The following is a 72,089-nucleotide window of genomic DNA, read 5'->3' as shown; positions in this document are numbered from 1 at the left end:
TGAGTCAATACTTTGTAGAAGCACCTTTGATTACAGCGATTACAGTTGTGAGTCTTTCTGGGTAAATCTCTAAAGAGCTTTCCACACCTGGATTATGCTAAATTTGTCCATTATACTTTTCAAAATTCTTCAAGCTCTGTCAAATTGGTTGTTGACCATTGCTAAATATCCATTTTCAGGTCTTGCCATAGATTTTTTTAAAGAAGATTTAATTCAAAACTGTAACTTGGCCACTCGGGAACATTCACTTTCTTCTTGGTAAGCAACTCCAGTGTAGATTTGGCCTTGTGTTCTAGGTTATTGTCCTGCTGAAAGGTGAATTCATCTCACGATGTCTGGTGGAAAGCAGCCTGAACCAGGTTTCCCTTTGGGATTTTACCTGGGCTTAGCTCCATTCCGTTTATTTTTTATCCTGAAAAACTCCTCAGTCCTTAACAATTACAAGCATACCAATAACATGATGCAGTGACCACTATGCTTGAAAATAAAGAGAGTGGTACACAGTAATGTGTTGTATTGGATTTTCCCCAAACATGACACTTTCTATTCAGGACAAAAAGTGAATTGCTCTGCCAATCTTTTTGTAGTATTACTTTAGTGCCTTGTTGCAAACAGGATGCATGTTTTGGAATATTTTTCTTACGTAGAGGCTTCCTTCATTTCCTTCAATTAGGTTAGTATTGTGGAGCAAGTACAATGTGGTTGATCCATCCTCAGTTTTCTCTTATCACAGCCATACAACTCTGTAACTGTTTTAAAGTCACCATTGACCTCATGGTGAAATCCCAGAGCGGTTTCCTTCCTCTCTGGCAACTGAGTTAGGAAGGATTCCTGTATCTTTGTAGTGACTGTGTGTATTCATAAACCATCCAAAATGTAATTAATAACTTCACCATGCTCAAAGGGGTATTCAATGTTTGTTTTTTTTACCCATCTACCAATTGGTGCCCTTCTTTGTGAGGCATTGGAAAACCTCCCTGGTCGTTGTGTTTGAAATTCTCTGCTCGACTGATGATTGTGTGGGGGTACAGAGATGAGGTAGTCATTCAAAAATCAAAAGTGTTGAATACTTATTGACTCAAGACATTTTCAGCATTTCAGGTTTAATGTATTTGTAAATATTTTGAAAAACATAATTCCACTTTGACATTATGGGGTATCGTGTTTAGGCCAGTGACAAAAAAAATAATCTCAATTTAATCCATTTTAAATTCAGGCTGTAACACAACAAAATGTGGAAAAAGTAAAGTGGTGTGAATACTTTCGGGAGGCCCTGTAAACGTTGTACTATACACTTTTCATCTTCTGTCTTAGTTGAATTAAAACACTGTTGTTTTGTCTGTGCTTACCAGTATTACAACTAGCCTAAATGCAGCCTTGGAATTGAACTATAGGCCTATATACAAAGTACAACTAATTATGACTAGTTCATTTATGGTACAGGGAAACTAGTTTCCACAACAGGGTCTTGAGATCAGGGTGTCAGGTGCATACCGTTGTGGGTGAAGCTTATTGCTTGTCAAAAGAAATTTAACAAAAGCTAAATGGGGAACCTTGTTCTGTAGCCGTGAACTGTTGTTTGTGATGGACGTAATTGATGATAATGAGGCTTATGCAGGAATCAATCAATGATGAATAGTTAGGCTAACATTGATTAACCATTATTATCTATATTGTGAGATCTGAAATATAGGGTAAGCAACCTGATGATTGGCTAAGGTTTTATAATCTGACCAGAGGTTACATAAAATGTATTTGATTTGTCTCCCCTCTCCTCTCTCTTATTTTAAACTGCAGGATTGTAATGAGGAAATCTATTTTTCTTTCCTAAGTGGTGCTGAATGGCATAGGGAACCACACTGAACAACAGAACACACGAGCCGACACTGATATGAGGAGTCCAATTCACACCAACACATCTGCAATTATTTAAAAAACACATAGGCACACACTAAAGAGCCATTGAGCAGGGGATGAAGGAGGACGGCATTTGTCACTCACTACCATTGCGTGTCAATGATGTTATGATGAAGATATTTTCAAATTGACAGTCTCCTCAACACTCTACAGCTCTCTTCCCCCACAAGATGATAGGGGGCCCCATATCTTCAAGGCCTTTTAAAAGCCCAAAGACAATATCAACTGAGGCCCTCAAGTCATACAAGTGACAGGCACACAGTTGAGGCACAGCTACTGAGGAAAAGAGAGGTGAAATGGAGGGAAGAGAGGGAGGAAGGGTTTTTAAAGGAGGAAAGGGGATTAATAAAGAGAAGGGTCAGAGGGAGGGTGGAGATTTAATGGCCAGAGTAGCAAGGGTAAGTGGAGGGCTCAGAATGGAGGGGGGAGGGGGAGACGGAGAGAGAGAATGAGACTGAGTGAATGGGGCCTTTGTGATCAAAAGGCTTGTTTATTTTCTTGGTGCTTGAACTCTTCAGGAAACACATTTGGTCTGTCTCTGCTGTCTAGCGTCCTCACCTTACAAACCCTCCCCGAGCTAACCTCTAATGTGCCTGCCTGTGCCCTTTCGCCTCTCACCAGCACTGAGATACTTCCAACATTAGATTACATACTTTAGACTGAGGAAAGTGGAGACGTATACTATATAGACACACACGCACACACTGTTCATTTTCTCCTCTCTCCCCACTCCTTCCCTCTCCCAGCTGGTATTCACACGTGTGTAATGGGATTACTACGCTCTTGCACTGGGGAAAGTGGGCCGAAATGGAGGGAAGAAGAGGGGATGATGAGGCCATGGAAGATAAGAGCCGGGGGAGGAAGAAGGTGGGGAGGTTATAAAGGGGATGGTAGAGGAAAAGACGAAGGTACAGGGGGCGGAGATCTGAGTGCCTTGTGAGGATTCATCGGGGAGTGGGTAATCGACCTCTGCCATCAGTCCTATTGCAAACGTGCAAGCATTGGATGAAAAAATGGATGATCTCCGATCAAGACTAACCTACCACGGGACATTAAAAACTGTCATGTTATGTTTCACCAAATTGTGGTTGAACGAAGACATGGATAACATACAGCTGGCTGGGTTTTCTATGCATCTGCAAGATAGAACAGCTGCCTCTGGTAAGACAAGGGGTGGCGGTCTGTGTCTATTTGTAAATAACAGCTGGTGCACAAAATCTAATATTAAGGACGTCTCAAGGTTTTGCTCACCTGAAGTAGAGTATCTCATGATAAGCTGTAGACCACACTATTTACCAAGACAGTTTGCATTAAAAAAATGTCGTACCTGTCTATTTACCACCACAAACCGATGCTGGCACTAAGACCGCACTCATTGAGCTATTTAAGGCCATAAGCAAACAAGAAAATGCTCATCCAGAGGTGGCACTCCTAGTGGCCGGGCAATTTAATGCAGGGAAATGTAAATGTTTTACCTAATTTCTACCAGCATGTTACATGTGCAACCAGAGGAAAAAAAACTCTAGACCACCTTTACCCCACACACAGAGACACGAACAAAGCTCTCCCTCTCCCTCCATTTGGCAAATCTGACCATAACTCTATCCTCCTGATTTCTGCTTACAAGCAAAACCTAAAGCAGGAAGTACCAGTGACTCACTCAATACGGAAGTGGTCAGATGACGCAGATGCTATGCTACAGGACTGTTTTGCTGGCACAGACTGGAATATGTTCCGGGATTCTTCCGATAGCATTGAGGAGTACACCACATCAGTCACTGGCTTCATCAATAAGTGCATCAATGACGTCGTCCCCATAGTGACCGTACGTACATCAACACCATTTTCCCAGAAATCCTAGATCCACTCCAATTTGCATACCTCCACAACAGATCCACAGATGACGCTCTCTCTATTGCACTCCACACTGCCCTTTCCCACCTGGACAAAAGGAACACCTACATGAGAATGCTATTCATTGATTACAGCTCAGCATTCAACACCATAGTGCCTTGAAAGCTCATCACTAAGCTAAGTACACTGGGACTAAACATCTCCCTCTGCAACTAGATCCTGGACTTCCTGATGGGCCACCCCCAGGTGGTAAGGGTAGGTAATAAAACATATGCCACGCTGGTCCTTAACACGGAGGCCCCACAGGGGTGCGTGCTCAGTCCCTTCCTGTTCACCCATGACTGCATGGCCAAGCATGACTCCAACACCATTAAGTTTGCCGACAACACGACAGTGGTAGGCCTGATCACCGATGATGCAGCCTACAGGGAGGAGGTCAGAGATCTTGCAGTGTGTTGCCAGGATAACAACCTCTCCTGCAACGTGATCAAGACAGATGATTGTGGACTACAGGAAAAGGAGGGCCGAGCATGCCCCCATTCTCATCGACGGGGCTGTAGCAGAGCAGGTTGAGAGCTTCAAGTTCCTTGGTGTCCACATCACCAACGAAATACCGTCGAGGGCATCCTGACAGGTTGCATCACTGCCTGGTACGGCAATTGCTCGGCCTCCGACCGCAAGGCACTTCAGAGGGTAGTGCGTTCAGAGGGTAGTGCGCCCAGTACATCACAGGGGCAAAGCTGCCTGCCATCCAGGACCTCTACACCAGGCGGTGTCAGAGGAAGGCCTTAAAAATTGTCAAAGACCCCAGCCACCCCAGTCATAGACTGTTCTCTCTACTACCGCATGGCAAGCGGTACCGGAGTGCCAAGTCTCGGACAAAAAGGCTTCTCAACAGTTTTTACCCCCAAGCCATAAGACTCCCCCCCCCAACGCCTCTTTTAACGCTGCTGCTACTGCCTAAATGGCCCGACCAACCAGTGTTCCCACACATTGCCTAACCGGGCTAATTGCATTGTGTCCCACCACCCGCCAACCCCACTTTTTACGCTTCTGCTACTCTCTGTTCATCATATACAGTACATGCTACCTCAATAAGCCTGACTAACAGGTGTCTATATTTAGCCTTGCTACTCTTTTTTTCAAATGTATTTTTACTGTTGTTTTATTTCTTTACTTACCTACACACATACCTTTTTTCTCTCGCACCATTGGTTAGAGCCTGTAAGTAAGCATTCTACTCTAAGGTTGTTGTACCTGTTGTATTCGGCGCACGTGACACTTAAACTTTGATTTGATTTTATATTTTTTAATTATGAAACAAACAAGAAATAAGACAAAATGGAAAACTTGAGCGTGCATAACTATTCACCCCCCCCCCCCAAAGTCAATACTTTGTAGAGCCATCTTTTGTAGCAATTACAGCTGAAAGTATCTTGGGGTATGTCTCTATCAGCTTGGCACATCTAGCCATTGGGATTACTGTCCATTCGTCAAGGCAAAACTGCTCCACCTCCTTCAAATTGGATGGGTTCTGCTGGTGTACAGCAATCTTTAAGTCATACCACAGATTCTCAATTGGATTGAGGTCTGGGCTTTGACTAGACCATTCCAAGACATTTAAATGTTTCCGCCTAATCCACTCAAGTGATTCTTTAGCAGTATGCTCAGGGTCATTGTCCTGCTGGAAGGTGAAACTCCGTCCCAGTCTCAAATCTCTGAAAGACTGAAACAGGTTTCCCTCAAGAATTTCCCTGTATTTAGCGCCATTCATCATTCCTTCAATTCTGACCAGTTTCCCAGTCCCTGCCAAAGAAAAACATACCCACAGCATGATGCTGCCACCACCACCATGCTTCACTGTGGGGATGATGTTCTCGGGGTGATGAGAGGTGTTGGGTTTGCGCCAGACATAACGTTTTCCTTGATGGTCAAAAAGCTACATTTTAGTGTCATCTAACCAGAGTACCTTCTTCCATATGTTGGGGGAGTCTCCCACATGCATTGTGGCGAACACCAAACGTGTTTGCTTATTTTTTTCTTTAATTTATGGCTTTTTTCTGGCCACTCTTCCATAAAGCCCAGCTCTGTGGAGTGTATGGTTTAAAGTGGTCCTATGGACAGATACTCCAATCTCCGGTGTGGAGCTTTGCAGCTCCTTCAGGGTTATCTCTGGTCTCTTTGTTGCCTCTCTGATTAATGCCCTCCTTGCCTGGTCTGTGAGTTTTGGTGTGTGGCCCTCTCTTGGCAGCTTTGTTGTGGTGCCATATTCTTTCTATTTTTTAATAATGGACTCAATGGTGCTCTGTGGGATGTTCAAAGTTTAGAATATTTTCTTATAACACAACCCTGATCTGTACTTCTCCACAACTTTGTCCCTGACCTGTTTGGAGCGCTCTTTGGTCTTCATGGTGCCACTTGGTTGGTGGTGCCCCTTGCTTAGAGGTGTTGCAGACTTTTGGGGCCTTTCAGAACAGAGGTGTGTGTGTGTGTGTGTGTGTATGTATATATATATATTTTTTTTATTTATTTATTTATTTATTGAGATCGGGGCGGCAGGGTAGCCTAGTGGTTAGAGCGTTGGACTAGTAGCCGGGAGGTTGCAAGTTCAAACTCCTGAGCTGACAAGGTACAAATCTGTCGTTCTGCCCCTGAACAGGCAGTTAACCCACTGTTCCTAGGCTGTCATTGAAAATAAGAATTTGTTCTTAACTGACTTGCCTGGTTAAATAAAGGTAAAAAAAATGATTGCACACAGGTGGACTTTATTTAGCTAATTATGTGACTTTAGCAGGTAATTGGTTGCACCAGGTCTTATTTAGGGGCTTCATAGCAAAGGGAATACATATGCACGCACCACTTTTCCGCTTTATTTTGTTGTTGTTGTTGAAACAAGTGATTTTATTTTTTTATTTTCATTTCACTTCACCAATTTGGACTATTTTGTGTATGTCCATTACATGAAATAAAAATCCATTTAAATTACAGGTTGTAATGCAACAAGATAGGAAAAATGGGGTGAATACTTTTGCAAGGCACTGTAAATAAGGTATTTCTGTTTATTTTGATAAATTAGCAAAAAAATAATAAATGTTTTGCTTTGTCATTATTGGGTATTGTGTGTAGATTGATGATGAAAACAATTTGTTTAATCCCCTTTAGAATAAGGCTGTAACATAACAAAATGCGGAAAAGATCAAGGGGTCTGAACATTTACGAATGCACAGTAAACCTTATTAAAGTAACCAGTGTTCCATGTCTATGTACAAAGGGCAGATTCTCTAAGTTGACGGGTTGAGTAACTGGGTAGTGGCCGGCTACTGACAGTGACTAAGTTCAGGGCAGGGTACTTGGTGAAGGCCAGCTAGTGATGGCTATTTAACAGTCTGATTGCCTTGATATAGAAGCTGTTTTTCAGTCTCTGTCCTGCTTTGATGCACCTGTACTGTCCTCGCCTTCTGGATGATAGCGGGGAGAAAAGGCTGTGGCTTGGTAGCTGAGGTTCTTGATAATCTTCTTGGCCTTCCTGTGACACCGGGTGCTGTAGATGTCCTGGAGGGTATGCAGTATGCCCTCGGTGATACATTGGGCAAACCGCAACACCCCCTAGAGAGCCCCGCGGTTGCGAACGGTGCAGTTGCCATACCAGCCGGTGATACAGCCCAACAGGATGTTCTCAATGGTGCATCTGTAAACGTTTTTGAGGGTCTTAGGGGCCAAGCGGAATTTCTTCAGCCTCTTGAGGTTGAAAAGGTGCTGTTGCAATTTCAGATTGTCAGTGATGTGTACACCAAGGAACTTGAAGCTTTTCACCTTCTCCACTGCGGCCTCAGTTGATATGGATGTGGTGTACTTCCTCTACTGTCTCCTGAAGTCCACAATCAGCTCCTTAGTGTTGTTGACATTGAGGGAGGGGTTATTCTCCTGGCAGCACTCCCCCAGGGGCCTCACCTCCTCCCTGTAGGTAAGGTAAGTTGGCAAAACATTTTACAAACTGATGGCAAAGATAACTGAATTTACAGTCAGCATGAATTCGGTATGGTTTGTTATGGGGTTGCGGGTGGTTAGACGTAGCCTGAGGACCACAAAGTACCTTCCAGACCATGTAATCAATTTAGTCACCCTTTTTCTTTTTGTAAATCTCATGTTATCGAGAGTCATTCCACAGTGCCCTGCTGAAAAATATCCCAAAGTGGGGGCATTTTGGGTACACATGCATGTGGGAGCAGACACACCTTGGAGCACAACACGATTGTGGGACAGAAACCAGCAATGGACACTGAAAAGTGTCAAATCAAGACTACAGCATTAATTACACAACCACCTCATTCCTCTCTCTGCAGATTCTCCAAACACAATACAAAGACATGTCTGCAAAGCGCTACGATTGACAAGAATGATCTGTCAACGTTAATGGGCTGGGTGAGGTTTACTGACAGTACCTTGAGGTAAGGAAGGGGTTTTTGGTTGTGCTTAGGCAGTAAATGTATTGTTGTGTATGAGCGATTGAGGTGCCATTTCTCTTCAATCACCCATACACAACAATTCATACTGTGTAAGAACTGTCCTCCTAAGACTTTTCACATCTTTAGCCCCCCCCCCAGCCAATTCACGTTGTTGACTGATCTTTCCTCTCAAACGCAGCTCCCAATGTCCCCTCATTGTCCCTAAACAATACGTTAGCCGGTCCCATTCGGTTGATACCTTCACCAACAAAGGCGTGTTGCCCTATGTCCCTTCCACAAAAAGTGTAAAATGCTAAGAACACAACCATGTCTTTCCAGGAGAAGTGCAGTACCAGCAAATCTTCTGCAAAATAACCCTAAACAGTTGGTGGTTAAAGAATCCCTACGCCACTTTTGGCAGAGCCTTATCCAGCTGGCTGTTCACCGCAGACAGGACAAGCCCATTGCCATAAGCACAAAGAGTCTCCGCTTCCCCAGCCCACCATGCTGAACACAATTGCCAGTGTACCGAAGCCGGATAAAGGATTATGGCTGCGTTTACACAGGCGGCCAAATTCTGATCTTTTTTTCACTAATTGATCTTTTAGTTCTGAAAAAAATCTGATGTGATTAAGACCAGTGGAATTAGTGGAAATAAATATCAGAATTGGGCTGCCTGTGTAAATACAGCCAGTGTGGCTCAACATAAAACCATGTCGAACAAGGGTCTCCAACCCTGTTCCCTTCTGTAGGTTTTAGCTCCAACCACAGTTGTAACTAACCTGTTTCAGGTTATCAACCAGCTAATTATTAGAATCGGATGTGCTAGATTAGGGTTGGAGCGAAAACCTACAGGACTGTAGCTCTCCAGGAACAGTTTGCCACACTCAGGAGACAAACGCACACAATTCAAGCTTGAGCGAAGGACAATAGAAAACACTCCTCTTTTAACAGGGAAATCATAGCGAGTAAAAGGGACACACCTGAGTGTCGTTAACGTCTCCAGGAGAGTCTCTGCCGCCCCCTTTAGACAGGTGGAACCATGACACAAGGGCAGAGAACTGTAGCTACAGATATACCAGGTGAGGTGATTTTTGCAGACATCTTTTCTATTTCAAGTCTTCTCTCATTGATTGAGGCAGGTGGATGTCCACCCCAACGTGCTGCATGTCACGACGACCGATACCGGTCTCGATCAATGAGTGAGAAGACTTGAAATAGGCACGATAGCGGCACACATGTTGGATTATTTTATGGAGCAAAATAAGTATTTATTTTAATAACAGAGCATTTTCTCAATTCAAACGGACCCGCTGCAACTGGGCACAGACTCCCGTTTCCCCGAAACAAGGGCGAAGAATGCATCGCTAAGGTTCGTGGAAAATTCTCTGTGCTACACCAAACTGTACATATCGTGAAACTCCCAGTAATGGATGCCAAAAATATTTTGTTAAATCACATTATCTGGTGTAACAATCTGTAGCTAAGCGAACTGGTGATCAGCAGATGATGGGAGAGGTGGTTATGATGAAATTGCCATTCCAAAGAAACATACAGTAAGTTCAGGGAATACTTGTAAAGATGTGGGAGGAGTTTTGTCCATACCTTTTTTTTAAGGTATCTGTGACCAACGGATGCATATCTCTATTCCCAGTCAAGGGAAATCCATAGATTATATAATTTATTTATTTAAATTAACAGATTTCCTAATGAACTGTAACTCAGCAAAATCTTTGAAATTGTTGCACGTTGCGTTTATTTTTTTGTTCAGTATAAATGGAGTATTTTGGATTTACGTACAGAATAATAAGAAATGCTCTGAGACCAGGTTGGAGAGGGAAAGTTTACAGGAGTAATGAGGGGAAAGAAGTGATGGGAAAGTGTGTGTGTGTGTGTGTGACAGTGTGAGAGGGTTGGAGAAAGGGGGAGGGAGAGGGGCAGCGGTCTGAGGTATGTGTGGAACGATGTCAGTCTATATTGAGCAAAGTATGTATGCGAGGACAGGGTCTCCTGTGTCTCAGCAAGGAACTATCCCTTCCTATTCCTATTGGCACTATGCACTCCACTTCCCAGTTCTCTCTCTCTCTCTCTCTCTCTCTCTCTCTCTCTCTCTCTCTCTCTCTATGCCCTTCCTTTCTGTCAGAAATCAACACACCCACTACTTAAAAACTTGGACTGGGTAACAGAAACTCCTGCCTCAACATTAAATTACAACTCTGGGAATTTTGTCACTCTTTGGCTAGGCTCCCTTTGGGCACATAAGGAAAAGGATCATGGCGGTGGGCACAGGTTGCCAGCGGTCCAGAGGCGAGCGCCAACTTCAACCATGTGAGGCCGAACACTGAGCAGACAGGCATTTGCGTCACCAGGACTACGCGTCTGCAAGAGCTGACACATTGAGAGGGTGCCTGTTGTCAAAAGCAACGTGGTCTCAGAACATTTAGTATTATTCTGTACGTAAATCTGAGACACTCAATTTAGTTTAAGCTACAAATTTCAATTCGTACGATATGTTACGAATTGCAATTCGTATATTATATTTTGAATTTGCAAAACGTACAATATATTCCAAATTTGCTAAACACATTATATTATAAAAGTAGAGAGAATGATTTATTCAGCTTTTATTTCTTTCATCACATTCCCAGTGGGTCAGAAGTTTACATACACTCAAATAGTATTTGGTAGCATTGCCTTTAAATTGTTTAAATTGGGTCAAACATTTTGGGTAGCCTTCCACAAGCTTCCCACATTAAGTTGGGTTCATTTTTGCCCATTCCCCCTGACAGAGCTGGTGTAACTGAGTCAGGTTTGTAGGCCTCTAGCTTTCAGAGGCATTTTCAGTTCTGCCCACACATTTTCTATAGGATTGAGGTCAGGGCTTTGTGAGGTCAGGGCTTTGTGAGGGCCACTCCAATACCTTGACTTTGTTGTACTTAGGCCATTGTGCCACAACTTTGGAAGTATGCTTGGGGTCATTGTCCATTTGGAAGACCCATTTGCAACCAAGCTTTAACTTCCTGACTGATGTCTTGAGATGTTGCTTCAATATATCCACATAATTTTCCTACCTCATGATGCCATCTATTTTGTGAAATGCACCAGTCCCTCCTGCAGGAAAGCTCCCCCACAACATGATGCTGCCACCCCCATGCTTCACGGTTGGGATGGTGTTCTTCGGCTTGCAAGCCCCCCCTTTTTCCTCCAAACATAACGATGGACATTCTGGCCAAACACTTCTATTTTTGTTTTATCAGAGCAGAGGACATTTCTCCAAAAAGTATGATCTTTGACCCCATGTACAGCAAATCGTAGTCTGTCTTTTTTTTATGACGGTTTTGGAGCAGTGGTTTCTTCCTTGCCGAGCGGCCTTTCAGGTTATTGCGATTTAGGACTCGTTTTTACTGTAGGTATAGATACTTTTGTACCTGTTTTCTCCAGAATCTTTACAAGGTCCTTTGCTGTTGTTCTTGGATTGAGTTGCACTTTTCGCACCAAAGTACGTTCATCTCTAGGAGACAGAATGCGTCTCCTTCTCGAGTGGTATGACGGCTGCGTGGTCCCATGGTGTTTATACTTGCGTACTATTGTTTGTACAGATGAACGTGATACCTTCATACGTTTTAGAAATTGCTCCCAAGGATGAACCAGTCTTGTGGAGGTCTACAATTGTTTTCTGAGGTCTTGGCTGATTTCTTTTAATTTTCCCATGATGTCAAGCAAAGAGGCACTGAGTTTGAAATGCATCCACAGGTACACCTCCAATTGACTCAAATTATGTCAATTGGCCTATCAGAAGCTTCTAAAGCCATGACATAATTTTCTGTAATTTTCAAACTGTTTAAAGGCACAGTCAACTTAGTGAATTTAAACTTTTGACCCACTGGAACTGTGATACAGTGAATTATCACTGAAATAATCTGTCACGTTCTGAACTCAGTTCCTTTGTTTTGTCTTTGTTTTAGTATGGTCAGGGCGTGAGTTGGGGTGGGCAGTCGGTTTGTTTTTCTATGTTGGTTTTTGAGTTTTGCCTGGTATGGTTCTCAATCAGAGGCAGGTGTCGTTAGTTGTCTCTGATTGAGAATCATACTTAGGTAGCCTTTTTCCACCTGTGTTTCGTGGGTGTTTATTTCCTGTTTAGTGTTTTTTCATTCACCTTACGGGACTGTTCGTTTGTCGTTAGTTGTTTTGTTCACTGTTCAATTATTTCATGAAAAAATATGAACACTTACCACGCTGCGCTTTGGTCCTCACCTTCTTCCACCAACAACGATGGCCGTTACAGAACCACACACCACCAAAGGACCAAGCAGCGATCGCAGGACTCCTGGACATGGAAGGAGATTCTGGACGGCAAGGGACCCTGGGCACAGGCTGGAGAATATCGCCGCCCCAAGGCTGAGCTGGATGCAGTGAAAGCGGAGAGGCAGCGGTATCAGGAGGCAGCATGGCAACGCGGCTGGAAGCCCGAGAGGCAGCCCCAGATGCTCGAGACCTCCAGTGCGCCTTCACGGTCGGGTCTATCCGGTGCCACATCCACGCACCAGAGTCTCCCTCCTGTCCGGCGCTGCCAGCGCCGTCAGTCAGCCAGGAGCTGCCGGAATCGCCCTTCACTCCTGTGCTGCCGGAAGCTCCCGTCCATCTGGTGCTGCCGAAATCTCCCGTCCATTCGGGACCCGTGGCTTGGGTCTCCAGTCCAAGGCCTGTGTGTAGTTGCTATTTAGCTAAGATTCTTAAATTGTCTGTGATGAGATTCGAACACGCAACGTTTTTGCCTTAAGTAACCTTCTACATGCCTAACATAACATACTAATTTGAGTGTCTTGAGTTATACATTTCCTATGTTACGTCTAGTCTAAGGAAGATAGTTATAACCATATTTTATACTCTGGTCCTGGCCAGGTCATGTTAGTTACAGAGAGACTCACTCCCTAACTGACTCAACTGTGTAAATAAGTACAGTGCATTTTCTGTGATAGTTAATGTGACAGGTGGAAATGAAGTGGGCTACAGGTTAATACATGTCCACGCCTGCATGTGATTCATTCATTTTCACAATGACACTTCCTACACATAAACTTGTGATTCATTCATTAGCACAATGGAAAATCATCTGTTCGTTCACATCGGAATACACTTACCCAGATACGGCATTTATCAGTGAAAAATAAAGGGTTCCTTTCTTATTCTGGTCAGAATCAAAATCAATCCGTACAAATTTGCACGTTTCGGGCATAACATCAAAAATAAATAAAAACTGAAAACCACTAGAATTGTTTCTCCTCAGTACACGGTGTTACCTGCACAACTACTTGTGTTTACCTGAAATTCAAATATGTATTCAAAATAACTTAAACCGGGATGACGCGTCTGTACGGGTTATGACACTGCCAGGACAGTTTAACAGTGATTTTGGGGAATAGCGTAGCATCCTGCCTGTCATTCTCAAGTCAGGAATGCAAGGTACTCAACTTCCAGTACATTTGTGTTCTTTGTCATTCTCATGGATTCTTTTTTTTGTACTCAGTTCTATATTTGTCTGAATAAAATACTCAGTAAGGTTGTCTTTGAATTAGGTCCCCTTCCAAAATTATACATGAAAAACACTTCCACGTTCAAACGGCAACATGGGAGACATGATTGGCTGTCTGACAATTCTAAAATGTAGCCTACACACAGGCCAGCCAGGCGTTTCTCAAATTATGCTTTCGCATTCTAGTGTATGTGTCCATCTAGTGGTGGCTGTGGTTAGCAGCACCAATGTATCAGATGCCAAGGCATTGGCCAATGACAACAGAATGTGTTGGGCCATGCCACACTCTATTATAAATAGGCCAGTGTGGGCATGGATGTGGCCTTTCGCTAAGCCCACACCAGTCTGTGTGGTGTCTGGTTGGGAATTTTATACATACCGGCAATAAACATTAGAAGAAAATTGCCAATAGCCTCAGCACGGTAATAAAAATGAGTATGAGCCAGTCAAATATGCCACAAAATTAGTTGATTTTGTAATATCAAAATGTTGTTTCCATTATATTTCGTCCCTCCTTGTATTCAGCTCTGTGTGTCAGAATATGTTAAAGCATGAACAGGGAGTGTTATTCATGGTCACTGAACATGAGGATGAAGTTAGTGTGTGGGGGAGGGAGGGAGGGAGGGAGGGGCGTGTGGGTATTTTTCTCACCACACCAGGCAGTGGAACGTGTGTTAATGGCCGACACACAGACACTCTGTGAAACAGCCCAGCAGGCTCTCCAATCATTACTAGGCCTTGATGGATTCCTCGGTTAACACATGTAGGATAAACAAGAGTTCCCAGAAGAGAGGAGGAAGGACTGGGCTGGGACTGACTGGAAAGATCCCTCGTCGCCCCCCTCCTCCTGCTAGGCCACCCAGATCTACCACACCAGACCAAAAGCATCAGCAGTGTGTTACCCGCGGTAACGCTCAGACAGACACTACGCAGTCTTGTGAAAGGATGATTTAAGACGAGCATTGTCACTCGATTAAGATGACGCAAGTGTCCGTTTGGTTTTGGGTACTTGGTATCCAAGTAACCAAAACACACACACACACTCTCCCAGAGTGGGCTCTAGTCCTATTATTTGAATGTACCGAAGAGGATGATATTTTCTCATTCACGTCATGAGGGAGGCTACATCTCTTTACAAGTTTCTCATATGAACTGTTTGCTTATCAGAGACACTGAACATGGACGTCTTTGACACTGACCCCGTTTCCTTTTGTGATGACGTTTCCATTGGTTGAATGTGTGGCTGACGTACTAAATACTTTTTGACAGTAGATGTTTTACCGTGAGGCTTCTTCCAAGCAGCAAGTCGAATCTCAATGAATGAATGCAGCAATCATGTAGGATGAGTATTGTAAATCACTTCAAGAGAAGGATCCGTGGAATATCCTTGCTTTAAATCTTAACACTGTGTGGCCCACATTTGCCACCAAGTCATTTACTAGAAAGTCTGCACAAATTCTGACAACTCCAAACCACAGTGTGGTTATAGCATACTATAGCTGAGTTTGGGTTCATCATGACGATATTATAAAATGATACTATAATATCTTACACCCATTAAAGTAACAGTGGCGTTTATGAGTGAACAGTGGAAAGCAGTTGAAAGTGTCACAATGGACATCTAACTTACTTTTCTTTGTGTACCTACTGTGCTGATCCCTCTTATCAAGGTCTCTATTTTGCATATAGACACATAGTCTTGAGTTTACCAACGTAGGACTCTCTTGATCAAAACTGGTAATAGGGTTTCAGGGATAAGACATTCATGCATTGATAAGACAAAATACAATGCATTCAGAAATTCTTCAGACTTCTTTTACTTTTTCCACATTTTATGTTACATCCTTATTCGTAAATGGATTCAGTTGTTTTTTTCTCATTAATCTACACACAATCCCCCATAATGACAAAGCAAAAACATTTTTTTTTTAGAAATGTATAAAAAAACTAAACAGAAATACCTTATTTACATGATTTGGAAAGGCACACACCTGTCTATATAAGGTCCCACTGTTGACAGTGCATGTCAGAACTAAAACCAAGCCATGAGGTTGAAGGAATTGTCCGTAGAGCTCCGAGACAAGATTGTATCAAGGCACAGATCTGGGGAAGGGTACCAAAAAATGTCTGCAGCATTGAAGGTCCACAAGAACACATTGGCCTCCATCATTCTTAAATGCAAGAAGTTTGGAACCACCAAGACTGTTCCTAGAGCTGCCTGGCCAAACTGAGCAATCGGGGGAGAAAGGCCTTGGTCAGGTAGGTGAACCAGAACCCGATGGTGACTCTGACAGAGCTCCAAAGTTCCTCTGTGGAGATGGGAGAACCTTCCAGAAGGACAACCATCTCTGCAGCACTCCACTAATCAGGCCTTTATGGTAGAGTGGCCAGATGTAAGCCACTCCTCAGTAAAAGGCACATGGCAGCGACTTGGAGTTTGTCAAAAGGAACCTAAAGGACTCTCAGACCATGAGAAACTAGATTCTCTGGACTGATGAAACCACGATTGATCTATTTTGCCTGAATGCCAAGCTTCACGTCTGGAGGAAACCTGGCACCATCCCTACGGTGAAGCATGGTGGCAAAGTACACCGAGATCCTTGATGAAAACCTGCTCCAGAGTGCTCAGGCCCTCAGACTGGGGCGAAGGTTCAACTTCCAACAGGACAACGACCCTAAGCACACAGCCAAGACAATTCCAAGGGGCTTCGGGACAGGACACTGAATGTCCTTGAGTGGCCCAGCCAGAGCCCAGACTTGAACCCGATTGTACATCTCTGGAGAGACGTGAAAATAGCTGTGCAGCAATGCTCCCCATTAAATCCTGACACCGCTTGAGAGGATCTGCAGAGAAGAATGGGAGAAACTTCCCAAATACAGGTGTGCCAAGCTTGTAGCGTCATACTCAAAACGACACAAGGCTGTAATCGCTGCCAAAGTTTCATCAACTAAGTACTGAGTAAAGGGTCTGAATACTTATGTAAATGTGTATTTTTCAGTTTTCAATTTTTTATAAATTAGCTAAAATGTCTAAACCTGTTTTTGCTTTGTCATTATCGTATATTGTGTGTAAATTGATGAGGAAAAAAACAATTGAATCCATTTTAGAACAAGGCTGTAACGTAACAAAATGTGGAAAAAAAGCCAAGGAGTCTGAATACTTTCCGAAGGCACTGTACTATATTCTTCTCTTGATGCAGAAATACCCATTTTGTATCCTTTCTGGTCAATAAAACAATGTTAACTGTGAATTATGATCAAACTCCGCTTAAAATGGAGTTAAAATACGGCTTTAAATCTACATACTGGCACTTTAAATGTATCTCTTTAGTCAAATGCTGGATATTCAATAATTGGTTTTGATAGAATGAATACCTATTTTGAAAACACAAAGAGGCCGAATAAATAGAAGACATAGAGAGATTGGTCTAAATTTGCACTTTATTCCTAACATTTACTGTTTCATTTGTCCCCCTCCCCCCAAACAACAGGCACACCGATAGCGATGAGTAAGGGGCAGTTTAACAGTTGGGAACAAAATCAAAAAACGGGTTACTAACTCAGAGAGAGCCTTGAGGTAAAAGCAGGTTACTCACAAACAGAAAGGAAATGGGTCGTAACAGATACAAAGTTACAGAGCAGTGTTTTAGTTATCATCAGCATCATAGTTATCATCATCATCATCAAACATCGTTGTATTAAAGAGAACTTTTGCCATTTTTATCGTCAAAAAGAAAAATGCAAAGTTTTTACTTGTAAAAGAAAGAATGTGTGGTGGAGCTCTTTGGTTTTCACTATTGAGGTTTTCATTAGTAAAATCTTTCTTTGCCATCCTCCATTAAATGACCTTTGGATTTAAGCTGTATTGTAGAAAAACATTTTTTTTTTAAATAAACAAAGCATATGGGGAAAATTTGACTTTGTTCTCTCTTTTACTATATCCACTTGATTTGGGCAAATTGAGTATGTTTGTTCTCTCTTTTACTATATCCTCTCTGATTTGATGTGACGTTCAGACATATTTGTGTTCTCAAGGCCAAAGAAATATCTTAGTTGATGGAGACCTATAAGTTGAGGACATTCTTAATAAGCACATAAAACAAACATTCATAGCCACTTATAACTACTGTATAAAATGGTCACAATTCAAGGCGCATAGCTTCATAGCATTAAGTGCTCTTGAAGACAGTAGTATGTCTTTTGATATCAATGAAGGGTAAATAAATACCATTATGTAGCATTTAGTCTTCATGAAGACTCCTGAATGTTTATATACACATGGATTAACTGTGTGTGTGTGTGTGTGTGTGTGTGTGTTCTCCGTGTGTGTGTTGTGTGTGTAGGGTCTCACTGTGGGGGTTTAACTTTGGTATCATTCTCGGTCCACCACAGGAGAGCCCTTCACAGGCACACATACTGTACAGCATCATCATCACGCTAATACCCCACACACACCTTCTCAGAAGAGACATTGCCATAAACACCTCCAGTACCCTCACAGCATTGTCAACAGAAATCAAAGACCCACTGAAGGAGAGACGAGTGGTGCATCTATTTCTGAGGAGTGAGGTCATAGCACGTGTTACCTATAAAACCAGAGGAAACTGCTTACAAACTGTTCTTTTAAAAAGTTTTGGAAAGTCTTCATCAAACTCAATAGCCAGGCCAGTTATTGTATCCCTCTGCTGAGCCAAGACGACCATGGTCACATTTAAAGCTTCTGTCTATTTGGTTTTTCATCAAAGTACATGAGGTATATATGACGTCGCTCTCTTGAAATAAAAGACGGGATCAGAGAGCAAGAGAGAGAGCTGGAGATCGTATGAACATATAGAGGCATCTCGACGTGTTTGAACTCCGATTGGCACACACAGGTGTAAGTAGAAAAGTGAAAGGAGAAATTTCAGGGGCCACTGTTACTCTAAAATGGACCCATTTCATGGATCAGTTTAAATCTCTCTCTCTCTCTCTCTCTCTCTCTCTCTGTCAGGTTAGGGCTTTTATCAGTTGAGACGGGCTCTGAGATGACACCCATTACAAGAACAGTCTTTACATTTGGTTTCAGTTTTTGTTTTAAAGCTTGGCCTTTTGTCTTTGTGTTTTAAAGCATTTTGTCTTCTTGTCTTAATCCCAAGAATGCCTCTCTTCAAAATACAACCTCACAATCCCCAACTATTACAAAGGTCTGAATCCAGAAATAGAAAAAAAGAATCACATCATTTGAATAAATCAATAAACAAACAAGTGAGAGTTCGCAACATACAAATCTTTTGCAAAGAAACTCATCTTCCACCTCACATGAATAGATATACACCTTCAAAACAAAGATCCCAAGAGAGATAGTTTAAAGCTTTTGGTCTAAAATCAAGTCATCATTATCATCAACATTTTTATCAAGGATCATTTCACAGCCTTTTATACATTAGCAGTAGAAGATATAGCTTTTTTCCTACAAAATCTATTGAAGCACTAACAGATACATTCCCTATAAAGGGTAGGTCAACTGGTTTTCAGTTGATTTCTGCCCGCCCCTCCCCACAATATTATCATTGGTTGCCTTTAATATCTGCCTATATGTGCCCAAGTATGCCTCACTTCACGTGTGAAGTTTCATGTGTTTATCGAACAGTATTCTGTGGCACACTGGACAGAAGAGTGTGTACTGAATCTTTATGGTTTGGTTCATATATGCGAGAGAATAGCTCTTTCTACACACTCATTCGGTCTCTCTTTTGCTCTCCTGTCACATACACACCATCCATATCTCACACACAGGTATGTGCGCAATCATGTATGGTAGCATGCCTGAATGCACACACACACACAGACACACACACACACACACACACACACACACACACACACACACACACACACACACACACACACACACACACACACACACACCTTTCTCTCTTAACCAGTCTCTCTACATATCTGTCCAGAAACCCCTAGCACAAACACAGTTATCCAACTGTTCCTCTCCGACAATTGTGCATTGATTTGGTTGTTATTTGGTATGTCTGTGTCAAACAGTTTTGCTTTTGGTATTCAGTTTTGGCTTTTTCACAACATTCTTGCTCAAAGAAAAAAATTTGGAAGCTACATTTTCACAGTATTATTTCCAACCACCGAATGGAAAAAAAAAGCCAGAGCACGCCAATAATAGCCCAGACCAGATATGAAAATAGGCAATAAATCACCCCATCATCTCCATTACAAGTAGAAAGCAATGAGACAAAGTCATACAGCAATCGACAGACCGACCATAAAAAGCAAAAAACGAAAAATATATATTCTTAAATTCAGTTCCGTGAGGTCATTAGCTGTTCCTCCATCCAGGAAAAGGGTGAACAAAGTGAGGTCACAAATGGAGGAGGGAGGAGAGAGTGAGAGAGGGAGCCTCTCAGGCTGTGACCGACTCTAAAGCCTCCTCCTCCTCTTCCTTATCTTCCTCCTCCACTTCTTTGTCCACAACGTGTTGTATTTGGTTTTTGGTTTCTCATCTGTTCAGTTAAGTCGCTCATACGTAGGTTTTGGTAAGGTTATTTTTTGGTTTTGGTCCTTCGTTCCAGCTTTCTCCTCCGTTTTCCCCTGCAGTTTCCAACAGATCCTCTTTTTGCCTTTGACTCCTCTGGGCAGTCTTTTTGTTTTCTTCTCATCTTCTTTTTTTGGCTCTTTGACCCCATCTTTCGAGGCTAAGGAGAGGGGCAGAAGGGGTGGAGGGCAGGGGGTTGGGGGCTCGGAGGGATGCTGTCCGTTTTTTTGTTGGTGTGGAGTCGTCCTCTGTTAAGGGGTGTTTGGTTTTTGACACGGCTGAGGTCTCTGTCTGAACACTTGTTTTCCCAGCTCTTCCGGCCGGGCAAAACAATGCTTTGGTATCCAAGAGTGACTGACTAGAAGTGACTGATATGATGTCAGTGGAATGATATGAAAATGAATTATATTGAGAGAAAAAAAACAGGCAAACAAATATAATGAAAGGCATTAAAGATTATTTAGCTTCAACATCTCGATACATTCTAGTGTAGTGTGTGTGTGTGTGTGTGTGTGTATGCATGTGTGCTTGAAGCAACAGCCATTTGAGTACATGTTGGTGTTCATATATACATTGATAAAGATTAGCAAAAAATACAGTATCAAATAAATTATACAAATACTTTTTGTTTGCAAAAAAAGTGGGGAAATTATATTATTTTATACTAATAAAATTTCTCAGAGAGAAAAAAAAAACAAAGATAAGGATCAGTGATTCACACCCTGGGTTTTTAATACTCTAGCACCCTCCACTTGCTAAGGATAGCTACACTGAGCCTTCAAACAACAGGTAGCCATTGCACAATTGAGATTTTGTGGTCAATTACCCATTTCTTTGTGGATTTTGATTTGTGTTTGGTGTTATTGTCTTGCTGGGAGATCCACTTGTGTCCAACTGTCAGCCTCCTGGCAGAAGCAACCAGGTTTTTAGTTCAAATGCCCGGTTGGCACTTGGTAACGTTAATGACGCAGCTGACCTTAAGAAGGGCCCCGGGATCAGTGGAAGCAAAATAGCCCCATAATATCAAAGGTCCACCACCATATTTTAACATTGGCATGAGGTACTTTTATACATATTCTTCTGTTTTTCAAAACCAAACCCACCACTGGGGTGAGTGGCCAAAGAGCTCTATTTCCATGTCATTTGACCATAGCACCCGCTTCCAATCCAAGTGCCAATGCTGTTTATAAAACTCCAGACAGTGCTATGATCAGATGACATGAAAAAAGATCTCTTTGGCCATGCAGACGAGTGGTGGGTTTGGCATTGAAATACAGAAGAATATGCAGAAATGTACCTCATTGCGGTAAAATATGGTGGTGGATCTTTGACATTATGGGGCTATTTTGCCACAAGTGGATCTTCCAGCAAGACAATAACTCCCAAGCACTAATCCAAATCCACAAAGAAAAGTTTCATTGGCCACAAAAAAATCAACATTTTGCAGTCTCCGGACTTGAACCCCATTGTCGTTTGAATTGAAGAGGGAAGTCCATAAGGGCAGATAAAGGATCTGGACATATTCTGCGTGGAGGTACGGTCTAACATCTCTCCCAGTGGGTTCTCCAATCTCATCGAACCTTTGAGAAAAAGGCCCAGTGCCCTTATCTTCGCAAGGGGAGAATTGTACATAAGAAGTTTATTAAGAAACAAAGGAGGCAGCCATATCTCATCATATTAAACAAATGTTGAAGTTAATAGCCCGAATGACGAGGGTGATTATTATGATGATCATGACAATGAGGATTCAATCAGCAAAAATGTGAAATTAACAAAGGAAATTGAATAGGAAAAAATACCACAAAATAAGTTGTAGAGTTACTAATTCGAGGTGACTGCTAAATCCACAACACGGCTTTGTACTGTAGATAAGTTGAAACTGTACAGCCACTAGAGGTAGGCAAAGATATGTGGGAGGACTGACACTACTAAGATATCTATATCAAATCATGCTCATTTGGTATGACATAACCCAATGCTCAAATCATATAAAATACAAAAATAAGTGTGAACTTAAAAAATAAAAAATAATAATAATAATATTACGATGAAATCCTACATGCCTTTGAGTGTGGGTGATGTGCTGATCCTGAACAGATCAGAATCATAAGTCTTTTAAGTAAAGCTTTTCTCTCCGTTTTTTTTTTTTTGGTTTCAGTTTTTGGTATTTCGGTTTTGGAGATTTTGGCATATTTGTCATTGTTTATCTTTGTGTGTTTTTCCCTTCTAGGTTTTTTAAAATGTGGTTTTCTTTCCATCCTTCCACTGAAGCTTGTTGAAAGTCTTTCCTTCCTTTCCTGTCCTTGCCACCCATCTCTCACACAAAGTCTTAGTTCTGTTGTCATCCCTGCCCTCTTTTCAGCTGTTTGTTTTTAGCTCATTTGTTATTTTCCATAGAAAGGAGTAAATGTACATTAGCATTCACTGCCGACAAAACGTTCCACAATGCCACCTCTCCAACTGTATAGATAGATAGATCATTTTTTTTGGTTTAAATCTCCACCGTTCTCCTGTTCTCTCCTCCTCTCCATTCTTCCTCGCTCTTGTCTTCCTCTTTCAATCTGTGTATTTTTTGGCTTTGAAAGACTCCGGGAGAGAGAGCGAAGGCGACAAATGGAGGGAGAGAGAGATGGCTTTGGTTGAAAGGCGAGGTGTTTCTGTAAAGCTCCACTAAAACTCCTCCTCCTCCTCCTCCACCTTCCGACAGGAACCTTTGGGTTGTGTCGTCGTCACTCGGCCATGGCCCCGCCAAGCGGCGGCGGTGAGGCTTCGCTGAACGAGCAGAAGGAGGCAGGGCTGGAGCAGGGAGAGGCGGAGCAGGAGTCGACGTCCATGCCGCTGGCGCGGGGGGGCGGAGAGTCGCCCCTGGGACCGCCGACCAATCCCACACAGGCTTGGTGGGACGCCATTGGCAGGAGGGTGTGGCGGTTGAGGAATAGGGAGGGGCGAACCCCAGCCCCGCCCAGGATCATCTGACCTCCGGCCTCAAGACTGGAAATGGGCAGCTGCCCACCACTGGCAGCCAGAGCTGAACCATGATAGAGTTACAGGGGACGGGGTGAGAGAGGCAGGTGAAAGAGAAGGGGTGAGAGAGGCAGGTGGAGGGGAAGGGGTGAGAGAGGCATGTGGAAGGGAAGGGGTGAGAGAGGCAGGTGGAAGGGAAGGGGTGAGAGAGGCAGGTGGAAGGGACGGGGTGAGAGAGGCAGGTGGAAGGGACGGGGTGAGAGAGGCAGGTGGAAGGGAAGGGGTGAGAGAGGCAGGTGGAAGGGAAGGGGTGAGAGAGGCAGGTGGAAGGGACGGGGTGAGAGAGGCAGGTGGAAGGGAAGGGGTGAGAGAGGCAGGTGGAAGGGACGGGGTGGAGGGGTGGAAGGGACGGGGTGAGAGAGGCAGGTGGAAGGGAAGGGGTGAGAGAGGCAGGTGGAAGGGAAGGGGTGAGAGAGGCAGGTGGAAGGGACGGGTGAGAGAGGCAGGTGGAAGGGAAGGGGTGAGAGAGGCAGGTGGAAGGGAAGGGGTGAGAGAGGCAGGTGGAAGGGAAGGGGTGAGAGAGGCAGGTGGAAGGGAAGGGGTGAGAGAGGCAGGTGGAAGGGAAGGGGTGAGAGAGGCAGGTGGAAGGGACGGGTGAGAGAGGCAGGTGGAAGGATTGGAAGGGGAAAAGAAAGGTAGAGGAGAAAGAATATACGTTAATACACCTACCAGAGATACGTGGGCATCGATTTGGGTGACACTGTAACTGATTACATGGTGAGATGAAGGATGGCGATGACGAAGGTGAGATGACGGATGGCGATGACGATGGTGAGATATTGCAACAGATGAGAGAAAGTAGTGTGACTAAAGCAGGGAGAGCTTAGTCAGCCAGAGCTTGCAGGAAAGCTAACTCGTACTTGGCACATACGCACAGACACACACGACACTCACATTATCTACTTGGCGGCAATACGGATGGGATGGTGTGAAGACATGCAATTTCAATTGATTTGAAATCCCATGTTGAAATGATAGCAAACTGAGACACATATTCCTTTCTGCCTTGAGATCTGCACTGTTAACTCAACATTTGCTCCTCTTGGCATCAGAGCTTGATGTAGGGGAGAGGCAGAGTTGCGCGCGCTTATTACAAATCAGAATACTCAACCATCATCTGGATAGACACTGATTTTGTCAGACTAACACACCTTGCATTGTGGCCAGGGGATTGCTGCTGATGAGAGCCTGGTTCATCCCTGTGCTTACTCCCATCATTGTGTTCCTGGAATATGTATGGGTCCATATTCATCCATGTGCACATACACACACATTCAAACAGACACACACATGCAGAGATGGAGAAAGGACCAAGAGGGTTAATCGAGAAAGGACCAAGAGGGTTAATCGAGAAAGCGCCAAGAAGGTTAAGTGAAAGCTCATTAATCAAACGCCCTCATTTATGTCTGATATGGAAGCACAACATGAGTTGATCGTATGCATTGGCCTGTTTCTGAGTCTGGGTTGACTTGCACGTCTATGCCTGCAGACAAACACTGCCGTTCAAAATTTTGGGGTCACTTAGAAATGTTCTTGTTTTTGAAAGAAATGCAAATTTTTTGTCCATTAAAATAACATCAAATTGATCAAAAATACAGTGTAGACATTGTTAATGCTGTAAATGAATATTATAGCTGGAAACGGCAGATTTGTTTATGGAATATCTACATAGGCGTACAGAGGCCCATTATCAGCAACCATCACGCCTGTGTTCCAATGGAACATTGTGTTAGCTAATCCAAGTTTATAATTTTAAAAGGCTAATTGATCATTAGAAAACCCTTTTGCAATTAAGTTAGCACAGCTGAAAAACTGTTGTTCTGATTAAAGAAGCAATAAAACTGTCCTTCTTTAGACTAGTTGAGTATCTGTGGCATCAGCATTGTTACCGGCTCAAAATGGCCAGAAACTTTCTTCTAAAACTCATCAGTCTATTATTGTTCTGAGAAATGAAGGCTATTCCATGTGAGAAATTGCCAAGAAACTGAAGATCTCGTACAACACTGTGTACTACTCCCTTCACAGGACAGCGCAAACTGTCTCTAACCAGAATAGAAAGAGGAGTGGGAGGCCCCAGGGCACAACTGAGCAAGAGGACAAGTACATTACAGTGTCTAGTTTGAGAAACAGACGCCTCACAACTTCTCAACTGACAGCTTCATTAAATAGTACCTGCAAAACACCAGTCTCAACGTCAACAGTGAAGAGGCGACTCCGGGATGCTGACCTTCTAGGCAGAGTTGCAAAGAAAAAGCCATATCTCAGACTGGCCAACAAAAAGACAAGATGATGGCCAAAAGAACACAGACACTGGACAGAGGAACTCAGACAGTTTGCGCTGTTCTGTGAAGGGAGTAGTACACAGCGTTGTACGAGATCTTCAGTTTCTTGGCAATTTCTCACATGGAATAGCCTTCATTTCTCAGGACAAGAATAGACTGACAAGTTTCAGAAGAAAAGTCTTTGTTTCTAGCCATTTTGAGTCGGAAATCAAACCCACAAATGCAGACGCTCCAGGTACTCAACTAGTCTAAAGAAGGCCAGTTTTATTGCTTCTTTAATCAGAACAACAGCTTTCAGCTGTGCTAAGATAATTGCAAAAGGGTTTTCTAATGATCAATTAGCCTTTTAAAATTATAAACTTGGATTAGCTAACACAACGTGCCATTGGAACACAGAAGTGATGGATGCTGAAAATGAGCCTCTGTACGCCTATGTAGATATTCCATAACAAATCTGCCGTTCCCAGCTACAATAGTCATTTACAACAACAACAATGTCTACACTGTATTTCTGATCCATTTGAATGTTATTTTAATGGACAAAAAAAGTGGTTTTCTTTGGAAAAAAAGGACATTTCTAAGTGACCCCAAACTTGTGAACAGTCTTGTATGTGCATGTTTCTTCATATGTGTGAGAACTTGCAGATTTGCTGCAAAACAGGTGGGGTAGCTTGACATACCACATGTTGTCACATACCATGAATTCCCCACAAAGTCAGTAAATACCACCAATTCCAGTTTATTGTTTGCGTTCACAGTTTAGCAGATGTTATAGCAGATGTTATAGCAGATGCAGCGAAATGCTTGTAAGTCTCAGAATGTCAGTTCCGCTAGGTACTGTAGCTTGTCACTGCGTGCATTCTGCTGTTTATTTAATCAATCTATTCAACCTGAATCTAACTAGGTAGGTCCATTGGGAAATGACTCTCATTTGAAATGACAACCTGGCAAAGTGGTGAAACACAGAAAAGTGTGTTGAGGAGTCAGTGTTGAGGAGTCAGTGTTGAGGAGTCAGTGTTGAGGAGTCAGTGTTGAGGAGTCAGTGTTGAGGAGTCAGTGTTGAGGAGTCAGTGTTGGGGAGTCAGTGTTGGGGAGTCAGTGTTGGGAGTCAGTGTTGGGAGTCAGTGTTGGGAGTCAGTGTTAGATTGAGCACATGTGCAGTAGCCGTTGACTGTGCAAAGGGTAGAGAGAGGATTGAGGAGATCACAGATTTTTGAGTTATATAATCAGGGGACACTAACCCAGCATCTACTATCAAAGTGTATTTGTTTGCGCGATTGTTCAGTGTTAGATTGAGTACGTGTAGAGTAGTAGGAGAGAGAGAGACTCACCCAGCATTCAGGCTGTGGGCACTGAGGGTGGGAGGGGCGTTGCTGGCTGTGCTGTGTGGAGGCGGAGTCACAGAGGAGGGGGCGGAGCTCATAGTTGCAGAGCCACTGGGAGTCAGAGGGCAGGTTGCCGAGGGCGATGGGCTGGTCACTGAGAAAGAGAGAGAAAGAACCATCAGTAATATGAATGGTATACAGTACATTTGGTTACATTGATTACAGGAGGTTGGTGGTACCATTATTGGGGAGGACGGGCTTGTGTTAATGACTAGAGCGGAATCAGTGGAACGGTCTCAAATACAATCAAACACATGGTCTCCATTATTATGAGCTGTTCTTCCCTCAGCAGCCTACTGTGACATCGGTACGTTGTCCCAATGCCCATTGGTCCTGGGTTTGAGAACCATCTGAAGTCGCCTCTATCTTAGTCCACTAAAGGGAATTTAGACCTCTGGCACTTGTGGCCTAGCTTCACAAAAACACAAATGTATCCAAAAATCCATTTCCTCACCGGTTGTGCTGAGGCTGGTGGCAGCCTGGTGCAGCCCCTGACTAGACATCTGGAGAGAGAGAGAAAGAAAGAAAGCAAGATAGAGAGAGAGAGAGAGAAAGAAAGAGAAAAAAAGGCAAAAAGAGAGAGAAAGAGAAAGTGAGAGAGAGAGAGGTGGATAGGTTGTGAGCAGGAGAGAGACAGAAGAAACACGCTCTCGTGGTGTAACTGTGATGACGTATGGGTTGGGTGTGTAACGTATCACATCTCATACAACACTGTGTTTGCACGGCGCTGAGCGTGGAGCAGTGCTGGATGGGTTAGGCCACAGGGTCATACATGGGGTCATGCAGAGGGAGGGGGCATGTCCATAGATACAGAGAGTCAAAGATCTATTCCTCTCACGATGACAGGCTTGTATTTAGACAGAGTTTGTTTCCAAACTAAGGAACAGGGAGGCAAAGGACCAAAGGCCTGCCAATGACAGGCATGGTGAGGGTTGGTGGGGATGAGGGGGTGAGGTGAGTGCGGGGTCATACCATGTGTGGGTTGTAGCAGGGGGGTTTGTGCGTCACAAGGGAGGACTGGCTGGGCAGGGGAGGGGTGGCACTGCAGGGGTTGATGCGTTTCTCTTTCTGGCGCCGGTTGCAGAACCAGACCCGAATCACCTCCTTCTCCATGTTGAGCTGCTTTCCCATCAGGAGGATCTCCTCTGAGTTAGGCTTCTGGTTCTGAAGGGAACACGGTCAGAAATCATGATCAGACATGTTGTCATATTCCACAAACATTATATATCGCATAAATCCGACATGTTGTCATAGGCCACAAACATTATATATCGCATAAATCAGACATGTTGTCAATGTTACTTTCAATAGTGGTATTTAGATAATGAAATGTTAATAAAAAAAGGGAAATAAACTTCATTAAACTGTTGTGGACAGAATCGTTGGTTTATGCACTCTACTGCGAGTGCAGTGTAGAGAGCACTATGTGATTTGAGTTAGTTCCCCAGGGGTCTGGTGTGGGACCTCTCTCTTTCTCACCGAGATGAAGTTGCGCTCTAAGGCCACACGGACGTTGGTCTCAATGCTGGTGCGTTTCTTCCTGCGGCGCCCCGTCATGCCCTCAAACCCCATCATGGGGGAGGAGAGAGAGCTGGGGCTGGGAAGCATGTTGTCTATCGCCATGGTCTCTGCATCGTTTAGCCACTTCTCAAGCAGAGGCTTGAGCTTGCACATGTTCTTAAAGCTCAGGTTGAGGGCCTCGAAGCGGGAGATGGTGGTCTGGCTGAAGTCATTTCCATACAGTTTCCCCATCGCCATGCCAACGTCACCCTGGGGGGGGGGGGGAGATAATTTGTGTTAAACATTCATCTTCATTTAGGCGTCCAGCGCCTCCTGACCCCCGTCACACTCCGACACCATGTGAAGCCTAGCTTGATCAAATTGCTCACGCTCCTCTTGACCTCTATCACATTTCACATTTCATTGCACACACACACACACACACACACACACACACACACACACACACACACACACACACACACACACACACACACACACACACACACACACACACACACACACACACACACACACACGTACCTGTGTGAAGCCCAGTTTGATGCGTCTCTGTTTGAAGGTGCGGGCGAACTGCTCCAGCTCCTCCAGGTCACTTGGCTCCTCGCCGTGTGGGCCAGAGGTCACCGAGGTCATGGGGGCGGCCGAGGCCCCGGAGGTCACGCCGCCGTCCCCGCTCTTGTCCCTCTGTAACGACGTGAGGCCGTCACCGTGACGACGCTACAGTGCGTGAGACATAAACCAATATAATTTCTGTCGAATGGCAAAGGGTGGCTGGCACACCGACATTCGCTATTGACGGCTGATGAAAGATCTATGGCGAGGTTGTGAAGATTCATTTTCTTGACTTCATTTATTTACTTACAAGTATGTAGTACAAGTATGTTATAAAGTGTAGTCTCAACACACACACACACACACATTCGAGGTGGTTTTCAATAATACTATACCTGTGCTTGCAGTCCCAGCCTGGGTGGAGTAGTTAGAAGACTCCCCTGGCTTTGCTGATGCTGAGGTAGCGAAATTAAATTTGGTGTCGAGAGCAAACCTGAGGAACACAACGGACAAGGAGTTAACTCTATTGGTATTGTAATTATATGAACACTATTGTATTTTAACTCTATTCTAACACTTTATTCTAACTCGTTTTAGAACTAAGCAGTTAGATCATAATGCCAAGCTATACATTGTTTTGTGCGAAGAGCAAGTCACAGTGTTGATGATGGTGGTTCCCACTTACTTAGTAGGTCCCACTTACCCTGCTGCCCCTGTTGTCCCTGGGCCTGAGGCAGGAGGAACTGAGGAGACTGCAGGTGATGGCCGGGCATCAGGACTAACTGCTGCAGCTGCAACAGTTGCTGGATATCCTAAGGGAGGGAGGGAGAGGGAGAGGGAGAGAAGGGGAGGGAGGGAGGGTCAACAAGTCTTGTATGATTTCTGAAAAGAGCAACACACACACACACCGTTGGAGGAAATATAATGCACAAAAATGAGCAAAGACCCAGCCTTTAAAGTAACATCACCCAAGAGTATATGGAGAAACACTTCTGACATAGACAAGTGTTGGTTAGTGAGTTAAATTGGCTTAAAGCTGGTCATATTTGATCCGTGACTGGCCGCTCCTACCTGGGCGGTGAGCTGGATTGGCTGAGAGAGCGTGAGCTGAGGCTGGGCATGCTCTTGTTTGGTCAGCTGCTGCTGCTGCTGCTGCTGTTGTTGCTGCTGCTGCTGATTGGCTTGGGCTGCTGCGTGGGCGGCATGAGCAGCGTGAGCCGCGTTGGACTGCTGCACGGCAGCGGCCAGGAGTTGAGCCTGGGCCTGCTGAAGCAACAGCTGCTGCTGCGCAGGCAAGAGGGCAGCCAGCTGAGGATCAGGAGGAAGAGGAGGAGGGGGAGGAAAGGGTAGGGTTTGCCCAAAGAGAGGAGGGGGAAAAAGCAAAAGAGGTAGAGAATAGTGTCACTCAGCGTTTGCGCAGGCAGGAAGAGGCAGAGGTGGGATCAATGCCATTTTAATTCAGTCAATTCAGGAATGAGGAAAATCTGAAACGACAGAATTGAGTTGAAATGGAATTTGCCCCAACCTTGGTAAGATGCAAGCAAGAGCGAAGCAGAAGAAGCCTAACCTAACCGCCTACACACTACACTCTTAGAAAAAAAGGTGCTATCTAGAACCTTAAATGGTTCTTTGCCTGTCCCCATAGAAGAACCCTTTGAAGAACCCTTTTGGGTTCCATGTAAAAGCCTTTCTACTAGAGGTCGACCGATTTAATCGGAATGGCCGATTAATTAGGGCCGATTTTCAAGTTTTCATAACAATCGGAAATCGGTAATTTTGGACACCGATTTGGCAGATTTCAAAAAGATAAATGTACACCTTTATTTAACTAGGCAAGTCAGTTAAGAACACATTCTTATTTTCAATGACGGCCTAGGAACGGTGGGTTAACTGCCTTGTTCAGGGGCAGAACGACAGATTTTTAGCTTGTCAGCTCGGGGATTTAATCTTGCAACCTTACAGTTAACTAGTCCAACGCTCTAACCACCTGCCTCTCAGTCCACTCCACGAGGAGCCTGCCTGTTACGCGAATGCATTAAGAAGCCAAGGTAAGTTGCTAGCTAGAATTAAACTTATCTTAGAAAAAACAATCAATCAATCATAATCACTAGTTAACTTCACATGGTTGATGATATTACTAGTTTATCTAGCGTGTCCTGCGTTGCATATAATCGATGTGGTGCGCATTTGCGAAAAAGGACTGCCGTTGCTCCAACGTGTACCTAACCATAAACATCAATGCCTTTCTTAAAATCAATACACAGTCCTGCATATTTAGTTAATATTGCCTGCTAACATGAATTTCTTTTAACTAGGGAAAATGTGTCACTTCTCTTGCAACAGAGTCAGGGTATATGCAGCAGTTTGGGCCGCCTGGCTCGTTGCGAACTGTGTGAAGACTATTTCTTCCTCACAAAGACAGCCAACTTCGCCAAACGGGGGAGGATTTAACAAAAGCGCATTTGCGAAAAAGCACAATCGTTGCACGACTGTCCCTAACCATAAACATCAATGCCTTTCTTGAAATCAATACACAGAAGTATATATTTTTAAACCTGCATACTTAGCTAAAATAAATCCAGGTTAGTAAGTAATATTAACCAGGTGAAATTGTGTCACTTCTCTTGCGTTCATTGCACGCAGTCAGGGTATTTGCAACAGTTTGGGCCACCTGGCTCGTTGCGAACTAATTTGCCAGAATTGTACGTAATTATGACATAACATTGAAGGTTGTGCAATGTAACAGGAATATTTAGACTTATGGATGCAACCCGTTAGGTAAAATAAGGAACGTTTTCGTATTTCACTGAAAGAATAAATATTTTGTTTTCGAGATGATAGTTTCCGGATTCGACCATATTAATGACCTAAGGCTCGTATTTCTGTGTGTTATTATGTTATAATTAAGTCTATGATTTGATAGAGCAGACTGACTGAGCGATGGTAGGCACCAGCAGGCTCGTAAGCATTCATTCAAACAGCACTTCAGTGCGTTTTGCCAGCAGCTTTTTGCTGTGCTTCAAGCACAGCACTGTTTATGACTTCAGCTACCGAGATTAGGCTGGTGTAACCGATGTGAAATGGCTAGCTAGTTAGCGGGGTGCGCGCTAATAGCGTTTCAAACATCACTCGCTCTGAGACTTGAAGTAGTTGTTCCCCTTGCTCTGCAAGGACCACGGCTTTGTGGAGTGATGGGTAACACTGCTTCGAGGGTGACTGTTGTCGATGTGTTCCTGGTTCGAGTCCAGGTCGGAGCAAGGAGAGGTACAGAAGCTATACTGTTACACTGGCAATACTAAAGTGCCTATAATGACATCCAATAATCAAAGGTATATGAAATACAAATTGTATTGAGATAAATAGTCCTATAATTCCTATAATAACTACAACCTAAAACTTCTTACCTGGGAATATTGAAGACTCATGTTAAAAGGAACCACCTGCTTTCATATGTTCTCATGTTCTGAGCAAGAAACTGAAACGTTAGCTTTCTTACATGGCACATATTGCACTTTTACTTTCTTCTCCAACACTTTGTTTTTGCATTATTTAAACCAAATTGAACATGTTTCATTATTTATATGAGGCTAAATTGATTTTATTGATGTATTATATTAAGTTAAAATAAGTGTTCATTCAGTATTGTTGTTATTGTCACTATTACAAATCGGTATCGGCTTTTTTTTGGTCCTCCAATAATCGGTATCGGCGTTGAAAAATCAAAATTGGTCGACCTCTACTTTCTACTGTGGGTTCTACATGGAACCCAAAAGTATTCTGCCTGGAACCAAAAAGGCTTCTCCTCTGGGGATAGCCGAAAATCCCTTTTGGAAAAAAATGTCTAAGTGTGTACATTCAGGTAGTGTGTCTGTGCCAGTGCTTACCCCTGCCAGCTGACTCCCTGCCAACATGAGTTGTGTGTGAGGGTGAGGTGTCTGCTGCTGGGAGGGAGGCGGCACATGGGTGGAGGTCATCTCAGGGCCAGCCTCACTTTTACTCTGCAGGGGGAATTATATCAAAACATTGAATAGGGTGAAATCTCTAAAGGTAAATACATACAAAAATAATAATCGTGAAGATATATGTTTTTTGGCATCTGGTACACAGGCCTTTGTCGAGTTGCCAAAATGGGTCCCTTAAATGAACAGAAATATGGTACAAATGACCTGAGTAGAGCAATATTATATTTTTTTGCCTAAAACTATGGATTTGGGTGGATTCATGAGATAAAACATGGATTAATATCAGAGGATCATCTATATACTGTATGAACCATACAACCAACATTCAAGAATTTTTTTTGACAAAGACAATTAGCAACTTCCACAATTGTTTACTGATTTACATACAGTTGAAGTCGGAAGTTTACATACACTTAGGTTGGAGTCATTAAAACTTGTTTTTCAACCACTCCAAAAAATGTCTTGTTAACAAGACAAAACTATAGTTTTGGCAAGTCGGTTAGGCATCTACTTTGTGCATGACACAATTTTTCCAACAATTGTTTACAGACAGATTATTTTCCTTATAATTCACTGTTTCACAATTCGAGTGGGTCAGAAGTTTACATACACTAAGTTGACTGTGCCTTTAAACAGCTCGGAAAATTCCAGAACATTATGTCATGGCTTTAGAAGCTTCTGATAGGCTAATTGACATCATTTGAGTCAATTGGAGGTGTACCTGTGGATGTATTTCCAGGCCTACCTTCAATCTCAGTGCCTCTTTGCTTGACATCATGGGAAAATCAAAAGAAATCAGCCAAGTCCTCAGAAAAAAATTGTAGACCTACACAAGTCTGGTTCATCATTGGGAGCAATTTCCAAACGCCTGAAGGTACCATGTTCATCTGTACAAACAATAGTATGCAAGTATAAACACCATGGGACCACGCAGACGTCATACCACTCAGGAAGGATACGCATTCTGTCTCCCAGAGATGACCGTGCTTTGGTGCGAAAAGTGCAAATCAATCCCAGAACAACAGCAAAGGACCTTATGAAGATGCTGGAGGAAACAGGTACAAAAGTATCTATATCAACAGTAAAACCAGTCCTAAATCGCCATAACCTGAAAGGCCGCTCAGCAAGGAAGAAGCCACTGCTCTAAAACCGCCATAAAAAAAGCCAGACTACGGTTTGGAACTGCACATAGGACAAAGATCATGCTTTTTGGAGAAATGTTCTCTGGTCTGATGAAACAAAAATAGAACTGTTTGGCAAAATGTCCATCGTTATGTGTGGAGGAAAAAGGGGGAGGCTTGCAAGCCGAAGAACACCATCCCAACCGTGAAGCACGGGGGTAGCAGCAACATGATGTGGGGGTGCTTTGCTGCAGGAGGGACTGGTGCACTTCACAAAATAGAGGGCATCATGGGGAAGGAAAATTATGTGGATATATTGAAGCAACATCTCAAGACATCAGTCAGGAAGTTAAAGCTTGGTCGCAAATGGGTCCTCCAAATGGACAATGACCCAAAGCATACTTCCAAAGTTGTGGCACAATGGCCTAAGGACAACAAAGTCAAGGTATTGGAGTGGCCATCACAAAGCCCTGACCTCGATCCTATAGAAAATATGTGCGCGAGCAAGGAGGCCTACAAACCTGACTCAGTTACACCAGCTCTGTTATGAGGAATGGGACAAAATTCACCAAACATGTTGTGGGAAGCTTATGGAAGGCTACCTGAAACGTTTACCCAAGTTAAACAATTTAAAGGCAATGCTACCAAATACTAATTGAGTGTATGTAAACTTCTGACCCGCTGGGAATGTGACAAAGTAAATAAAAGCTGAAATAAATCATTCTCTCTACCATTATTCTCACATTTCACATTCTTAAAATAAAGTGGTGATCCTAACTGACCTAAGACAGTGATTTTTTACTACGATTAAATGTCAGGAATTGTGAAAAACTGAGTTTAAATGTATTTGGCTGAGGTGTATGTAAACTTCCAACTTCAACTGTACATAACTGATTTTCTATGCATACTGTATCACCAGTCACGCAATACTCTACAACTAAATCAAGAGTAACTTTTGAATAAAGAAGTTAAAGTAAAAAATGTAACCTGCAATAAATAAAATTAGTCAACCAATTTTTTTCAAGTCTCCTGCTCTTGTCAGTAAACGAGTCTTAACCCGTTTAACTCTAGATATATGAATTGGATCTCCATTTTAGGCCCTAATGGGGTCCCACAACATATAGTAAGAAACATATTACCATGCATAACATGTTGATCTCTGCTGTGTAAATAATATTAAAGTATTCCAAGTTGTTTGATGATTCCTGATCTGAAGAAGCTCCTATCCATCCATCTGCCCATAACTCTCTTTTTCCTCCATCTCCCTTCATTTCGATATATATTCATGTCTATCGTCTCTCTTCTGCAGCATGTCTTTATAAAGTGAATTGTGCTCGTTCTTACGCTCTAGTTCTCAGGGTGTTGATGGGCGTGTCAGCATTCGTAATGGCCCAAACATCCTCATTTGCATATTGGCCAACGTCTATGCAACACCTGAGGTATGTCTGTGGGGTCTAAACAGATAAGCCACTCACACACACAAGCACACACTGTCTCTCGCTCTGTCTCTCGCTCTCTCTCTCTCTCTCTCGCATGTGAGTGCACTAATTCACTCACCTTGGTGTTGCTCAAGGAAGGAGAAAGACTGAAGGGACTCGTTTTCATTGGCTGAACCTGCGAGGAGACGAACGGCAACAAACTCTTTAAACAGACAACGGACACAGACCTTTAAATCTACTCATGTGCAAAGCCATTAACACAGTTGCCATTCCAGGTTGATAGAACTCATCAATTTAATCCACGTGTCTCCTAATCATTTTCATTTTTCAAACCTATCCAAAAAAAAGTACCATTCTAGGACCTTAGAGATAGGACAACTTGGGGAATTGAGGTGGTCCTCAACACTAAAATATCAGTAACACTTTCAAATTCACAAACCTTTTATAGAAAATCATTTTGTCAGATGCTGTAAATATCGGATATGTTTTTAGCAAATCTAACCAGCATTTATGTTTCTCTGTAGACTACAGAAGTTTTTTTTGCATGTAATAGGCCTACATGTCACAGGTTTAATATTGCCCTTTTGATGACCGGTTGCCCGGAATCTGACCTTCGTGTCTTTTCGGTTCTACCGGGGCAGCAGGGTAGCCTAGTGGTTAGAGCATTGGACTAGTAACCGGAAGGTTGCAAGTTCAAACCCCTGAGCTGACAAGGTACAAATCTGTAGTTCTGCCCCTGAACAGGCAGTTAACCCACTGTTCCTAGGCCATCATTGAAAATAAGAATTTGTTCTTAACTGACTTAGTTAAACAAATAAAATACACTTATTCAAATATTCATATTACAACCTTAGAGCAAACAACAAGAATATATCAAATAAACAACAACATTCATTATTTATATTCAATGAAATTAAATTGAGATGACAAACCTGATCATTTGCATCGGGACTGTTCCTCTCTGAGTCTGGTGAGATAAAAAGAGAAAGACAGAGAGACATGGGGTGAGAAAAGAGAGAGAAGAGAAAATGAAAAGTGCAAGATTGAATTCTAATAACCCCGCAATGATCTACTGCAAATGCCTCAGGCTGTAGTTTGAAATAGGTTACTTCAAATGTCAATTACTAGCATTCCACATCCTAGCTGTCAGCTAAATCTACTTAGAAACATAGGTGTGCCACGATATGACTCTGAGCAGTGACCTATAAGGAGCTATAGTGTCATGTGCATAAGTCATACAAACAGGCTGACTAAAACATTCTCATTTTCTGTTTGGAAAATGTGAGAAACGTGATCAAAGTAGAAGATTTGCGGTCTGTTATTGTGGGTGTTTTCTGTCATAGGGCGGCAGGTACCCTATAGCGGTTAAGAGCATTAGGCCAGTAACCGAAAGGTTGCTGGTTCGAATCCCCAAGCTGACTAGGTGAAAAATCTGTTGAGGTGCCATTGAGCAAGGCACTTAACCTTTATTGCTGCTCTAAGTCGCTCTGGATAAGAGCATCCTCTAAATGACTTAAATATGAACACATCCAAAAACAATACATCAGAATTAGCCCACTCTTACCAATCAATACGAGAACACAGACAGATGTAGGTACAACCAACATACTTTGATTCAAACATTCATATAAAATGATGATAAATAATATTAAAGCAACACATAATGCAGTCTCAAAATGGTTACCTGTGCTCTCCCCTGGAAAGTCTGTCCCAGGCGTCTCATCCTCTGCTGGTTTTGACATCCTGATATCTGCAGGGGAGAGAGGGAGGAGAGAGGGAGGAGAGAGGGAGGAGAGAGGGAGGAGAGAGGGAGGAGAGAGGGAGGAGAGAGGGAGGAGAGAGGGAGGAGAGAGGGGAGGAGGGAGGGCGGAGAGAGGGAGGAGAGAGGGAGGAGAGAGGGAGGAGAGAGGGAGGAGAGAGGGAGGAGAGAGGGCGGAGAGAGGGAGGAGAGAGGGAGGAGAGAGGGAGGAGAGAGGGAGGAGAGAGGGAGGAGAGAGGGAGGAGAGAGGGAGGAGAGAGGGAGGAGAGAGGGAGGAGAGAGGGAGGAGAGAGGGATGCAGGTCAAATATAACATGTTTCCAACAGAAGAACATCCCCAGCCCAGCGTATATGGAGGAATGAAGATGAGAGAGTCACTGGGAGAAAATCTCCCTCGTCCTTTTTTTCCCCCCTTCCCTCCCTCCATCCATCTCCTCTTCTCCTTGGCTCACACAGTGGCTTCCCGAGTCAAGAGTGTCACAGGGCCATGTTCAGTCTTACGCAGTAACGCATGCTATGCACCCAAGACGAGAGAGAGAAAGGCCAAAAACAACATTTCCATCCGACTGGATTAATGAACACAAATGAAATGGTTAGGAGACCTGGCACGAGGCTAGGTGGCACAGACAAGTCTATTCAAATCTCCCCACCATAAATCTAACTAATCTGTTTGTAATAAATCAGCGTTGGTAACGGAATGTGATTTTCTGGAAGGTAAATTGCAGCATGAATAACAGTCATATGTTTTTACAGAATCGGACAAATAAACGATTTCATGTCAAACATAAATGTGAAAGTGGTGTTCAAGATTTCCAAATACATTACACATAATAAAGGCACAATACAAATGATAATAATACTTGTTTCACATAATTGGAAATAGGAAAACTTGAACTCATTTCATATAGAATAGGTCTACATATGTGGGAATGTCTGTCAAAAACCTCGATCATTTAATTGTATGTCCAGGCAAATGATTACAACAAGTATTTTTTTTTTGTAGAACATACATACACGCTTTTAACAGAAATGTAGTATGCTCCAAAATTAGCCTTATACCTTTGAAATACATTTTAATTTGTTTTAATCAAAACTATACTTCAACATTTGTCTTGAATAGATGAAAAAACAAAGGTTTAGTTTGACCTACAATGAATGACACAACACGTTTTCATGAATATTTGAATAATTATGTATGATGGAACGTATGCCATTTAACAAGCTAATAGGCTATGCTTTTTGCATGCATGTCTTCTAAGATTTAGTAATAGTCTATCTACACTTGTTTTAATTGCAGAATAGGCCTACCTATGTTATAACAACTGCAGCAATTGTGTTTCAAATAATCATTTATTTTAGACCTTATGAACCTAAAATGAACCTAGTTAGTGTCATGGAAAACAACTCCGAGATTTTCCATTCGATGTTTTTACCTCTAATCTAAATATCTACATTTGAGTAGACAAACGTTTAACCTAGCTGTTACGAAAGCATAAAAACTTGAACAACAATGATACAATTTAAGAGTTACCTGGGTTATCGACATTCATGAGAAAATACAAATATTTATCGGAAGCTTTGGTATGGTAATGTCCTTCCTAACATCAAGTCATAGTTGTATATTTGCGCGACTCATTTTGCATACCTGCAGATATCCTCAAGCCCGTTGATTAATTTCTTGCCATTTATTGGGCCAAACAAGGAGCCTAAATAGTTTTCACAAGGCTAAAGTGAACGCACTGTTTCATTACATTTTCGGGATCCAAAAAAAAAAGCCTACTTAAAGAGGAGGTCAAATAGATTGTCTACAGTAATATAAGCTTCTATGCATATAAGCGAAACTTTGAGTATCATCCACCCACCCTTTCATTCTCTGTAGGCCTACCACTTCTAGGATCTTTTTCTGGATGTCTACATTCTTCCACTCTCAACACGAACACCATGGTGAGTCACAGGTTTAGCCTTGTTACAATTCCAATGGCTCTAATTACAATTATAATAGACTTATAATTATATGAAACAAAAGTTGAGCGTGCTGCTCTAAGTAAACACAATCAAACTGCAAAAGAATTCCAGTAGCCTAGCCTGAAATCAATCTCGCTGATTCATCCCCATGTTTAAGCGGAAACAATTTATGGCAGTTGGGCAAATTAAGCCTACTCTGAAATTTTTATTTTACTGATAACAACGAAAAATAAAATAAAAATCAGTAGGTCTACTTTCTGATTCCTCCCCTATCTGTGGGTGAAAGGCATGCAATAGGCATACTACTGTATATGGCTGCCTGTTCATAGCTCATTTATTTTTTTGAGAATGTGACCAAAGCATAGTTCTGATTTGTGCTTTTACCATAATGTCAAGCCCTGCCTCTGACCTGCTGTGATTCATTGTTATGGCTCATCCTACTACTTGACATACTTGACTTTCCATCACTTGTCTTCATATTGTATTGCCCCGATCCCCAGAAAGAGAGTGGGTGTTACAGAATATCACAAAGACATGCTAATACACACTGCCAAATACACAACGCCTAACAATGGTTATACACATCTAGAAGTAGCTGTGAAATGTTACCCTGGTAGCCTGTACATACATGAGTCTATGCTTTACGTGCGTATACACACACACACACACACACACACACACACACACACACACACACACACACACACACACACACACACACACACACACACACACACACACACACTTTGGTCTTCCTCAACACACACACACACACACACACACACACACACACACACACACACACACACACACACACACACACACACTTTGGTCTTCCTCAGGAGAGACAAACTGACATTTCACTGCAACTATGAGCGGCAGAGCTCGTTTTGATGTTCACTAATTAGCTGTGCTTGTTACTGACGGCAACGCTAATTAACTCCCAAAGCCTCCACCCCAGGAGAGACCATTAACCAGTAATTGGTACAAGATGAAGAGCGTAGTACTTACCTGGGAATCAGACATTATTGTTCACCATAGCCACCATCTTACAGCACATAAAGGATTCTTCTGTGCTGACCTCCCTGCTTTTTGGGGTCTTTTTTCCACATTCACGCGAGGCCTAAGATGTAGCTCACACAAATCATGCAAATTGAGCATTTAAATCTATGGATATGAATATAGCTATAGCTGAGCTTGAATATTCAAATGGGAAAACAAATCAATCCTACATGTGAATATTAGGTCTCTTGGGGGGGTCAGGTTTGAGCTCTATTCTACATGCTAATATGTGAGTTTAAAAAGATGGTGATCATGAGCAGTACCTTATCACCTCACTCTTAATTCACCCTCCTCCCACTAGGACTGCCTTCACCCTTTCACCCTCCCCCTCTTACACCTACCTTCCTCCTCCCCCCACATCCTTTAACATAGGTAGTGCATGAGCGAAGGAAAGAACACTAGAAAGAGAGGGGGATATTGGAAGAAATATGACAATGCAGGTTGTGTTTTGAGGGGAGAGCGGAAGGGGAGGAGGAGGGCACATTGTTCGGATGTAAGTGGTATATTGCCAGAACTCTAATGACAAAACTCTAAACTGATAGCACTTGTAATGCCTCCTATCTTATGTCCAGAACCTTTGATTGTGCATTCATGGAGGTTTTCACACATCTTTCACCCGTGAGTCATTCATGGAGGGTTTCACACATCTTTCACCCGTGAGTCTTTCATGGAGGGTTTCACACATCGTTCACCCTTGAGTCATTCATGGAGGGTTTCACACATCTTTCACCCGTGAGTCTTTCATGGAGGGTTTCACACATCTTTCACCCTTGAGTCATTCATGCAAAATCAGTTTTCTGTAAAATAGCATGAGCACACAGGCTCACCATTTAGTCATTTTAACTACCGTTTAAATGAGAAAAAACCCGCACACCGTTCTTGCTAGTTTCACTGCTCTTTATTAAGCTCTGAGAAAGTCTTTGAGGCCGATACGTAAAGCTTATTAAAGAGCAGTGATACTATCAAGAGCAGTGTAGGGGTTTCTTCTTTTTCTCATCTTATTCAACTGTTACCATGCACCTGCAACAAAGATAGCTCAGATGTGCAAGTGCCTTTTGAATTGACCATTTAATCCAATAGCAAAAAACACAAGATACACATTTCAAAATTGTTCTTTTTGAATTGCAATAGAAAGAGTAGTAGATGGTAAATATAATTTTCCATACAGTTCTTGACTATAACTTGACATTAAAAAAATAAAAAAATCTATCCAAGGGCAGGTTGTAAACATGTTGAGAAATCTGTCAGTCTAGCAGTTTCATTATCCTTATACGGTACATTACATAGGGTAAATAATCAGAAATAGGGGTATTGTAAAAGCTACTGTAAAAATGTATCGCGGTGTTGTATGCCATTTCTGCCCCGTGCAACATTTTACAAGATCAGCTTTTCTACGTGATTTTCTGATACAGTATCGCCTGTCTCTCTGCTTGAAATTCATCAGCTTACAATATATCAATGAAATTCAGGTAATGAAAATATTGTTATATACAAACCAGGTATTTCTGCAGTGCATTTTACATTACACTATAATTCCAAATTGTAGCATCATAGAGAGTGACTCTTTCCACTTTGTACTATTGAAGCACACTGGCTGACGGAGAATGAGGATGTCGTATTTACTGCCACATCCATACATGATTTGGTTGTACCTTCCAACATAAATTGATGTCAAATTGATACAGTGTTCAGCAGCTATCAAACTACACACTTTAATGAGGCACTACATCATTTGTGTTCAGCAGTAATCTGTTTCGAGCAGTTTAATTAAGGGATAGTTCATTCCATAGTAAAGAAATGTCAAAAATTCTATAACAAATTTAAAGCAGGCGCCACAAAAAAAGATTCCCATTTTGAAACTGTAACTGTGGTATCGACTGTGGTATTTTCCGACGCAGTGATTGCAGAATAACTGCAGTGTACAGAATAACTGCACTTTAACTGCATTTATACTGCAATATTACTGCAGGGAAGAAGTGTGTTATTTTGGACACAGTATTTGCAGCCTACTGCAGTTATACTGTATTCTAACTACAGTTAGACTATAGTGTACTGAAGTTATACTGTATTCTAACTACAGTTACACTATAGTGTACTGCAGTTATACTGTATTCTAACTACAGTTAGACTATAGTGTACTGCAGTTATACTCTATTCTAACTACAGTTAAACTATAGTGTACTGCAGTTATACTGTATTCTAACTACAGTTAGACTATAGTGTACTGCAGTTATACTGTATTCTAACTACAGTTAGACTATAGTGTACTGCAGTTATACCCTATTCTAACTACAGTTAGACTGTAGTGTACTGCAGTTATACTGTATTCTAACTACAGTTAGACTATAGTGTACTGCAGTTATACCCTATTCTAACTACAGTTAGACTATAGTGTACTGCAGTTATACTGTATTCTAACTACAGTTAGACTATAGTGTACTGCAGTTATACCCTATTCTAACTACAGTTAGACTATAGTGTACTGCAGTTATACTGTATTCTAACTACAGTTAGACTATAGTGTACTGCAGTTATACTGTATTCTAACTACAGTTAGACTATAGTGTACTGCAGCTATAGTGTATTCTAACTACAGTTAGACTATAGTGTACTGCAGTTATACTCTACTCTAACTACAGTTAGACTATAGTGTACTGCAGTTATATCCTATTCTAACTACAGTTAGACTAGTGTACTGCAGTTATACCCTATTCTAACTACAGTTAGACTATAGTGTACTGCAGTTATACCCTATTCTAACTACAGTTAGACTATAGTGTACTGCAGTTATACTGTATTCTAACTACAGTTAGACTATAGTGTACTGCAGTTATACTGTATTCTAACTACAGTTAGACTGTAGTGTACTGCAGTTATACTGTATTCTAACGACAGTTAGACTATAGTGTACTGCAGTTATACTGTATTCTAACTACAGTTAGACTATAGTGTACTGCAGTTATACTGTATTCTAACTACAGTTAGACTGTAGTGTACTGCAGTTATACTGTATTCTAACTACAGTTAGACTATAGTGTACTGCAGTTATACTGTATTCTAACTACAGTTAGACTATAGTGTACTGCAGTTATACCCTATTCTAACTACAGTTAGACTGTAGTGTACTGCAGTTATACTGTATTCTAACGACAGTTAGACTATAGTGTACTGCAGTTATACTGAACTCTGACTGCTATCTTTTTCCGTATGAGGTTACTTACAGAGCATTAACAGAGCAATAAAGGTAAAAAAATTCGGAAAGTATTCAGACCCCTTCCCTTTTTCCACATTTTGTTACATTACAGCCTTGTTCTAAAATGGATTCAATATTTGTTTGCGTCATCACTCTACACACAATACCTAATACTGACAAAGCAAAAACAGGCACCCCAGCAAGCACAGTGGATCAGGACCAATTCTGGCTGGGAGTCGGGGCGCTCGGCTGAGAGTCAGACTCGGCCGACATCATGTGGCTCGGGCCGATTCCGGTGGGAGTTATCTGGCCCAAATGTTTTACTTGGGGCTCGGCCGATTCCGGTGGGAGTTATCTGGCCCAAATGTATTACTTGGGGCTCGGCCGATTCCGGTGGGAGTTATCTGGCCCAAATGTATTACTCGGCCGATGGGGCTCTGGCCCAAATGTATTATTCTCGGTGGGGAGTTATCTGGCCCAAATGTTTTACTTGGGGCTCGGCCGATTCCGGTGGGAGTTATCTGGCCCAAATGTATTACTTGGGGCTCGGCCGATTCCGGTGGGAGTTATCTGGCCCAAATGTATTACTTGGGGCTCGGCCGATTCCGGTGGGAGTTATCTGGCCCAAATGTATTACTTGGGGCTCGGCCGATTCCGGTGGGAGTTATCTGGCCCAAATGTATTACTTGGGGCTCGGCTGATTGGGGCTCCTCTCTGCCAGATGATTTCATGGGCTGCTTTATATAATTAACATTTCATTTTTTTTAAATCTCCAGATTTCTCATTGTTTCTGTGATTAAAAAAAGTGCAATTGACATTTAAATGAAATTCTTTAAGAGTCCTGTGTAGTATTTTAGTATTTTGTTACCTTGTGCAATGCAATTGATAAGCATTAAAAACTTTGTGGATGGAGCCTCCCGAGTGGCGCAGTGGTCTAAGATATTGCATCGCAGTGCAAACTGCCTTGCTACAGATGCTGGTTCGAGACACGTGCCGGCCGCGACCGGGAGACTCATGAGGCGACGGAGAATTGGCCCAGCGTCGTCCGAATTAAGGGAGGGTTTGGCAGACGGGATGTACTTGTCCCATCGCGCCGTAACGACTCCTGTGGCGGGCCAGGCGCATGCACACTGACATGGTCACCAGGTGTATGGTGTTTCTTACAACACAAAATGTTTTTTTGTGAATGTGTATAATTTGTATGTATAAAATGTATAATCGTAATATTTAAAATGACTAAATCGGGTAATTTTGTATACATTTATTTAAATTTGCATCGGGCCGCTTCTGGGGGATTCTGGTAAGATGCTGGCAAAGTTGGCTGAATTCCAGTAGACGATTCAATCAGTTCCGCTCCCTTGGAAGAGGGCCGCTTCTGCGCCAAATTCTCATTACTAGCTGGGACAGATTTGGTGAAGGATGCAAAAAAAATCTGCAGCATTGAAGGTCCCCAAGAACACAGTGGCCTCCATCATTCTTAAATGGTGCAGCACTCCACCAATCAGGCCTTTATGGTAGAGTGGCCAGAGGGAAGACACTCCTCAGTAAAAGGCACATGACAGCCCGCTTGGAGTTTGCCAAAAGGTACCTAAAGGACTCTCAGACTATGAGAAACAAAATTCTCTGGTCTGATGAAACCAAGATTGAACTCTTTGGCCTGAATGCCAAGCATCACGTCTGTAGGAAACCTCGCACCATCCCTATGATGAAGCATGGTGGGGGCAGCATCATGCTGTGGGGGTGTTTTTTAACAGAAGGGACTGGGAGACTAGTCAGGATCGAGGGAAAGATGAACGGAGCAAAGTACAGAGAGATCCTTGATGAAAACCTGCTCCAGAACACTCAGGACCTCAGACTGGGGATGAAGGTTCACCTTCCAACAGGACAACGACTCTAAGCACACAGCCAAGACAATGCAGGAATGACTTCGGGACAAGTCTCTGAATGTCCTTGAGTGACCCAGCCAGAGCCCAGACTTGATCCTGATCGAAGATCTCTTGAGAGACCTGAAAATAGCGACGCTCTCCATCCAACCCGACAGAGCTTGAGAGGATCTGCAGTGAAGAATGGGAGAAACCCCCAAATACAGGTGTGCCAAGCTTGTTCGTCATATCCAAGAAGACTCAAGGCTGTAATCGCTGCCAAAGGTGCTTCAACAAAGTACTAAGTAAAGGGTCTGAATACTTATGTAAATGTGATATTTCAGTTGTTTTATAATTTATTAGTTTTTTATTGAACCTTTATTTAACTAGGCAAGTCTATGTTTATTTTTAATACATTTGCAAAAAAAAATCTTAAAACCTGTTTTTGCTTTGTCATTATGGGGTATTGTGTGTAGATTGATGAGGGGGGAAACAATTGAATCCATTTTAGAATAAGGCTGTAATTGTAAGAAAATGTGGAAAAGGTCAACAGGTCTAAATACTTTATGAAGGCACTGTTGATTAAATATGTATACAAATTAAAGGAGTGATTTGGTGCAGTGAACAATTGCCTTTGTGAATTAGTTTGTTGTACTCAGTCAATTGAAACTGCTTAGTTTTGAAACATGAGCCATTTTGATGATCTGTGTAGATTTTTGTGCTTAGAGTTGTGAAAATGTACCACAAACTGTATTAGGGCCAGTATCAAGTTCAAGGTCTCAGAAGGAGGAAGGAAGGAGGGAGAGGTGGTTTCAGAACGTACAGAGTGGGAGAACGAAATTGAGAGGCTGGGCAGAAGAAGAGAAAACAGCAAGCCGAAAGAGGAAAAGGAAAGAACGGGTGAAAGTGTCGCAGTTGGAAAGTGCTTGGGTGGCTGCTGGAAACTACTAGTCATACAATGAGAAATAGCCTGCCGCCCGCCTTCACTCACCATGCGCTCTTTCTCTCTAATTTTCCAATTTCTTACTCTCACAGTCGCCTATGTAGGCAGATATGTGTGTGTGTTTGAAATTTGGACCAGAAATTCAGTTTCGTTTGAGAATCTGTTGGATAAGATTAACAGGGCTTGAGGAAATTGCAGTAGCTAAAGACCGCCACATGGTGGCAGCACTAACCTGCTGATTCTAAGGAGGGGCTGAGTGACTGCTGTAGGCCTGCTGTGGTGCTTCACTCATCATCATCACACTATATTTTCTCATAACAGCACATAAGCTCTCACCTTTCAACTACCTTAGATTAAGTTGTATTACATATACTCAATATTGCCTGCTTCTAGCATGGTAAAAGCCCGGACAGTCTGTAACTCTGAAACTCTCAAACACAGCAAAACACTGCTCACTGTTCAAAGTCTATGATGCCAAGCATGTGGTTCAAGTTCATTGCATCTCCACAAGATTTATATAAAAAGAGGAGATGGAAATACTGGAAGATGACAGATATAAAACTGCTTTTATGCGCACTCACCATCCGCATTCACACCTCATCCACATAATACACGAAAAGAGTCCACGTAAACAGTGTTTTTAACAGTCATACCCCATCATCACTCCTGTTGCCAGGGGTCCTAGCCCCCCCCCCCCCCCCCAGCCCATCTCTATATACCTCGGCCAGCAGGCTGTGAGGGTCCCCAGTCTATCAGTGCTAATGGGAGTGGGGGGCCTCTCGGCAGATGATGTATCTGTCTTTAGGCAGCGCGGGGCTCTGACAGGGGACGAGGCAGGGGAGGAGAGGGATGCCCAGGGTCACTGTCAGGGAATTAGGAGGAGAGGGGGAGGGGATAGGAGGGAGGGTGGCTGTAGGGGGTCTTGCTCCATCTCGCTCACGCCTGTCAGGGGACAGACGGCGCGTGGGTTGTGTGTGTGGGGGTGGAGGGGGTCAGTGTGAGGGGGTTCAGGGGCAACAGGGGGGCCTTTTTGGGGAGAGGAGGAACCAGGCAGGCGTGTGGATGTCAAGAGGTCAGCCACATGGCCCCGACCAACAGCAAACACCCTATACCACCCGCGCCTCCTGCCTCGCTCGGCCCTGGCCCCAATCCCCCACCTCTCTCTCTCTCTCTCTCTCACACACACACACACACACACACACACACACACACACACACACACACACACACACACACACACACACACACACACAGGACTCATCTGGTGGACCCTCTGGGGGGCCCTGTGGTCTATGGGGCTCTAGAGACCACGCTCACTTGCGCCCTTCCCCCACAGGACCAAATGTTACTGCTAACTGCTATTCCCCATGTATGCACTATCACTGTCCTAGGGACGTATAGAAAACTGTTCTAAGAATTTCAACAGTCAGAGAGATCGGTAAATCAGTGTAGAGGCTTACTGAGTTGCATCTGAGCAGGCCCAATGAGGAGATGGAGAAAAAGACATGACCGTTGCATTATCCACTGACAAGAACCTATACCGCTACTGCTGTACTGCCAAGCTGCCTCACACTGACACACAAATGGCCAATGCAACTCGGTACATGCTTTTCTTTTCAAAGTCCCTCAAGGAGTTGGACCCACTACCTGGTTATATGTTGACCTGGTTTACAGACAATGGAATGGAACAATGGCTGGTTTTGCAGTGGGGCGCTAAAGGTTTCTCAAGACATACGGTCAACCACACGGACATACAGGAGGGAGTTGACCGTAAGTGGTCAGGTTTGTGAAGAGGTGTTGTTGGTAGTTGATGACCACACACGCACACATTCAACAATTTCTACTACTGCTTTTCACATCTTCAGCTGTAAGCAATTGCGGATGTTGTATATTCATTTCTGTACAAATTACGAATTTCTGTAAATAGATTCATCTCTGGAAAAAAATATATGAATTTCTGAGGATATACTACTGGACAAAGATTGATGCTGCATTAAGGCCACTTTGTTGCAGACTTGATAAGGTTAATCCAATCAGCTTGGATTGTAAAGCAACATTGACAGCTGCTCATCTTTCACTTTCTCCCCTCTCAATCTGCACCTATCACTGCTCTCCTCTGCTACGTTCTCTCTTTTATTATCTCTCGATCCCCATACCTCTTTCCATATCTCCTATTCATCCCCGGTACACAGAACTAGAGGGTGCAGCATCTTTGGTCAGCAGCGGCGGTCATGACATCACTGGTCAGCAGCGGCGGTCATGACATCACTGGTCAGCAGCCGCGGTCCAATAGGACACATGGGCCCGTTGCCAGGCAACAGCAGTGAAAGATCACTGTGTATGCGCGTGTGTGTGTGTGTGTGTGTTTGTGTGTGTGTGTGTTTGTGTGTGTGTCTGTGTGTGTGTCTGTGTGTTAATCATTAAATATAAGTATGTTTTTCCACCCTATAGCCCAACTCATTGAAAGGCTTGAATAGGAAGAAAACATAGTGCTGAAAGGCATAAATGTTGTTTAGACTTTCTGAGACCTTTGTAAGGTGTCGGCACATACTTGAATGGCATTGAACACGTCCTTAAGGACCAATACAGTTTTATCTACAGTTAAATAACTGCGCCCTTCTTTTGTTTGTCTCTGACAGCAAAGTTGAATGTCTTTCAGAGTCTTTCAGTTGCCCTCAAGATTGAGTGTGTGCAGATAGGCAATTATTTGTGCAGATGTATGTTTGTGTGTGTGTGTGTGTGTGTGTGTGTGTGTGTGTGTGTGTGTGTGTGTGTGTGTGTGTGTGTGTGTGTGTGTGTGTGTGTGTGTGTGTGTGTGTGTGTGTGTGTGTGTGTGCGTATACGAGTGTGTGTGTGCGAATGCTTCTCCGGAGTGTTTATTATATCCGATACAGTACCTCTTTCTCGCACCACATATGTCTGGGCCGATCGATCCCTCTGACTCCCGACAAGACAATAATCGCAGCTCCCTCCCTCCGTCTCCACTGTTATTACTGATCTCCCCAGGGAGTGAGATGGAGGGATGCAGATAAACAAAGAAATGGAGGGAGAGAAGATGGGGGAAATAGCCACTGCGTGTTACTTTCCTCTCTTTATCCCTTCCTCCGTTGGGGTGGACGACTGGACGCAAAAAAAAGATAGAGCGAGGAAGGAAGGCTGGTGTTGGGGCAGTGGCGGGGACAGAATGGAATGAGGGATGACCAGAGTATTAGAGAGAGAGAGAGAGAGAGAGAGAGAGAGAGAGAGACAAAGAGAGGGACAAAGAGACAAATAAAGAGAAAGAGAGAGAGTGCAGGGGACTTGGGATGAAGGGATAAAGAAACAAATTCACAAGGATGGAGGGGTCTTTGGAAAATGGAGGAAGAGATGGAAAGGACAGTAGTGGAAGTAGTGCATTGGGCTTTTCCAATAAAAGGTGGGAATGACAAAAGGAAGAGGGAGTGACAATGAGAGTAACAAAGACACAGTGGCTCTTCCGAATAGAGAGGGAACAGATAGGACTCAAGAGAATAAAATGACAAGACAGACAGACCGACGGACATGCAGTCCAGAGAGAGCGAGGGAGGGAGAAAAAGAGATCTGGATTTGGCCAAAATGAAAGCCTAAAGGCCTTAGGTACAAGAATGTCTAGTGAACTTGAACAACACGGAACAAAAACGTAGGCATAGAAGGGCCAGAATTAATAGAACAGGTTCCATTTCTATGGACATAAACTGGGCTAAACGGCTGTGAATATCCATCTGAATGACAAGTGGGAATGAAAGCGCGGACAGACAGACAGTCATTCGACATGACAGCGCCTCCTCACTAACCAAACAACGTTATCTACAGTAGGCGTTGTGGTCGGCGTGAGATTGCTCGTTTACAGGTCTATCGATTAGCCGAGACTTAAATTGGCTCTCAATTAAAGAGAGCGGTTATTTGACCTCTTTATCCCTCCTGTCTTCCTCTCTTCCTGTCCTGTTAAATATTCCCCCTTTCCGCCCTCCTTCCTCCCTCCATCCATCGGCACATCCATCTCTATCAGTGTAATACCAATTTCCTCCCTTCCCCCTTCCTCTACGACCATCACTCTATCCCCTCTCTTCTTTCTTCATACACCTCCCTTTAAAACCTCTCATCTCTCTTCGCTCTCTCTCCTTCCCTCCGTCCCTATTTCCCTCTGCGTTTCACCTTTCCTTTGGGCCCACACTTCCTCCGTTCCTCTCCTTCTTCCTCTTGATCAATCTCTTTAAAATAACAATGATGAATTGTTGAGTCTATTTATTCAAACACCATTAATTATATAATACGGGATGTGGGTGAAGAGCCGTGAAAAAAAACAGAGGGGAAAAGAAGGGTCTGAAAGAAAAAGAGAGAGAGTGAGAGAAGAAGGTGGTGGTTTGTGGTTGGGTTGAAGGGGAGAGGGGAGGGATGGGGGGTTAGGAAATTGGTCTGGCTAGCGGAACAGCTTTTCACCCCTCTCGCCCCCCCCCTCCCTCCCTTCCTTCCCCATTCTGCTTTGTATTCTGTGGAGATGACAGGGAGAAAGCTTTATTGCTCTGAGTTTGTATCGATCGGGGCCCCTCACAGGGGTTGCACCGACCCGCACGCTCCAGAGGCACTTTCGCAATGGCCGATGCCTCCGCTCTGCACTCCCGCCCCCCTTTCTTCCCCTCACCCCTCTCTCCTCTCCTCTCTCTTTGGCTCGGCTCTCTGGGGGATTCAAATTCGCGTCTCCCTACTTTCAGAGGTTAAGAGGCAGAGCGCCCAGCTTTTTATTTACCTAACCGCACTCCAAACACTACGCCCGAGTCACACACATGAACCTCAGACGCCAGAGAATATAAATGTGAATGAAAACACGAGTATAAGTCTCCAGATATTCCCCCCACTGGTCTCCCATATTCTCTCTGTTCCGTCCCTCCAGTCAGATTTTTGAGAGTCTACCAAGTGCCAGTAAAAAAGAACCCCAGCAAAAGCACCAAAAATATATAGAAAATAGAAAAGTTAGTTCTAACACTAAATACATCTTTTTTTTTTTTTTTTTTTTACACGTGTAAACAGATACACGTATTTCTGATGAAAGATGCTAGATTCGACCAGTCGCAACAACGCAACACGCAACTGGCATCCTGACGAGAAATTCAGCAGAAATCCCTGAGCTTGAAGCGTGACCGCTCACGGTTGGACAAGGGATAAGAGGAGCAGATTCTGAATTTGGGGATAAGAGGGGATTCAATCGGCGGTCCAACAAATTCCCCGGGGAGTGTGATTGGACGATTGGGCCTCTTGCAAAGTCGCCGTGTGCCCTTGGGCCTGGGATTTGGACCCACGGTTCCCTGAGGCAGACTCTAGCCAGACTACACCGTCTCGTCGTTCAGTTAACAAACTCCATTTTGTGGAAGGCGAGGGTGGGGGTTGGCGGGATGGCTGTTTCTGAGGGCCATACTTCCATTTGTGGCTGTGACAGTTGCTGGCCACAGCCCCCCCCCCAGGCAAATATGGCTCTTATCTCTCTATTTTTACCTTCTCTCCATCAGCGGACCCTCTGACCGTCTCGTGACCACTTATGTTCCCTCACCAAATGACACACGCAAAAAGGCCCTTCTCCCCTTCGATAGTGGATGTCGTGTTGCCATGTCGGCGCTGTATGGTCGTCAAGCACGGCAATTTTTAGCCAAGGACAAAAACAATGTGTCTGAGTGTGTGTCACCTCGGATTCCAGGTCCTATGGAAAATACACTGCTTGGTTCCATTTGGTCAAATCCTCAGACTGGCAAATTGTTTCGAGAGAAGGCTTGTGTACTTCTTAAGTTTTGACCATATTAATACTTACGAGGTCAAATGCAAATGTATCAGACAACAACAACAACAAAAATCTGTTTGAATTATCAAACATAATTGATTCAATTATTTCTGTCGATTCAGGCTCTTACAGAGCCAACCAATAAGCATGATTATATAGTTACAGATGTAGGATCTTAATTGGATCACTCTGTGGAGGAGAACATTCCTGCAATTCAGGAAATGTTCTCAACTTGTCGTGTATTTGAGGTTTAAAAAGGCTTCTGAAGTTTGTAATTTCCGCTTGATTTTCCGTTTCAACAACTGTATCAACTCCTACAAAAATGTCCATGAATTATAATCCACATAATAATTCCAATTTCCTGTTGCTGCAGGATTATTTTTCTGCTGTAGCAAACTGTCTCAAATTAACATCCTATATCTGTAATGACTAATGCAATAGGAGAGGATGTAGGAATAATCTAGCTAAATTCTCAGATGATGTAAACAATTACTAGTTATAGCTTGAAACAATGACAAAAATATGTTTGAAGCATTACCATAAAGGCTTCAACACGCTTACAAGATATAAACACTATACCCGCAGGCTAAGGTAAGGTAAGTAAAGTGTTACCATGGTTTTTCAAACATATCGATGCATGTATTTTCATCTCTTCAATCCACATCCCTGGAAATCCATTTTGTCAGGAAGAGAAATTGTCAAAGTGGAACATAATTGTGTAAGAATGCAGCAACTGCCCATTTGAGCAATCATACAATCGTACAATTACCGATTGTACGACTCAAAAAAGGTTTCCTTATATACCGGTAGTCTGTGTAATGCTGCAGCAATTGTGTGTGTGTGTTCGTCTTTTGTACTAGTTGAAACCGCAGGGGAGACTATAACAGTGATAACGTTGATGGAAAAAAGAAAAAAACAACTTCATATATAAGATAGAGGATTGCACTTTTTATAAAACAACAGGGGGGGGGGGCATTTACAATACAGGAGTATAGAGGATTGAAAGATTTGTGTGTGTACACACATGCTTGTGCTTGCGTTCATGTGTGTGTCCTGCCCATGTGCCGCGGCTCTAGGCATGCTGGACCAGCACAGTGTCATGTTCATCTAGGACCATTTAAACACCGCTGCAATGAGGCCCGAGTGGCTGGAGAGACCTTCGCGTCCCCGCCTGACCGCCATCTCACACCACTGACCAGTATAAATTGGATCAGGGTTCGTTCACATCGCAGGCGGCAAAACAAGAGAAACAAAATGGCCGCAGTGGCTCTCCATCGGGTCTCTCTGTTTCTCTGTCGCACTCAAGTTGTTGAGCGGAGTGAGAAGAAGCAGAGATCACAACAGCTGGGGGAGAGAGAACAGGATAGGCTTTGGATTTGAAATTGTGTACAGGAAGTGCAACCTGCAAAAATGCGAGTACAGACATATCTACAGTGCGTAAATAGATTCCACTCTATAATGTTCCCTGAGGTAGTTCTTTTCCATTCATGCATTTGTGGATATAGCTGCATAGTTGTAGTTCCATATGACATTTCTATAGGCCTATTCAAACCAAATATGCTAATAGGTTGGCGCGTACATTTGTCACATTTTCCACTTTGTGCGTTCATATGTGCTCTCGCTCTGTATATTTTGGTCTTGAATGCCATACCTGATGTATGTTTGGAATGTCCATAGCCTTTCACATTCTGTACAGATGCCCGTTGCATGCTACTTATTTCAGGGTTTTGTACGTGGCGTGCTGGATCACATCACTGCCCAGTGTGGAGTCTAGCTCTTTTGACATGATTTGAGGCGCTTTGTGTAGAAACCATGTAATTACAGTGTGGCCTTGCCCCTACTGTATAAAGCCAGCTAGGTAATCCTTCTAGTGCATGATTGGGCCCACGCTAGTCGATGTATTATGCACATTTAGTTGGACTTGCAACACAGCATGTGTCTTGCCTTTGTCAATGTGAGCAAAGAGTACATCAATTCGATCATTTTTCTTTAGGACTTAAAAAATATAAAATATTATTGAATTGTAATGCAACTTGTTCAGTGAATAAGTGTGTGACTGACAGGGAAACGTTTATCGAAGGGCACAATGCCGAGCCAAGTCCGGTGAAAGAAAAGTCAACAGTACACATGCGAATCACAGCAGAGTCCATTGACACGTACCAAAGCAATCACGTAGTCTATTAACATGTTCTAGGCTTGATGGGGGGCAAGCGTGCAGAGTAACGGCCGGGGCCGCGTCATGGGTGTGTGTGTGTGTGTCCACGTGTGTGTTTGTACTCACAAAAGCCACGTGTTCGTTGTGTTTACATTCGTAGAAGGGGCACACGGGGCAATATCTCACGCCGATCAATGAACGAGGGAGCCGGGGGGGGCGGGGGGTGGGGGGAGAAAATCGGTAAGGAAAGCAGGTTATCTCCTGTCATTAATGGAGGGATTCCCAGGCGAAGGGAAGGGGGGGGGGGGGGGGTGCGGAGGGGAAAGACCTGGATTCATTGAGAAAAAACACAGACTGTTTGGCATCGGGAGAAAGCAGACAATTATCTGTATTGATTAAAGCCAGCCAGCCAGCACAGTGAAGACGGAAAACTATGACTAGATCAATAGAGAGAGGGGGAGGGAGGGAGGGAGGGAGGGAGGAGAGAGAGAGAGAGAGGGGGAGGGAGGGAGTGAGGGAGAGAGGAGAGAGAGAGAGAGACAGGACAGGGGAGTCGGAAACAGGGAAGGTTGAGAGTTTGAGGCGCAACAGTTGCGGCGGCAGAGGGAGAAAAAGTTGAAATGGGAGCAAAAGAGGGGAGGGCACGGGGGAAACAAAGTGTCAGAGTTTGTAAAGCTGATCCAACACGGATGATGCTGTCTTATTTCCACCCCTCGACTCCACCCCTGTTGATGGTAAATATCTCAGACTACAAGACCCATCCCAACACAGCGAATCAGAAAGCAGTGAACTTAACACATTGAGGTCTTTTTTTCGGGTAGTAAGAGAAAAAGAACATGGCAACGGCCCATGGTGAGGGGTCAAGCTGATGTACTACAGTACCCATAATGCTCTGACAACGCATCCGTTGTTATCGTAGTAAAGATGACGCTGGAATGAACGGAGTCCTGTCTGCTAAGAGGTGGGATGATCTTCCTACCAATATGCAGTGAAATGCCTCCTGAGGACCCTGGAGATGAAGTGCAAAACAAACACTATCGTAGTAAAATAAATAGGAATAAACACATTGATAATGGAGTACGTGACCAAAATGAATCCTCTTTACACTTCAAAATATTTAGCACTCAGAAAACAATTATTTTGTGCTGAGTTGATGTTCGGGGGTTATGTGTTTATGAGACGGACTACTGTAAGCTGGGAAGGAGGCTGAGCACCGACGCAGAGGGATACAGGTTGGTAGGGATGAAGTGGCAGTAACTACAGGTGTATAGTTATGCATGCCTGAAATCACAAGTCTCCTCCTCTGGCAGTCACTAAGGGAACAGACGGGCCTGAGAGCAAGTTGTAAGAGTGTGTGTGTGTGTGTGTGTGTGTGTGTGTGTGTGTGTGTGTGTGTGTGTGTGTGTGTGTGTGTGTGTGTGTGTGGGGGGGGGGGGGGGAAATTAAAAGACACATAGAAACCTCATGAGTGTGTGGGCTGTGTGATGTGCTTGTGTGTTCCCGTAAACTACAGATTGACACACAGTACGTAAACTACAGATTGACACACAGTACGTATATATTATTTTGCATAACGAGACAGTTCTATCCACGCAATTCATGACTTGCATTCACACCCACACCCACACCCACACACACACCCACGGGTCAGAGAGACACACACACACACACAGAGCCATCCCCTGCAGTATAGTGTTAAGACAGGCCGTGCTGTACCACCTCCATGGTTCTAATTGGGCGGTGTGTCACAGCGGGTCCAGGGAAGTGCTGTAGGGCCTGAGAGAAATGGACCTTAAATGGCTCTCACTGGCTCTCAAACTTCAGTTGGCTTTACTGATGCCTTGGCCCGCTGCCAACCAGACACATTTCAACTTCAAACGGTCCCCCCCCCCCCCATTCACCGACATGCATCCTGCACCTGCGTGGATTGGGAGGTCTACTTATTGGCTTAGTGCACTCTGCATTCTCAGGGACGTATGTGGACCCTACTCTGCTATTGACATTATCTAGCTGTGGATACTGTCCTCCCAATGTGGTGAACACACAGCTGCACACCACATGCACACTTTGCAGTCCCACCACATACATACTATATGGCTATACACTCGTTCCAACTCCCAAGTGTCCTAGAAATTCATACGTCCAACCTTCACTCAAATATTCCTCGCTTACGATGTTCAAAAAGTGTACGCACAACAACTCTCTCTCTCTCACACACACACACACACACACACACACACACACACACACACACACACACACACACACACACACACACACACACACACACACACACACACACACACACACGACACACACGGTCATATTGAGTTAGCTGGCTCATCCATATTCTGACTGAATATCCGGTTCATTTCTTCAGTTGATGTTGGCACCTGAGTGTGAAGAGAGAGGGGCTATACATGAACCCAACCCAGAACACACCACCACATGGGCAAAAATATCTAACTAACGATCAATTATTGATTCACAATGTATAAATACTGTTACTGTAAGTTAATCATTAAAGAAAAAAAGAAAGATATAAAAATATATATATATATTTTCCAGCTTTTGTATGAAATGTTCCAACGGGTAAATATTTTAAATTTTCGAAATATTATGCATATGCCCTCCCAGTTGCTTTGGGATCCAATTCATGAGTGACTGAACTTAATAAACCCTTATCTACTCTAGTTGACTTGTTGAGGAAATTTCGAATGCAAACGTATGTAAATGCAAAACACACGTGTGTGTGCAGAGACGATCCTTATGAAAAATACATTTTCAAAAAAGCCAATATTACCCAACATGCCAGAGGTGCACCCGTTGCATTTCAATGTGGATCGGCTCCCTCCATTATTTATGACGGTTTACGCCTCAAAACCACTGGCCCTAGCTCACACCTATCGCCATAGTAACCACCGATCCTCATCCTATATATATATACGCAGCGGAGATCTTCCCTCCAGCTCACCACTACCACCACTACAGTACAGCAAGCAATGCATATTTACGCTCCTCTGTCAGGGTTGCGGGTTCCAACGGAGGGTGGCTGGATTTTTTTCCAGTGTGTGTGGGTGCTATTTTGGTGTGTGTGTGGGTCCCCTGATGCTTGGACAATAGGGCCCGCTGTGCATCCAACACTGTTGGTCAGACTTAATGAACCCTTGGTCTCCCTCCCCCACCATTGTCCAGCCCTATTTTTACCTTGGCCTGCAGTGGCTGTGTCACTGGTAATATTGACGACCCCACCCTCCCCCTCCCTCCACCCCTCTCTCCCTCCCTCCCTGGCCCGCAACCACTGTTGTCCACTGTTCACCTCATCCATAGTAGACAGTATTGATTTTCAGCACAGAAAATAAAAAAGGCTATGAATTTTAATGCCTTCTGTCTGTCCCCCCTCATCCGACCCATCCCTCCACCTCTCTCTTCTCTCCCCTCTCTACTTCTCTCTTTCTTTCCTGGGGGAAGGATAAAGGAGAGGAGTGTTGGAGAGGGGGGTGTTTGGGGGGGGGGGTGTTAGGGGTATGAGGTTGGGTCATTTCTCATTTCCTAGCCTGGTCTCCTACCTACACCCCCTGTTAACTACAGTGTGTGCAAGAGAAATGAGAGAGGGCGTGCCAAATAAGAAAGCTCTCTTTTGATTGAGTTTATTGGATGCTGAACCAAAATTCTATTAAATAAATCTACTTCAAAAAAATTGGGTTCATTAGTATTGTTTTCTTGTAAGGAGCGAAGTGGTGTATCCAAATATAAACATATCATACACAACTTTATGAATGTATTTCTCCCTTTGACATTTACTGCCACCATCATTATTTGTCCAATCATTTGTTAACTTAACAGTAGAATCAATCAATGAATCAATCAATTCAAACAAATGTACAATTTGTCTGCGGAAAATGTATGATAATAATTATGTACATGCATGTGAAAAACCTAATTCTCCGTAGTCAATAAATATATAGTGATAAGATGGAAGAGTAAATGCAAACTGCATACTATTAGTCTTAGTGAAAGACTATTAGTCTATTACAGTCATTTCAGCACCCTGTCTATCTAGTCATTTCAGCACCCTGTCTATCTCGTCATTTCAGCACCCTGTCTCTCGAGTCATTTCAGCACCATGTCTCTCTAGTCATTTCAGCACCCTGTTTTTCTAGTCATTTCAGCACCCTGTCTCTCTGGTAATTTCAGCACCCTGTCTCTCTAGTCATTTCAGAACCCTGTCTATCTAGTTATATCAGCACCATGTCTCTCTAATAATTTCAGTACTGTGGCGAAGATCTTTGTGGGCTATACTCGGCCTTGTCTCAGGATGGTAGGTTGGTGGTTGGAGATATCCCTCAAGTGGTGTGGGGGCTGTGCTTTGGCAAAGTGGGTGGGGTTAAATCCTGCCTGTATGGCCCTGTCCGGGGGTATCATCGGATGGGGCCACAGTGTCTCCTGACCCCTCCTGTCTCAGCCTCCAGTATTTATGCTGCAGTAGTTTATGTGTCGGAGGGCTAGGGTTAGTCTGTTATATCTGAAGTATTTCTCCTGTCTTATCTAGTGTCCTGTGTGAATTTAAGTATGCTCTCTCTAATTCTCTCTTTCTTTCTTTCTTTCTTTCTTTCTTTCTCTCTCTCGGAGGACCTGAGCCCTAGGACCATGCCTCAGGACTACCTGGCATGATGACTTCTTTTTGTCCCCAGTCCACCTTGTCGTGCTGCTGCTCCAGTTTCAACTGTTCTGCCTGCAGCTATGGAACTCTGACCTGTTCACTGTGATTACTATTATTTGACCATGCTGGTCATTCATGAACATTTGAACATCTTGGCCATGTTCTGTTATAATCTCCACCCGGCACAGCCAGAAGAGGACTGGCCACCCCTCATAGCCTGGTTCCTCTCTAGGTTTCTTCCTAGGTTTTGGCCTTTCTAGGGAGGTTTTCCTGGCCACCATGCTTCTACACCTGCAATGATTGCTGTTTGGGGTTTTAGGCTGGGTTTCTGTACAGCACTTTGATATATCAGCTGAGGTAAGAAGGGCTATATAAGTAGATGTGATTTGATTTGATTCAGTACCCTGACACAAGTAATTTCAGCACCCTGTCTATCTAGTAATTTCAGCACCCTGTCTATCTAGTCATTTCAGCGCCCTGTCTCTCTAGTCATTTCAGCGCCCTGTCTATCTAGTCATTTCAGCGCCCTGTCTCTCTAGTCATTTCAGCGCCCTGTCTATCTAGTCATTTCAGCGCCCTGTCTCTCTAGTCATTTCAGCACCCTGTCTCTCTAGTCATTTCAGCACCCTGTCTCTCTAGTCATTTCAGCACCCTGTCTCTCTAGTAATTTCAACGCCCTGTCTATCTAGTCATTTCAGCACACTGTCTTTCTAGTCGTTTCATGCCAGCCAGTGATGGGAGTTTGATCCCCGCTTACACCTTCTCTCTCTACTGTAGTCTATCCCCCTCCTTTAGTAATTCACAATAAAGCATCTAAAAGATGTGTAAAAAAAATATATATAAAATAGAGTGGTATTGTCGGCCCGAGACGTTGCGGACACCAGGCTTTGTAGGATTTGTAGGATACGGTGCAATACTTACACCACGAATGGAAGCTCTTGGACACGGACCGACTACAGTCATACAGCAGGAGCACAACCTCGAGGTTACCTTAATAATCATTCAATTATGTCGCTTCTAAAAGAAAATGGCGCTCGGCGCTCCATTATGACCAGGAATGCCATGAACACAGTCATTCGCTGACACTCGGAGGGGCCACAAATTGCTTCCCGCAGTGCATTCAGACAGGCATCCTTGGGAGTTGTGCAGCTGAAATGTCTGCAGAGAATGCACAATGTGGTTTTACACAATGTGAAGCTTTTAACCAATGGCCATTTCCTTTGACTTATTCTACCTGCGTGGGTATAACGGTACGGTTCCACAATAGAGGCGTTTCCTCAGATTGGTTTTTATGTTTGGGCCTCACGTTATGTTCAATGACAATGAGAGCTACCTTTCATAGATGCACTTGCGTTGGCAATGGAGTGTGCGTGATGCGTGTGTGTGCGGGCGTGTGTGCGTTTGTGTACGCATGCATGTACACGAGTGTGTGTGTGCACAAGCGCTTGTATGAGTTTGTATGAGCTTGAATGAGCTTGTATGAGCTTGTATGAGCTTGTATGAGCTTGCATGTAAAACATTGTCAAATCTAAAAAAGAAATGACCAAACTAACCATTTGACTGACAATTGTATCCCAAGACAGACAAAACAGCCTGAGTGGGTATCCAACCGATCTGGATCATATCTGATCCATCTGTTCAGAAAGCATTTTCAACATCTAGTACATTTTTATTTCATTTTAGGGGAGGCAGGTAGCCTAGAGGTTAAGCCCGTTGGGCCATTAAGTGAAAGGTCGCTGGCTCGAATCCCCGAGGAGACTAGGTGAAACAAATCTGACGATGTGCCCTTGAGCAAGGTACTTAACACTGAATTGCTCCTTCCAGTCGCTCTGGATACAAGTGTCTACTAAAATGTAAATAACAAAAATGGAATTTCGAGGCCCCCTTACACAAAGATCACAGCTTTTAACCCCACTGTCTAAATATCTTCGCCAGGGTCTTTAATATACAGAGTAACCAGGTAATCCACTTAATGTCATGGCCAGTCTGGCCCAGCTACCCCAGAGCTCCGGGCCTTGAACTTGAGACGTGGCACAACAGATAGGCCAGGCCATGGACAGATGAAAGAGAAGAATAGAATGGGGTTGATGGGCCGGCTGCATATGAATTAGCAGAAGGGGGAACAACAGAGGGAGGGCAGTGAGGAAGGATAAAGGTCAGGGGTCAACCCCCCCTTGCAAACCTCACGGTGAGACAAAGGAGAGCAGAGGGGTAAGGGCCACGGATTGTGCTCCAAGAGGGGGGCTGGTAAAAGCCCATTTCATCCGAACACATACTCACACCTCAGCTCACATAAATGAGGCACATAACATTTGAGGATATTGGCATTAATATTTTAGCATAGCTGCATTTAAATGCTGACATTTGTGCATATTTAACATGGTGAAGTGGGTGGGTATTGAAGCATATTTAGGGGACATCTATATGGACACAATTGAGTTCTCCATTAAACATTTAGCATGTTTAGCACAATCAAATATGAATTCAGATATATCATGTATATAGACTCATTATATATTGTAGGGAGACATTTTCAAAAAGACCCATTTAATCTATCACAGATTCACCCACCTATAAAATGTAAAGTGTGAGTGCTCAATAATTTGATACTCAAATCTAATTCCAGCGGATATGTTGAGAATGCAAAAGATCTCTTTAAAATCAAGCCTGACCGCAGTCTTTGGCCTTTACAAGGATGGGTCGTAAAAACCTCGGAGCTACACAACCACACATGGTTCATCACAGATAATTTACTGCCTTAGGGCCAAGCGGCTAAACGTACCTTGCTACAGCTAGCTATCGACACAGAGGCGTAGGGAGGGGGAACAACGGCTGACAGAAAGCCATGCATGGACTGAAGAAGATAGCACTTCTGGGTAGTAGGTGAACACTGGGCCATCCAACATCAGCCTTAGCTTTTGAGTGCTCGGCTCTGTGTTCTATTCTGTGTGCAACACACAGACAGACAGACAGACAGACAGACAGACAGACAGACAGACAGACAGACAGACAGACAGACAGACAGACAGACAGACAGACAGACAGACAGACAGACAGACAGACAGACAGACAGACAGACAGACAGACAGACAGACAGACAGACAGACAGACAGACAGACAGACAGACAGACAGACAGACAGACAGACAGACAGACAGACAGACAGACAGACAGACAGATAGATAGATAGATAGATAGATAGATAGATAGATAGATAGATAGATAGATAGATAGATAGATAGATAGATAGATAGATAGATAGATAGATAGATAGATAGATAGATAGATAGATAGATAGATAGATAGATAGATAGATAGTTAGATAGATAGACAGATAGATAGACAGATAGATAGATAGCTGGATTGGAGGGAGCTAGGCTTTTAAAAGCCCCCAGAAAAAAAGGAGAAGGGAGAGCTAGCCTAAATATCAGATTCTCCTTCGGAAATCCCCCTTAGGAATACCGGTATACTTGGACCCATTTTCTATAGAGAATTATGCCACTGAGCGGACTGGATTTACCATATTCATACAGTGGATGAATGGTGGGGGAGGATTCAGCTTCACCTGTCCTACCTCAGCACTATGTGTGCAGGCTTGCACTCCTAAATCCCTGAGGGGTGCCATTAGGGAGAAGGGAGAAGTAGCTCTCTCCCGCTTCTTTATGTAATGCAGGCTCCTCGCCATTCAATACTCTCCTCTTAATAAGGGCTAGGTTCAACAAAGGACACAGCCCAAATAGGCAATAACAAAAAGAAGTGTGGAGGAAAAAGGGCCTCTAAATATCTCCATGCTAGGGGCCTTCAACACGATGCAGCCTTTAAAACGTGTTGCTGCTGCATTGGTGAGGCACACAGATTCATAATAATGTGTTTGATTGACGCCCCCAGAGAAAGCGACAGAGGACGGTTTGTCGGTGTGTCAAATGCGTGTGTCTGTCTGTCTGTCTGTCTGTGTGTGTGTGTGTGTGTGTGTGTGTGTGTGTGTGTGTGTGTGTGTGTGTGTGTGTGTGTGTGTGTGTGTGTGTGTGTGTGTGTGTGTGTGTGTGTGTGTGTGTGTGTGTGTGTGTGTGTGTGTGTGTGTGTGTGTGTGTCTGTGTGAACGTGTATGTATATGTGTGTGTGTGTGTGTGTGTGTGTGGATTAGGGCAAGGGAGTGTTGCTGCGAGAGTGAGGCTGGCTAACAGATTCACATCCAATATGGAGAGGTTAAAGTGACGACTTCAATTCTCCCCATAGTGCAAAGAGAGAATGAGATTGAGCTGGGGGGTAGGGGGAGAGGAGGAGGGGGGGGGTGTACTACAACAGATTAATTTCATTTTAGGACGGAGCACTCCTCTCCTGGAACAAAACGAGAGGATGAAAAAGAACAGAGGGAGACGGTGATAAGGAAGTGAGCATGGAAAATAAAAATATATTCTCTCCCTCTGATAGGCAAATGTTAAAGGGGGGATAGCCTTGTAATGTGTGTCTATTGTGAGCACACACAGTAGGGTTTAAAACTCCTCAGTGGTCCATGGAGATGTGTCCTGGTATCTGATTATTCATACACTTGGGTTTGGTGAACCTGTACCATCTGTGTGTCTGTACTCTTGTCTATGGCCTGCAGGCACTTTGGTTCAACCCAATGTTAATAAATCCCTGTGTACGTACATACATACATACTGAATGTGTGAATGCAAATGTTTGAGTGTGTGTAAAGTGCATGTATGTATTTGAGAAGGGGGGGGGGTGGTTGGATAGGGGGCAGGTGGGGGTTGAAGCGCCCGAGCACTCAGATATATTAAAAGCCGGACCCCGAGCCGCTCCATTGTTGTCACGTTACTTCTGTCTGCTGCACGCACACATTTGTGGGTGCATGATATTACATTTTTCACTCAAACCCCTGGCAGCCACCCCTTGCACTCACAAAGGCAGGAGGGAGGAAGGAGGGAGGAAGGAGGAAGGAGGGAGGAAGGACAGAGTGTCCCTGAGGTATATAAGGGAACTCCCCCCCCCACACACACACACACACACACACCTCCCATCTCATCCTTTCATTATCATAACTCCCATCCGCTAAATTAAATTGGGGGGGGGGCTAAATCTCTCCCAAAACTGCACTAGCCTCCAAGCAGTTGAGGGAGATGGGAGAGGGGGGCTAAATCTCTCCCAAAACTGCACTAGCCTCCAAGCAGTTGAGGGAGATGGGAGAGGGGGGCTAAATCTCTCCCAAAACTGCACTAGCCTCCAACCAGTTGAGGGGAATGGGAGAGGGGGGCTAAATCTCTCCCAAAACTGCACTAGCCTCCAACCAGTTGAGGGAGATGGGAAAGGGGGGCAAAATTCAACAAAACAGGACCAAGTTGTATTATCCTCCTTTATTGCTTAAATGTATCAACAGCCAAAACATTATGCCTGTCAAGGCACACACACACACACACACACACACACACACACACACACACACACACACAAACATGTGAAATGGCCACACAAAGGACACGTTTCTGGTGTCTAGTTAATCCAACTACATGGCTTGTTGTTGCCAACACATCTCTATGTGTGTAGGGGAGTGGGATTACATTGCACACACACAAACGCACACACACACACACACACACACACACACACACACACACACACACACACACACACACAATGTGCATCGTTCTCTTTCCCTTTAATCTCACCCCGACTAAAGTTACATTCAACAGCAAGGGGCTTTAGCCCGGCGCTACTATCTTACTAAAATAGAAAAAAAGTCACACATTCTTCCTCGTTATGATAAGCCCCCCCGAAATCAAAAGAGTGGGTCCTTTTTTCTCCAGGGCGCTGTTCCCTTCTTTTCCCTCGTTTCATAGCAGGCCTCATTGAGAAGCACACAAAAGAGGGGATGGGATAACAGCCTGGCGTGTGTCACAAAAGGCCAAAGCGCCGCCGCTCCTTTCCTCCCCTTGCTCCCTGTGTTATGTTGCTGTACAGTGTGAAATCGAATTATTCTGCTTAATTAAGAGGTGGCTAACCTTGACCCCAGATCAGCAGCTAATCAGCAGAGAAGCCTGCAGGCTTTCCACTGCTGGCGTAGCAGGCGGGGCTAGCTCGCTAGGCTATTCATCTCCGTGTGCTATTGCAGGGCCAAGGTAATGTATTGTGGGAGGAAGTGGGGAATGTAGTAGGAGCTGTATGTATAGACATTGCTTGCTCCCCCTACGACGTGCCTGCTTGTACGCTATTTGTTTGTTCATTTGAGAAAAGGGGCCCGTGGCTAAGTGCATTCGATTAGGGGTTGAGAATGAGTTCCATTCCAGGGGTGTGCAGACACTGCCCATTGAGCACTGAGAGGTTTGTGCATTGGAAAAGGAGGCCCTGCTGTGCTTGGAGTCATCATTTGGGTGATGTTCGATGGACACTGGCACATGCACACTCACAAAGATTCCACACACACTCGCGCGCGCAAAGATGTACAAAGACACACGCACAGACACATACAGAGACACACAAAGATGTACAAGGGCATGCATACACACACACACACACACACACACACACACCAATACACACACTCACTCAGGCCAGTCAAATATAGCATTGTGTCCTGAATACGGCCAATTTGGCTCCTAATGGTCCTTGTGACCATCAAGGCTCCGAAGGTAAGCTGAGTGGAGGACAGAGAGAGAGAAGAGAGAAAGTGTTTACCTTTATAACTATATGTGTCTAATGGCCTATGGATGTCTCCATGGTAACATGGGCAGTAGGTGGCGAGCTAGGGAGCAGGCGGGCGGTGAGGCCGAGCCGAAATCTGCCCTCCATATTTAGTTCTATTCGAGAGGACCATTTATAGTTCTCATCGCTACAGCTCGGCTACATCAGTGGTCTGCAATGAGTTCATTATCGGCGGACCAAAAAAAAGTGTCTGTGTTTAAGTGTCCAAGAGAGAAGGGAGCGAGAGAGGCAGAGAGAGGCAGATAGAGTGGGTCGGTGTTAGGGGCAGGGATGGGAGAGGTGGCTTAATGCAATAAAGCATGTTGTATTGACACCTCTGTTGTGTCTATTGATTCCTCATTATGTCCCTAACAAACCTTGGTGGACATATTGTCATTCGCAATCATGTTAGCACTGGGACTCGCTAACGCTCCCCCTTAAATCCGATCTATACACACACTCACACACACACATTCCCTCACAAACACACGCTACGTACATACTGCACACACATACACACACACTAGACACACAGGCGGAGAGTATTCAATGAAACCTGATCAATATCAGAGCGAGGTTGGAACCACTCTGACAGTATGTACCTGTGAATTCATACTGGTTCAGATAAGATACATACACAGATCTATAATTGACCTCAGTGTGCAATTATCGAGTATACAACCTGTCCACCCTCTCTCGCAGACCTGAGCTGTCACACACGCATGCACGCACACACACACACACACACACACACACACACACACACACACACACACACACACACACACACACACACACACACACACAACTGCTAGCCAATTAATCCAGGCCTCCAAGCCTTCACCCATCTACCCCCACCTCACTCCCCTCGCCAAGCCCAGGTACACAGCCTCATCCTGGGCAGAGAGAGGTGAGGAGTTGGGGTGTGGGCTGGAGGCAGTTATCAAGCAGCATGGAGGCAACAGTGTGTGGTGGTGGAGTGGTTAGGGAGCTGGACCAGAAAACTGCCTGTTAGACCGCTGCAATTGAAACGTTGAACTAACGTGGAATAGACGTTGAAATTATGTCAGTGCCCAGTGGGTAGTCCATAGATATTTGTCTAGTATGTCATTGTTGAGCACTTTATCAGAGTTATCTTACCATGCTGTAACGAAAGTAAATACCAACCTTTGGTTGTGTTAAAATACAATGAGGAATCTGAATCTGGTGAATTAAAAACTCTTAAGTTTTGCCTGGATAGTCAAAACATGCAGTATACTTGGTAGCATGACCGCAAGTACCAACACAGCTACAAACATTCACAGTCCCTCACCAGACAGAGTGCCGACTCACTCTGAATTTGATAGCTTTTTATGTGCAAAAAGAACTCTGGAGATTTTAAAGCCAAATAAAACATATATTTTTTAAATGATTTGTTCTGGCTGCGACCAATGTCAAAGCCTAAGGCGCTAACGGGGTAATGGCAGGTCCCAATACACTCAAGTACCTGAGAAAAGAAACGTTTTGCAGACTTATTCCTGACGAAACCATCAATTTCAACGGGACTTCAGTAACATACCTTTCCCTTACCTTTCTATGGAGGTAACAACATATGTTATTACTATTAATATGGTATTACTTGCTTCTACTATTAATACTGCAGATATACCTCTAATACTATACTTCACCTTCTTTTCTCAACTTGGAAACGGACCCTGAAACCATTTCCAAATGCATCTCAAACCATGTCTGAACCCTTGAGCCAATCCCATTTAGCCTAATGCTGTGTTTGCTGACTGGCCATGCACATCCAGACAGAAAAATCCAAGGTAATTTTACAAACCGCCATCAAAATGGTGGCCGGAAAAACCCCTTCATGGGGTTAGTGGGTTTGCCACAACACCATGGTCAACCTAACACATAAGCTCTTAGCTTAGATCCACTTGGTAGCCCAATAGCCCATCTTTGCTAACGTATGCTGTTTGTACTCTCTCTCTCTCTCTCTCCCTCCTTCTCTCGTTCTCTCCCTCCTTAACACCCCCACTTTAGCCTCTATCTCTCTCTCCCTCTAAGCATGCTGGGATTGAACCCCCCAGCAGCCCCCTCTCTCTCTCTGTCCATCATCTGGACCTTAGATCAGAAGGGGAAGTGTGGGTAACAGACTTAGCTAAACAGGCTTATGGGCCAGACCAAAACACCAGGAAAATCCAATTGAAAACCCACCCGGGCCCAAAGGGAACACAAGAAAGATAGACAGAATGAGAAAGAGAGAGAGAGATATAGAGAGAGAGAGAGAGAGAGAGAGAGAGAGAGAGAGAAAGAGAGATACTTCTATGTTAGATGCTCTTTATTGGCTGACCGACCATCTGTGTCTTTATGTTGTTACCCAATTCCTCAAGGGACATGGAGGAATGAAAGTAGAGAGAAGAAAAGAAGGGGGTATATTCACTTTTCTACCATTGATGTTTCATACCAGTATTGACTTATACCCTTCTATTCAAGCCTGCATATGGGAGTATGTTCACTTTATAGGCTACTCACTCACACCTCTATACTGGCATAAGCTAGTAGGTGTGTTACCCTGGGATATAGGTGTGTTACTCTGGGATGAAGGTGTGTTACCCAGGGATGTAGGTGGGTCAACCTTGAACATTAGGGGTAAATAGGTGGGGAAACCCATATGCAAATAAATTATTATCTAGCATTTTGATAACCCCTTTTCACAAAATAAAAAGGTGTAAATTGAGTTTACTTTAGTTAACCCTCAACTACATCACGAATGTTATACTTTGTTTATTCCATTTTAAACATTTTCCAAAATGTGTTCATTATTATTCACTCGTAACCTATACTTTACCTTCATTTCATTCAGTGACCTACCTATAACGGTTGTCCCCTCTTCCCACCTCTCTCTGTCACAACAAAAAGCAATGGGCATACGTGCCCTGTCAAGACGTCCTCCTGCATGGCTACCACAACCAGCGCTCATTAAAAATTTCAACCGTTCTTCTCCTGGTGACATGTACTTAAGTAGATAGCCTGCATTATCATCACAGGCCTGGAGAGGAGCATATATTCGGCCCCATCTGTCATTTGAATTTTCCACTTGGATGGAGACAGGGACAGCATCATCTTCCCGCCCCCTCCCCTCTCTCCTCGTTGTTAGATAAAACCACCTCCACCAAAAAGTGACAAAGATCGTAAAAGACAAGATAGTTCATATACTCCACAGGTTGTTGCAACACTACAGTCACCAATCATTTCTCATTTAATTCATTGATAATAACCTAAACTGACTAGGCCTATCAACTTTACGCATCAACACTTTGACTGAGAATATGACAAAAGTAGAATGGCCTGTAATTCGTTCAATCTTTTCCACTCCCCACTCCCAGCCTTGTCGCAAGGTTTCTCACTCTCTATCCCTCTTTTTTTTCCGCGGCCCCGGGATCGATCTCCGCTGGGTCGATAAATTACCATGAATATTCCCTTAACCGTCCATGAGACGAAAGCGGGAGAGACGGGTGCATAGACAGAGGCAGACGGAGCGGAGAAGACAGATGGGGATGGAAGTGAGGAGAGAAAATGGTCTGGGAACAGCATGGGATACAGCACATAGGCAAATGTTTAAAGGATTAAATAATGAACCACATTTTCTTGACAACATTTTGGGGATAAGATGTTTTTTTACACTTTGGATTTTTATACAAATATTCTAATGTCTTTTGGGGGAAAATTCGACTCGGAGAGAAATGTAACCTGTGTCTATAAACAATTCAAGCTAAATGTTCTCATCCTTGTTGAGGAATCAAGAGGTGATCTAAGGACTTGCCAGTGCAGTGGACAGGTATTAGCTGACTGACTAAGTGTTTGTTCATGTATGTGAAATGTAGAGGAGCATGGCCAATGAAACAGCTATGGCAGGATAAGTAAAGGTCTTACCGGAGCTGGAGCGTAGAGCCAGCGGGGACTTGAGACGCCAGGCGCTGAAGTCGGAAGCTGTTCTCTGAAAGACGAACGGCACCGGCAAGGGAACAAACATGATCCGCTGTCGTTCTTGGTTTTTATTTGCAGTTTTCTTCGAAGTGCGCTTGTCTTCTCTTCTTTGTTGCCTTTCTTCGTATGCTTTCCAGGTAGACGTTTGAAAATATGTTTGGTAGTACGAATATTTGGTTGAGTTTGTGTCTAGCCTATGCTACGTTCACATTTTTGGTTTTGTGCCTCTATCTATGTCATATCGATGTGGATATATGGTCCCTTAGTAGTTCAGTGAACGGTGCTCACTTGAGACTAACACACAGACGGATAGTCGGGATACGGGATACACAACGCCAGCTATGTAAAATAGGCTTCTGTTGATATGAGTCATTAACAGAATTAATAGACATTGAGTAACTCTCTAACGCTGGTATTCTCTCATTGGTAAAAGTTAGGCCTGTATGTGGCTACAAAATAGCCTAGATATGAACTGTATGGAATATTCTTGTTTTATATATTCTTGAAGGTATTCCCATATGTTTTGCTTATCACGACAGGTGTGCGACTCTTCCCGTCACAGTGGCTTATTTTACCTCGATCGGTTTTGCTTTGGTTTACACTTGTAAATAAATATCTCTCCAGTTTTACTTCGATGAAAAACTATTCTTTCTCGCTGTCTGTTGTAGCAGGTGTATGGTCGGAACAGAAAAGGTTAGCAGCTGCTGGTGTTATGTTGTTATTTTTGGTTCTCTATATTTGGTTATAAGCCGAAATGGCTATGGTCAGCTCACGAATACATGCACACAAGAAGCATTATGATAAAATATACAATTCAATTATTTGAAACATTTAAATAATCAAATAATAAGTAAGGCTACACAGGGACGCCTCTGGTTTTCGCTCCTCCCCCTCTCTGTCACAGGCCGGTAATTAAAACGCAATCAATCGATAAACAAAAGATAAATAAATAAAACAGCTTTTTTTTTACTAAATGAAAGCTAAACGATAAACATAAACACGGTACCCGTTATGCGGTATCTTTTCTTTGGCTCTGTCCCGCCATCCGTCTGTGTGTCTGTCTCTATGTTCCCGTTATTTGGGAACCCCAGTTCGTTCGGTCCGACTCCCTCCAGTCTGAAAGCGCTCTGACAACGCTGCTCGCAACATTGAGGCGAGAGAGCACCCGCCGTATAGCCTACAGTCCCCCACCCCCTTTCTCCCCCTCTTTCTTTTCCTCCCCCCGCTTCCTTCCACCCCTGCTCTCTCCCCTTTTCTTACTAATCCCATATAAAATGACCTATACTCTGCATTGATCTCTTGATTCAACTTAATTCACAATGATGCCAATAATCGTGGTGGTCTCCTAATCGATTGGTTTACACAATAGACACGTATTCAGTGTTGGTGTTTGGTGTATTTTTGTGCAGGTGATTTTTCGCATCGCTCCCTCCACATTTACCTTGGCTAAATCTATGCATTGCAAGGTCATAGGCAGCATTGCCAGCGTAGTAATACAGTAGTCTTATGGTATGAGTCATTGAGCTAGTTATATAGATACTAAATTGGTGTATTGGGGGCATTTGGACATCATTGTGTTGTGTGCGTAAAAAGCCCTTAACTGCAGGTGTTTTTGGTCCGTTTGTGAGCTTCTACATTTGTAGCCTAGCATGTGCACATCTTAGGATAGTCATCCATTCCTACACCTACACCCACGCCCCCTCCCATCCCTCCGCCGATACATTTTGTGCTGTCAGTTATAAAGCCACAATCTGTGCCGCACACTTACACTCAAGATTATTGCCGACATAGATTTTTTAAATAGAAAAATCTATACGCTAAACATCGCAGTCAATATGGGAAAATCGAAAGCGCTGAGCCTGATCTCTCTCTCTCTCTATACCTCTGCCTCTCACTGCTTCTGTGGTGTTGTTAATGAGTTATCGATAAATTATGGGCCTATGTCATAAAAAGCCAGAGGCATTGACAATGCCAATAACCAAACTGGAGGGTGAAAAAAGTCATAAAATAAACATCACCTCAGTTGTGGATAAAACATCATTAATATTGTTCAACATATCGGTTACCAAGTCTATTCTAACAATGGAGACTGGAATCTGTTCTGGAAGTGCTTTTGATTTCAGCTTCGCATAGACACCACAATGGTGCGGTGAGGTTTATTGTCCCCGGTCTCTCCCTCTCCCCCGGCTTACGCCCCTCTCCATTTGACAGATGACATCCGCATGTCCAACGAACGAGAGAGAGGGACATAAAAAAAAGAGAAGCGACTAGTTGTCCTTCAGGAACCCCCCTCGCAGGAGAGGGCACGCGCTGAGAACCCCCCCCCCCCCCCCCCAAACTCCTTCCAGACAAAAGCAATTATTTATTGTAGAATATAGTGTGTTTTGCGCGACTGAGGAAGGAAGGTGTGTGGATTAGAAGGAGAGGAAGAGGAAGATAGTGGTAGACCCTTTATAACCATTTTATAACAAG

The 72,089-nt window shown here is 43.7% G+C and overlaps 1 protein-coding gene across 1 annotated transcript; it reads right to left on the bottom strand.

Annotated features, from left to right (window-relative positions):
• Positions 1–23,016: 23,016 nt before the first annotated feature.
• On the bottom strand, positions 23,017–69,663 carry LOC135549089 (POU domain, class 2, transcription factor 2-like). The gene is made up of 15 exons (XM_064979148.1): positions 69,564–69,663; positions 37,258–37,323; positions 36,506–36,540; positions 35,692–35,748; positions 32,936–33,049; positions 30,123–30,359; positions 29,737–29,863; positions 29,447–29,544; positions 29,022–29,216; positions 28,458–28,748; positions 27,951–28,142; positions 27,433–27,481; positions 26,925–27,072; positions 24,463–24,536; positions 23,017–23,315 (listed from the first exon to the last, which is right to left on the bottom strand). Exons 1-15 carry the CDS (start codon positions 69,661–69,663, stop codon positions 23,017–23,019), a joined length of 2,082 nt encoding a protein of 693 aa, XP_064835220.1.
• Positions 69,664–72,089: the final 2,426 nt, after the last annotated feature.

Source organism: Oncorhynchus masou, chromosome 12 (assembly GCF_036934945.1).
Source record: "Oncorhynchus masou masou isolate Uvic2021 chromosome 12, UVic_Omas_1.1, whole genome shotgun sequence".
In the NCBI taxonomy this organism is placed as follows: Eukaryota; Metazoa; Chordata; class Actinopteri; order Salmoniformes; family Salmonidae; genus Oncorhynchus; species Oncorhynchus masou.
The sequence above is the reverse complement of the archived record's forward strand: the minus strand, read 5'-3'. Positions and strand labels throughout refer to the sequence as shown.

Bases quoted from the DNA above. Each gene is read 5' to 3' on its own strand.
- LOC135549089 (XM_064979148.1), bottom strand. From the start codon at position 69,663: ATGTTTGTTCCCTTGCCGGTGCCGTTCGTCTTTCAGAGAACAGCTTCC. The intron at 36,541-37,257 runs GTAACCATTTTG...TTATCTCACCAG, and splicing joins CTTTCCAGGGGAGAGCACAG to ACTCAGAGAGGAACAGTCCC. The intron at 29,864-30,122 runs GTAGGAGCGGCC...TCCCTCCCTTAG, and splicing joins CAATCCAGCTCACCGCCCAG to GATATCCAGCAACTGTTGCA.